Raw genomic sequence first — 56,270 nt, 5'->3', positions numbered from 1 at the left:
TTATTTTTTGTTCTAATGCCAACAATCAATATCCATTACTTTGGTCTTAACTATTTAATGAAAAAAAAATACCAATAAATAAACATAAAATTTCGTTTTTGTCTTAAAAGCACCTGTTTTTTTAAGTTTATGAAATAATTTATGATTATTTCCCATTTCAATTTCTATACTTGTACATGCAATTGTTAATATGCTAATAATATAATGCTTGAAAAATACTAACCAGTTTAATTTACATTTTACTGGTAAGAACTGATTTAAGTTCAAAAACCTACCACAAGTAACAAATACCGTTTGGAGGCTTGTCTAGATGCACTGGCCGAGCGTAACCGCAATAGATTTTTTTATAGATGTTTATTAACATAAAGTGTGAAAAACTACACTAGAAATTGTTTATTGCATTTAAATGAAAAACAAACAGAAAAAGTTGTCTGTATTTAATTAATGCAGAATTTCTAACTAATTATTCATAAAATTAGAGAAACAAAAATAAACTACAGAATATAATCTAAAATGATGTATGAGTTCAGTTTGGAAATAATTATTACAACAAAAATATATTATCGAATACCCTTTGCTGTTGTTGGGCATTATTAATAATAAGGAAGAATAACTTGTTAATCGATCATTAATAATAACTAAAATTAATTATTAACACTCTAAAGGAATGTTACTGATATAAATTAAATAAAATTTATATTATGTAACTGTTATTTCTAATTTAACAGATATGTGAATTGGGTAACACTTCGTGTTTGCTACCTATTAACAAATTACAATTCACATCATTTTTAGGGTTCATGTATTTTTTTTTTTTTTAATTTCAAGTGGTCTGGACTTCAAGTTAGCAATTTCTTTATACGCGAATTTGCACTCCAGAATTTTTTTTGAAGTCATTAGATTTCTTTTTTGGTCAATTATAATGCAACCGAAAATTTTGGAGAGTCGCCAGAACAGCATCACATCGAAACCCCCTTCAAAAAATATGAGATAGGAAGTCAACGATGCATAGCCACTTGAAAACTCCAAAAATATAAATGTACATATATCTTTTTTAAAAATCATGATGTTAAACGAAAAATATACTCGTTTTTATAAGAGCTGTTTTTATTTAATTTTTTATTTTTTTTTTTTTTAATTTTGAGTGTGTTTTTAATCGAATGTGTCATTAAACTTCTTGTAAAGAAAATTTTGAAATCAAATGCTTATTTATTTAATAATACATTCCAAATGATATAAGAAAAATTTGGGAATCATGATGATGGTTAAGAAAATTTTCATTAAATGAAAAAATTTTAAAACTTTGCTTTATTGGCAATCCATACAAAATAGCTGGTAACGACCAGAGAATGAAGCCAATTGTTTGCTTTGTCGGCGTTGGTGAAAATCAACGGCGCTTCTCAGCGACTTCATTCTCGGCTAATGACGGCACCAATTTTCCCAGCAGGGTTGTTTTCAAAGGATTCGGATTTATGATATTTTTTTTATCGAATAAAATTAATTTTTCATCCTGTGAAACAATAGCGCCCTATATCATTTGAAGGGAGCCACCGTGGTGCAATGGTTACCATGCCCGCCTTGCATACACAAGGTTGTGGGTTTGAGTCCTGCTTCGACCGAACACCAAAAAGTTTTTCAGCGGTGGATTTTCCCACCTCAGTAATGCTGGTGACATTTCTGAGTGTTTCAAAGCTTCTCTAAGTGGTTTCACTGCAGTGTGGAACGCCGTTCGGACTCGGCTATAAAAAGGAGGTCCCTTGTCATTGAGCTTAACATGGAATCGGGCAGCACTCAGTGATAAGAGAGAAGTTCACCACTGTGGTATCACAATGGACTGAATAGTCTAAGTGAGCCTGATACATCGGGCTGCCATCTAACCTAACCTAACCTATGTCATTTGAAGCAAAGGAATTCGAATATTTTTATACCCTACGCCTCACTGTGGAACAGGGTATTATAAGTTAGTGCATATGTTTACAACACCCAGAAGGAGACGAAATAGACACATGGTGTCTTTGGCAAAAATGCTCAGGGTGGGCTCCTGAGTCGATATAGCCATGTCCGTCTGTCCGTGTACACATTTTTGTAATCAAAGTCTAGGTCGCAGTTTTAGTCCAATCGACTTCAAATTTGGCCCAAGTATGTGTTTTGGCTCACAATAGAACCCTATTGATTTTGGAAGAAATCGGTTCAGATTTAGATATAGCTCCCATATATATATATATTTCGCCCGATATGGACTTATATGGCCCCAGAAGCCAGAGTTTTACCCTAATCTGGTTGAAATTGTGCACAAAAAGAACAATTAGTACTATAGTCAAGTGTGCCAAATTTTATTGAAATCGGTTCAGATTTAGATATAGCTCCCATATATAGCTTTCGCCCGATTTACACTCTTATGACCACAGAGGCCAATTTTTTGCTCCGATTTAGTTGAAATTTTGCACAGGGAGTAGAATTAGCATTGTAGCTATGCGTGCCAAATTTGGTTGAAATCGGGTCAGATTTAGATATAGCTCCCATATATAGCTTTCGCCCGATTTACACTCATATGACCACAGAGGCCAATTTGTTGCTCCGATTTAGTTGAAATTTTGCACAGGGAGTAGATTTAGCATTGTAGCTATGCGTGCCAAATTTGGTTGAAATCGGTTCAGATTTAGATATAGCTCCCATATATATCTTTCGCCCGATATGCACTTATATGGACCCAGAAGCCAGAGTTTTATCACGATTAGCTTGAAAATTTGTACAAACATAACACTTAGTCGTATAGTCAAGTGTGCAAAATTGGATTGAAATCGGTTCAGATTTAGATATAGCTCCCATATATATCTTTCGCCCGATATGCACTAATATGGTCCTAAAAGCCAGAGTTTTGGCCCAATTTGGTTGAAATTTTGCACAGGGAGTAGATTTAGCATTGTAGCTATGCGTGCCAAATTTGGTTGAAATCGATTTAGATTTAGATATATCTCCCATATATATCTTTCGCCCGATATGCACTTATATGGACCCAGAAGCCAGAGTTTTATCACGATTAGCTTGAAATTTTGCACAAGGAGTACAATTGGTAGTATAGTCATGTGTGCCAAGTTTGATTGAAATCGGTTCAGATTTAGATATAGCCTCCATATATATTTTTCGCCCGATATTGGCTTTTATGGCCCCAGAAGCCAGAGTTTTGGCCCAATTTGGTTGACATTTTGCACTAGGAGTACAATTAGTAATATAGTCATGTGTGCCAAATTGGATTGAAATCGGTTCAGATTTAGCTCCCATATATATGTTTTTCTGATTTCAACAAAAATGGTCAAAATACCAACATTTTCCTTGTTAAATCGCCACTGCGAAAAGTTGTAAAAATGACTCTAATTTTCCTAAACTTTTAATACGTGTATATCGAGCGATAAATCATAAATAAACTTTTGCGAAGTTTCCTTAAAATTGCTTCAGATTTAAATGTTTCCCATATTTTTTTTACTAAAATTGTGTTCCACCCTAGTGCATTAGCCAACTTAAATTTTGAGTCTATAGATTTTGTAAAAGTCTATCAAATTCTATCCAAATCGAGTGATATTTAAATGCATGTATTTGGGACAAACCTTTATATATAGCACCCAACACATTTGACGGATGTGATATGGTATCGAACATTTAGATCTACAAAGTGGTGCAGGATATAATATAGTCGGCCCCGCCCGACTTTAGACTTTCCTTACTTGTTATTTTTGGAATACACCACTAGTTGACGCATTTTGGGCTACCCATAATAAACTCAACCAAACGTGACCGCCAAACCGCCTATCGTTAAAATTGTGTTTTCATACCAATAAAACATATTCTATTATTCTACCGTTAGTTAATATGCATACATAGACTTCAGTGCCGCTATATGAAAGTGATCTACGAATCAGTGATTAACAAATATTTATAATTAAATACTCAAAAAAGAAAAGCTATTGCTATTGCAAGAGATTCATTTGCCAAATATTTGAATGGAAACATTGAATGCAAGACATCATTTATTCGTACCACCACTACTACGACCCCTAGCGTTTCACCATCCGCGAAACCATTATCTTTCCCACAAAATTCATAATATTCACATTTGTCAAATTTGTCATCTTTGGTGCCGGTATCGTTTGGAATATCAATGTGATAGTGTGTTTTATCGTCGTTGCTGTTATCGTACTTCGTCAATTGCCAATTGTTGGTTTTGGAAATAACCCCACAAGAAAGAAGGAGATATCGTCGCGACGCAGCATCATCATAGTCATACATAGAGAGAAGACCACACACACATTGCCTTATAGATAATACCGTTAGAGGTGAAGGAAATAAAACAACAACAATTACTACATACTATTCATACAAATACAAAAACCATATACGATCTTCATTCAAAGTCACACACACACACAAGGAAGAAGAAGAAGAGAAGCAAGGCAATTGTCAACATTTAATCTAAAGTAAACAACAACACCAAAACTCACTTGGAATTACAAGAGAATACAACAACAACAACAACATTAAATCAAAGGCAAATCCAATCTGCCTAGTATAGTTGCCCATCGTAAGAAAAAAGACGTAAGTACCAATAAACAGACAAAACAACCGAAAAAGTATACAATATGAAAAGTATGCCTGTCCATTATATACTATAATAAAAATTAATCAAATCATTTGTTATTGTTGTGCATCTTTTTTTTTTTGCAATTGTTATTCTCTACATTTTTGTTGTTTGTATAGTTCGTAAACCTTGCTTTTGTAAAGAAAAACTAAATGTGGTGGATCAATCTTACGTTAAGCTCTCTTATGTCTCGTCTCCCATCTCCCATCTCGCATCAATACTCATTGCTCTCTGATGGAGTAAAGCTATGACAGTTATCTACTAATGGTCAAATTATAACCTAAAGAATTCGACATCCTATTAATATATTTTGTAAATTGATTTATAAAATATAGAAATGAGAGCACGGTTGCCACAGTTGGTAGAATTCTACCAAAAAAGGTTTGGTAGATTGATAGAATTCTTGATATTTTGGTAGAATTTACAAAATATTCCTTAAATTTTCTATAAAAATAAAATTTTGACAAAATTTTCTATAGAAATAATATTTTTATAGTTTTTATATAGGAAGCAAATGTTGACAAATTTTATATAGAAAGAAAAAAAAAGATTTTCCCACTTTTCCGTTGAAAAAACCTCACAGAGCCCGAAACCTTTCCAACGAGTGAAAAACCGTAGAAATCGGTTCGTGCGCTCTGTAGTTATTGCGTTAGGAAGGAAACCCCGACTTATTATTATATATTACATAAATTTTTGACAAAGTTTTGTATAGAAATACAATTTTGACAAAATTTTCTATAGAAATAAAATTTTAGCAAAATTTTCTATAGAACAAAATGTTGACAAAATTTTCTATAAAACTAATATTTTAACAAAATTTTCTATAGAAAATTTTGAAAAAAAATTCTATCAAAATAAAATTTTGACACAATTTTCTATCGCAATAAAATTTTGACAAAATTTTCTATCGAAATAAAATTTTGACAAAATTTTCGATAGAAAAAAAAATTTTACAAAATTTCTATAGAAATAAAATGTTGACATAATTTTCTATCGAAATAAAATTTTGACACAATTTTCTATCGAAATAAAATTTTGACAAAAGCTTCTACAGATATAATATTTTGACAAAATTTATTATAAAAATGAAAATTTTAAAAAATTTCCTACAAAAATGAAATTTTGAAAAAATGTTCTACGGAAATAAAATTTTGAGAAAATTTGATATAGAAAGAAAATGTTGATAAAATTTTATATAGAAATAAAATTTTGACAAAATTTTCTATAGAAATAAAATTTTGATAAAATCTTCTATAGAAATAAAATTTTGACAAAATTTTCTATAGAAATAAAAGTTTAACAAAATTTCGTATAAATATGAAAATTTTACAAAATTTTCTACAAAAATGAAATTTTGACGAAATTTTCTATGGAAATAAAGTTTTGAGAAAATTTGCTATAGAAAGAAAATTTTGACAAAATTTTCTGTAGAAATAAAATGTTGACAAAATTTTCTATAGAAATAAAATGTTGATAAAATCTTCTATAGAAATAAAATTTTGACAAAATTTTCTATAGAAATAAAATTTTAACAAAATTTCGTATAAAAATGAATATTTTACAAAATTTTCTATAAAAATGAAATTTTGAAAAAATTGTCTATGGAAACAAAGTTTTGAGAAAATTTGCTATAGGAAAAAAAATATTGATAAAATTTTTATATAGAAATAATATTTGGAAAAATTTTCTATAGAAATAAAATTTTGTCAAAATTCTCTATAGAAATAAAATTTTAACAACATTATCTATAGAAATAAAATTTTGACAAAATTTTATGGAAAAAAAAATTGACAAAATTTTCGATAGATATACAATGTTGACAAAATTTTCTATAGAAATAAAATTTTGACAAAATTTTCTTTAGAACAAAATAAACTTTTGAAAGAAAAAAAAAAATAAAAAAATTTCTATAGAAATAAAAATTTGACAAAATTTTCTATCGAAATAAAATTTTGACAAAATTTTCGATAGATATACAATGTTGACAAAATTTCTAAAGAAATAAAATTTTGACAAAATTTTCTGTAGAAATAAAATTTTGACAAAATTTTCTATAGAAATAAAATTTTTGACAAAATTTCTATAGAAATAAAATTTTGACAAAAGCTTCTACAGAAATAATATTTTGACAAAATTTGTTATAAAAATGAAAATTTTACAAAATTTCCTACAAAAATTAAATTTTGAAATAATTTTCTATGGAAATAAAATTTTGAGAAAATTTGCTATAGAAAGAAAAGGTTGATAAAATTTTATATAGAAATAAAATTTTGACATAATTTTCTATAGAAATAAAATTTTGATAAAATTTTCTATAGAAATAAAATTTTGACAAAATTTTCTATAGAAATAAAATTTTAACAAAATTTCGTATAAAAATTAAAATTTTACAAAATTTTCTACAAAAATGAAATTTTGACGAAATTTTCTATGGAAATAAAGTTTTGAGAAATTTTGCTATAGGAATAAAATATTGATAAAATTTTTATATAGAAATAAATTTTGACAACATTTTCTATAGAAACAAAATTTTGATAAAATCTTCTATAGAAATAAAATTTTGACAAAATTTTCTATAGAAATAAAATTTTGACAGAATTTTTTATAGAAATAAAATTTTGAGAAAATTTTCTATAGAAATAAAATTGTTGTTATTTTTTTATTTCAGCTTAAAACCATACATTGACTAAACTACAAGAGTAGCTTAACCAACAGAGGAAAAGAATGTTTGTCAAATTTATTTGGGTAAAGCCCTATAGACTGCAAGATGGTTGGATGGACGCACGTTTCGGAATTACCACATTCCTCATCAGCATCCTCTACTTGCAGCAAAACTATCAACCAATTATCAGAATAAATTCAGGCAGTTTATTAAACCCAACAAAAACCACACTTGATCCCTCCGAAAAAAGGTTTTACATTGATAGCCGGCTTATGCTGAAATAAATTCGAAACAAACATATAACAAATAAAATTTTGACAGAATTTTTTATAGATATAACATTTTGACAAAATTTTCTATAGATAAAAAATTTGACAAAATTTTATAGAAAAACAATTTTTGACAAAATTTTCTATAAAAAAAAAATTGACAAAGTTTTATTAAAAAAAAAAAATAATGACAAAATTTTCTATAGAAATAAAATTGTGAAAGAATTTTCTATAGAAATAAAATTTTGAAAGAATTTTCTATAGAAATAAAATTTTGACAAAGCATTTAGAATTCAAAGTGAAATGTTTTATTTTTCCACAGAAAAGTTCAATAATAAATTATTGCAAATTATTTAAAATTTGTGTATACCCGTCATCACACTGCTCTTGATGTTGGCATAAATTGTTCACTTGAGATAATTAAAATTTTTTGCATCGAGTAAATATTTACCTCCAACTATCTAATTTCGTGTTGAAAGAAATAAATTTCTTGAGAGTTTTTTATCTTCGGAATAGCTAACTCACAGGAGATGTTTCTACAGATGTAGATGACAAAAGTGTAAATATTTTCAAAAAGTCTTGATTATGATGAGATGTTTCTTGTTGTTGTTTTCCAAGAACAGAAAACAAAACACGTAAAAATTAAAATATGATAATGTCACTTTATCACGCTGCCACTACCCACCACCATCATCGTCATCAGTGGACAAACAAATAATTCGAAAAGATTTAATACAATTTTATTTGAACTCACAGCCTTTTTGTTTTCCTAACAAAATTATGTAAAGAAGGAAATTATATGTGAAGATGAGCACTTGTTCTTTTTTTTTTCTTTTGGAGGGGAAGGAAAGCGAAACAGATGTGGGAGAGTTCATTTTTTTGGCACATGTCTTTTTTTTTAGATAGTAAATTAATTTATTAAACTTGGGATACAAGACAGGTATCATTATCAAAGTTCATATCACATGAATTTCCGCTGATAATTTAATGTACTCATCTGCTACGACCAGTATCCAAAAATAGGTATTTCTAGAATTACCTTCACGTAAGGATTAGCCTCAGGTTTATGACCGTGAAGATTCTCCCTTAACTCTTCTGGGAGCCCTGTAGGTACTGCAGAGAAGGTTTTGGAGACGATCGATATCTCCATTACTAGACTAGTAGCAGATGTTTACTTGTGAGCAACTGGCGCCAATAAGCACCTTTAGCGGAATATCGAAAATTACATGAGACCTTATTATCGACTGTTTACATTTTACTTCAGTAAGAAACATGTAAATACTGCTTGATCAACATGCAAACGAAAATTCCGCTAACGATGCTTACCGCGTTTAAAGAACATTTATGCACGTTCTCAGTAAAATTCCACCATATTTTTCAAATGCCATTCCTTAGCACTATATTAATTGTAATTTTCCATATCTTCATCATGATTTATGCTACATAATAAAAAAGTGCTTTTTTACATTTAAGCATTACCAGATTTCTTTTTTTTATGGAAAAGCATATAAATGGAAATCTATACAACGATAAACTTCCTCATAAATAATGGCCATAAAATTATTGTGATTCCAAAAAAACTTGCGTCAAGGTGATCCCGTGTCTACGAATGTGCGTACATTGTTAACTTTATAATCTGTCAAAAAATAAAAATAAAATATTCACCTTGTCTAGATAGAGAAGAAATGTACACGGACATATGTATGTGTACCATACCATACATACATTTCAGTAAATACGATATTAAAATAAATACATTTTCAATGACATTTCATCTTGTTGTTTAAGTATTTGTAAGTGAAGATATTAAAAAGAGCTCCTAGTACATACGTCAGCAGGGAACATTAGAAGATATTGATGAAAATGTAAAAAAAATTGAGAATTTAAATTCTATTACGCAGTTGAAAAGAAATTTTGTAGCGACCGCATTCCATGGGACCTATAAGAACTAACTCCACACAATTATACGCCGTTCAGATTAGCTTTTAGGAACTTTATGATATATAAGTCACGTGGCAACCCTTTTTTGATTTCTAATGACAAAGATCATTGAGATTAAGAGACGGACTCTCTCTCTCTATCTGCCAATATAAAGTCATGAGGTTAGCAGTTTCATTTCTATAGGAAATTTTGTCAGAATCTTATTTCTATAGGAAAATTTGTCAAAATTTCGTTTCTATAGGAAAATTTGTAAAAATTTAATTTCTATAGAAAATTTTGACAAAATTTCATTTCTATAGGAAATTATGTCCAAATTTATTCTACAGAAAATTTTGTCAACATGTTATTTTTATGGGAAATTTTGTCAAAATGTTATTTTTATAGGAAATTTTGTCAAAATTTTATTTCTACAGGAAATTTTGTTAAAATTTCACTTCTATAGGAAATTTTGTTAAAATTTTATTTCTTTAGAAAATTTTGTCACAATTTCATTTCTTAAGGAAACTTTGTCACAAATTCATTTCTTTAGAAAACTTTGTCACAAATTCATTTCTTTAGAAAATTTTGTTAAAATTTTATTTATTTAGAAAATTTTGTCAAAATTTTATTTTATAGGAGATTTTGTCGAAATTTCATTTCTATAGGAAATTTTGTCAAAATTTCGTTTCTATAGGAAATTTTGTAAAAATTTAATTTCTATAGAAAATTTTGACAAAATTTCATTTCTATAGGAAATTTTGTCCAAATTTCTTCTATAGAAAATTTTGTCAAAACTTCATTTCTATAGGAAATTTTGTCAACATGTTATTTTTATGGGAAATTTTGTCAAAATGTTATTTTTATAGGAAATTTTGTCAAAATTTTATTTCTATAGGAAATTTTGTTAAAATTTCACTTCTATAGGAAATTTTGTCAAAATTTTATTTCTTTAGAAAATTTTGTCACAATTTCATTTCTTAAGGAAACTTTGTCACAAATTCATTTCTTTAGAAAATTTTGTTAAAATTTCATTTCTATAGGAAATTTTGTCAAAATTTTATTTCTTTAGAAAATTTTGTCAAAATTTTATTTTATAGGAGATTTTGTCGAAATTTCATTTCTATAGGAAATTTTGTCAAAATTTCATTTCTATAGGAAATTTTGTCAAAATTTCTTTTCTGTAGGAAATTTTGTCATAATTTCACTTCTATAGGAAATTTTGTTAAAATTTCACTTCTATAGGAAATTTTGTCAAAATTTTATTTCTAGTAGGAGATTTTGTCGAAATTTTACTTCTATAGGAAATTTTGTCAAAATTTTATTTCTTTAGAAAATTTTGTCACAATTTCATTTCTTTAGAAAAATTTGTCACAAGTTCATTTCTTTAAAAAATTTTTGTTAAAATTTCATTTCTATAGGAAATTTTGTCAAAACTTCATTTCTATAGGAAATTTTGTAAAATTTAATTTCTAGTAGGAAATTTTGTGAAAATTTCATTTCTATAAGAAATTTTGCCAAATTTCATTTCTATAGGAAATTTTGTCAAAATTTTACTTCTAGTAGGAAATATTGTCAAAATTTTATTTCTAGTAGGAAATATTGTCAAAATTTTATTTCTATAGGAGATTTTGTCGAAATTTTATTTCTATAGGAAATTTTGTCAAAATTGTATATCTTTAGAAAATTTTGTCAAAATTTCATTACTATAGGAAGTTTTGTCAAAATTTTATTTCTATAAGAAATTTTGTAAAAATTCATTTCTATAAGAATTTTTTGTCAAGTTTTTTTTTCTATAGAAAATTTTTTCAAAATTTTCATTTCTATAGGAAATTTTGTCAAAATTTCATTTCTATTGGAAATTTTGTCAAAATTTCACTTCTATAGGAAATTTTATCACAATTTCGTTTCTATAGGAAATTTTGTAAAAAAAATCATTTCTATAAGAAATTTTTTCAAAATTTCGTTTCTATAGGAAATTTTGTCAAAATTTCATTTCCAGTAGGAAATTTTGTGAAAATTTCTTTTCAAAATTTCTTTTCTATAGGAAATTTTGTCAAAATTTTATTTCTTTAAAAAATTTTGTCAAAATTTTATTTTATAGGAGATTTTGTAAAAATTTCATTTCTATAGGAAATGTTGTCAAAATTTCATTTCTATAGGAAATTTTGTCAAAATTTAATTTCTTTAGGAAATTTTGTCAAATTTAATTTCTACCAGGAAATTTTGTGAAAATTTCTTTTCAAAATTTCTTTTCTATAGGAAATTTTGTCAAAATTTTATTTCTTTAGAAAATTTTGTCAAAATTTTATTTCTTTAGAAAATTTTGTAAAAATTTTATTTTATAGGACATTTTGTCAAAATTTCATTTCTATAAGAAATTTTGTCAAAATTTCATTTCTATAGGAAATTTTGTCAAAATTTCATTTCTATAGGAAATTTTGTCAAAATTTCATTTCTATAGGAAAGTTTGTCAAATTTAATTTCTAACAAGAAATTTTGTGAAAATTTCGTTTCTGTAAGAAAATTTGTCAAAATTTCATTTCTGGTAGGAAATTTTGTCAAAAATTTCATTTCTAGTAGGAAATTTTATCAAAATTTTATTTCTATAGGAATTTTTGTAAAAATTTCGATTCTATAGGAAATTTTGTCAAAATTTTATTTCTAGAAGGAAATATTGTCAAAATTTCATTTCTATAGGTTTTTTGTAAAAATTTCGATTCTATAGGAAATTTTGTCATAATTTTATTTCTACACACAAACAAATTTTTTTCTGATTCAATCACGAAATTAATTGATCCAATTAATTTTTTAATTGAAATTTCTTCAATCACAGAAATGATAGTATCAATTAAAAAATTAATTGACAGTCAATTAAAAAATTAATTGATCCAATTAAAAAATTAATTGATACTATTAATTTGTGTGATTGATTTTTGTTTCAATTAAAAAATCAATGAATCAATTAAATTTTTAATTGAATATTTTTTAAAACTCAATTAAGATTTTAATTGGAAAAATTTTTGTGACATTTTTTTCTGTGTAGTAGGAAATATTGTCAAAATTTTATTTCTATTAGGAAATATTGTCAAATTTTTATTTTATAGGAGATTTTGTCGAAATTTTATTTTTTTAGAAAATTTTGTCAAAATTTCATTTCTATAGGAATTTTGTAAAAAATTCATTTCTATAAGAATTTTTTGTCAAAAGTTTTTTTTCTATAGGAAATTTTGTCAAAAATTTCATTTCTAGTAGGAAATTTTATCAAAATTTCATTTCTATAGGAATTTTATAAAAATTTCGTTTCTATAGGAAATTTTGTCAAAATTTTATTTCTTTAAAAAATTTTGTCAAAATTTTATTTCTTTAGAAAATTTTGTCAAAATTTTGTTTCTATAGGAGATTTTGTCGAAATTTTATTTCTATAGGAAATTTTGTCAAAATTTCATTTCTATAGGAAATTTTGTCAAAATTTAATTTCTATAAGAAATTTTGTCAAAATTTTATTTCTTTAAAAAATTTTGTCAAAATTTTATTTCTTTAGAAAATTTTGTCAAAATTATGTTTCTATAGGAGATTTTGTCGAAATTTTATTTCTATAGGAAATTTTGTCAAAATTTCATTTCTAAAGAAAATTTTATTTCTATAAGAAATGTTGTCAAAATTTCATTTCTAGTAGGAAATTTTGTCACAATTTCATTTCTATAGGAAATTTTATCAAAATTTCATTTCTATAGGAAATTTTGTCAAAATTTTATTTCTAGTGGGAAATTTTGTTAAAATTTCATTTCTATATAGAGTTTTCTTTCCCCACTGTGTTTCAATTTAATTTTATTTCCATTAATGGTATTTATCTTTATTTCGGCAAATTTGTCTGACTTATCTGATGATAAGTTAAGATATATAAAAAAATAATCACCTGTTTATTTGTACATTTTTTGGTTCAACCAAAATTAGCTCAATTTTCATTGGGGGATAAATGCGATTAAACCCCTTGAACAAACAAAAATCGAAAAAAACAAACGAAGAGTGACGTATGGTCTCTGAATTGCTCTATCATAAAAATTGAAAAAGAAAAAAATAACTGTGGAAACGTTTTGATTATAATCATAAAAATATTCAATAATTGCCAAAAAACGATAAACATCAAATGGCAAACATTTAAATAACAAAAAAAAAAACAACAAATTTAATAAGCCTATATTTTTAAACAGTTTGGTCTCAATAGAAATTTTGCTGGTCACTGCAGATAAGAAGATGTTTTTGTTTGTTTTTATTTCCAAGCCATAATTATGGTCAATTCAAAACTTCTGGTCTTAATCGCTAAAGTTACTTTTCGAAACGCACGGCTAAAAAGCAAAAATTATAAATTTACTTTTATTTGAATAATTTCATTGGAAAAATTTTCTTGACATCTCTCCGCGTTCGTGTCTCGTAAAGATTTATTTTTTTTTATAAATAGTTAAATATTTATTTTTCAAACGCCAGTAGCAATGCAGGTTGCTAAAATAAATATTTTGAAATAATAAAATCAGTGTAATGACTAATAGTCATATACTTGTAGTTTGATGCAATCCATTTTAAATGAAAAAAAAATATAATTCTCATAATTATTAATGAGATGAGAAATATTTGCGCGAATGCATTATAAAGTGATAATTTGTTTAATACGAATTTATATTAAATTTTTAAAAATATTATAAAAAAATGTGAGAATAATATATCTAATATCAAACGAAGAGTGGAAAATAGAGTTTTCGTACGATAAATCCTTACAACACAGATACAAACAATCCTCAGTGTAAACAAATTCATATCAAGTACGAATGGCAAAATATTTTGTTGCCACTAACAAAATACCGTTGGTGGAAAAAAAACAGCACTGGCAGCTCCCAGTGCAACAACAGGACACAAGCTCTATTTCACAGACGTCGAGATACTTGCTCAAGAGAATAATCATAGGCGTAGATACACTCTTGAGAGGCTTAATATAATAGGTTTCTCTCCTGAATGAATTTCAAAAAAGATACGCAAGAATGCGCGAGAATGTATCGACACATTATAAACAAGCATCGACAAAAACGAAGCTTAGTGTACAGTGACTTGCAGAACGAACAGCAGCACACAAACTCACTATAGAAATAAAGTTTTTACAGAATTTTCTATAAAAACAAGTAAGGAAAGTCTAAAGTCGGGCGGGGCCGACTATATTATACCCTGCACCACTTTGTAGATCTAAATTTTCGAAACCATATCACATCCGTCAAATGTGTTGGGTGCTATATATAAAGGTTTGTCCGAAATACATACATTTAAATATCACTCGATCTGGACAGAATTTGATAGACTTCTACAAAATCTATAGATTCAAAATTTAAGTCGGCAAATGCACTAGGGTGGAACACAATGTTAGTACAAAAAAAAATATATGGGAAACATTTAAATCTGAAGCAATTTTAAGGAAACTTCGTAAAAGTTTATTTATGATTTATCGCTCGATACACATGTATTAGAAGTTTAGGAAAATTTGAGTAATTTTCACAACTTTTCGACTAAGCAGTGGCAATTTTACATGGAAAATGTTGGTATTTTGTCGAAATCAGAAAAACATATATATGGGAGCTATATCTAAATCTGAACCGATTTCAACTAAATTTGGCACGCATAGCAACAATGCTAATTCTACTCCCTGTGCAAAATTTCAACTAAATCGGAGTTAAAAATTGGCCTCTGTGGTCATATGAGTGTAAATCGGGCGAAAGCTATATATGGGAGATATATCTAAATCTGAACCGATTTCAACCAAATTTGGCACGCATAGCAACAATGCTAATTCTACTCCCTGTGCAAAATTTCAACTAAATCGGAGTTAAAAATTGGCCTCTGTGGTCATATGAGTGTAAATCGGGCGAAAGCTATATATGGGAGCTATATCTAAATCTGAACCGATTTCAACCAAATTTGGCACGCATAGCTACAATGCTAATTCTACTCCCTGTGCAAAATTTTAACTAAATCGGAGCAAAAAATTGGCCTCTGTGGTCATATGAGTGTAAATCGGGGGAAAGCTATATATGGGAGCTATATCTAAATCTGAACCGATTTCAATAAAATTTGGCACGCATAGCTACAATGCTAATTCTACTCCCTGTGCAAAATTTCAACTAAATCGGAGCAAAAAATTGGCCTCTGTGGTCATATGAGTGTAAATCGGGCGAAAGCTATATATGGGAGCTATATCTAAATCTGAACCGATTTCAACCAAATTTGGCACACATAGCTACAATGTTAATTCTACTCCCTGTGCAAAATTAAATCGGAGTAACAGATTGGCCACTGTGGTCATATGAGTGTAAATCGGGCGAAAGCTATATATGGGAGATATATCTAAATCTGAACCGATTTCAATACAATTTGGCACACTTGACTACACTACTAATTGTACTCCTAGTGCAAAATTTCAACCAAATTAGGGTAAAACTCTGGCTTCTGGGACCGTATTAGTCCATATCGGGTAAAGATATATATGGGAGATATATCTAAATCTGAACCGATTTCAATACAATTTGGCACACTTGACTACACTACTAATTGTACTCTTAGTGCAAAATTTCAACCAAATTAGGGTAAAACTCTGGCTTCTGGGACCGTATTAGTCCATATCGGGTGAATGATATATATGGGAGCTATATCTAAATCTGAACCGATTTCAATCAATTTTGGCACACTTGACTATAGTACTAATTGTTCTTCTTGTGCAAAATTTTAAGCAAATTTGGGTAAAACTCTGGCTTCTGGGGCCATATAAGGCCATATCGGGCGAAATATATATATGGGAGCTATATCTAAATCTGAACCGATTTCTTCCAAAATAAATAGGGTTCTATTCTGAGCCACTTGTGGCAAATTTCAAGTCGATTGGACTAAAACTGCGACCTAGACTTTGATTACAAAAATGTGTTCACGGACAGACGGACATGGCTATATCGACTCAGGAGCCCACCCTGAGCATTTTTGCCAAAGACACCATGTGTCTATCTCGTCTCCTTCTGGATGTTGCAAACATATGCCCTAACTTATAATACCCTGTTCCACAGTGTGGCGCAGGGTATAATAAAATGTTGACGCTATTTGCTATAGATATAACATTTTGACAAAATATTCTATAGAAATTAATATGTTCAAAAAATGCTCTATAGAAATTAAAATTTTAACAAAATTTTCTATAGTTATTAAATTTTGAAAAAATGTCCTATAGAAATGAAATTTGACAAAATTTTCTATAGAAATAAAATTGCGACAAAATTTTCTATAGAAACAACATTTTAACAAAATTTTCTATAGAAATAGAATTTTGTCAAAATTTTCTATAGAAATAGAATTTTGTCAAAATTTTCTATCGAAATAGAATTTTGTCAAAATTTTCTATAGAAATTAAAATTTTGAGAACATTTTCTATAGAAATAAAATTTTGACAAAATTTCCTAGAAAAATAAAATGTTGACAAAATTTTCTATGGAAATTAAATTTTGATAAAATTTTCTATAGAAATAAAATTATGACAAAATTTTCTATAGAAATATTTTTTTTTCGTTTTGTTTGTTATTGTTGGTTTTGCTGCAAGTAGAGGATGTTGATGAGGAATGTTGTAATTTCGAAACAGCTGTACATCCAACCATCTTGCAGTCTATGGGGATTTGCCCAAAAAAATTTGACAAGCATACTTTTCCTCTGTTGGTTAAGCTACACTTGTAGTTTAGTCAATGCATGGTTTTAAGCTGAAATCAAAAACAGAAATAAAATTTTGACAAAACGTTCCACAGAAACGAATCTTGACAAAATATTCTATACACGGATAAAAAAGACTGTTTTTCATATGTTTGGCTATAAACATTATATGTTTGGAAAACAAATTTTTAAACACAATATTTTTGAGTGCAAGCATATAATGTTCATAAACTAGCATAACATGTTTGGGACATATATGTTAATATGTTAGAACATATTATGTTTGGGACATAAAATGTTTTTAAATATAATATGCTTGGATGCAAACATATATTAATTTAGAAATACCCTATAAACATATATGTGTTTAGTAGCTTGGAGCGCTATTTAACAGGGAGCGATATTGAATTAAGTTGGTGGTTGTTGCTTGTTATTACAAAATTAACATTTTATTTTTCCTTGGGCAATTGATCAGCTACTTCTTTGATCCTTACAAACTGTGTGGTCCGCTGTTCGAATCCCCGTCCGGCAAAAGGTAAAATTAAAATAAAAAATAAATCATACAATTGAATTTCTTCTACAATGTTTGTATTACAGAAAAAGGTGCTAAGAACTAAAAAATCTCGTTGAAGTGAGAAAGATGTGGGGGAATATACAATTGGGCAGAAACAAAATTTTGAGCATTCAGGTCGAAAGCCTATTTTGTTAGCACCTATATTACCTGTTTATTTTCATAATTCATTATGATTGTAAATATATAAATAAATAAAATTTTGAACACAATATTGTTTGGGAGAATTTTTTTAAGCATATAATATTTTTGGGTGCAAAATGCTTCCAAACATATTATATGTTCACATAATAACATATTGTTTTTTTGGAAGACAACATTATTGAATTTGGATGCAAAAATACAAAATGTTTGGAAATTGACTACCCAAACATATATTGTTTAGACCTATATGCTTTCAAACATATTATATATTGGAAGAGATCAAACATATAAATGTTTGGGCAATAGCCAAAAATGTATATGCTTGAAGCAATATATGTTTGGGAGTATATGTTACAGAAGCGATTTTTTGTGAGCGTGTAGAAATAAAATTTTGACTAAGTTTTCTATAGAAAACAAATGTTTATAAAATTTTCTATAGAAATGAAATTTTGACAAAAATATCAATAGAAATACAAATTTTAAAAAATTTTGTATAGAAATAAAATTTTGATATTTCTGTTTTAATTTTTTTAGAAATATAATGTTATCAAAATTCTATAGAAATTAAAATTTTGACAAAATTTTCTATAGAAAAAAAATTTGGACAAAATTTTCTATAGAAATAAAAAAAAATTGGACAAAATTTTTTATAGAAGTAAAAAAAATTTAACAAAATTTTTTATAGAAATAAAATTTTGACAATATTTTTTATAGAAAAAAATTTTGACAAAATTTACTACAGAAATAAAGTTATGACAAAATTTTCTATAGAAATAAAATTTTGACACAATTTTCTATAGAAATAAAATTTTGACAAAATTTTCTATAGAAATAAAATCTATAGAAATGCAATTTTGACAAGAATGTTAATAGAAATAAAGATTTGAAAAAAATTGTATAGAAATAAAATGTACATATTTCTTTTCTTAATTTTCTATAAAAATATAGTTTAGACAAAATTCTATAGAAATTGAAATTTTGACAAAATTTTCTATAGAAATAAAATTTTGCCAAAATTTTCTATAAAAATGAAATTTTGACAAAAATGTCAATAGAAATAAAAATTTGAAAAAATTTGTATAGAAATAAAATGTAGATATTTCTTTTTTTAATTTTCTATAAAAATATAGTTTTGACAAAATTCTATAGAAATTAAAATTTTGACAAAATGTTCTATAGAAATAAAATTTTGACAAAATTTTCTATAGAAATAAAAAAATTTAACAAAATTTTTTATAGAAATACAATTTTGACAAAATTTACTACAGAAATAAAATTTTGACACAATTTTCTATAGAAATAAAATTTTGACACAATTTTCTATAGAAATAAAATTTCTACATATATAAATTTCATTTGACACTCTTGTCAAATGAAATTTTGACAAAAATGTCAATAGAAATAAAAATTTGAAAAAAATTTTATAGAAATTAAATGTAGATATTTCTTTTTTTAATTTTCTATAAAAATATAGTTTTGACAAAATTCTATGGAAATTAAAATTTTGACAAAATGTTCTATAGAAATAAAATTTTGACAAAATTTTCTATAGAAGTAAAATTTGGACAACATTTTCCATAGAAAAAAAATAACAATATTTTTTATAGAAAAAAAATTTGACAAAATTTACTACAGAAATAAAATTTTGACAAAATTTTCTATAGAAATAAAATGTTGACACAATTTTCTATAGAAATAAAATTTTGACAAAATTTTCTATAGAAATAAAAATTCCTATAGAAATGAAATTTTGACAAGAATGTTAATAGAAATAAAAATTTGAAAAAAATTGTATAGAAATAAAATGTAGATATTTCTTTTTTTAATTTTCTATAAAAATATAGTTTAGACAAAATTCTATAGAAATTAAAATTTTGAAAAATTTTCTATAGAAATAAAATTTTTCCAAAATTTTCTATAGAAATGAAATTTTGACAAAAATGTCAATAGAAATACAAATTTGAAAATATTTTATGTAGAGATAAAATGTTGATATTTCTTTTCTTAATTTTCTATAAAAATATAGTTTTGACAAAATTCTATAGAAATTTAAATTTTGACAAAATTTTCTATAGAAATAAAATGTTGATAAAATTTTCTATAGAAATGAAATTTTGACAAAAATGTCAATAGAAATAAAAATTTGAAAATATTTTGTATAGAAATAAAATTTTGATAATGTTTTCTATGGAAATAAAATTTAGACACAATTTTCTATAGAAATAAAATTTTGACAAAATTTCCTATAGAAAAGAAATTTTGACAAAATTTCCTATAGAAATGAAATTTTGACAAAAATGTCAATAGAAATAAAAATTTGAAAATATTTTGTATAGAAATAAAATTTTGATAATGTTTTCTATGGAAATAAAATTTAGACACAATTTTCTATAGAAATAAAATGTTGAAAAAAATTTTCTATAGGAATAAAATTTCTATAGGAATGAATTTTTGACAAAAATGTCAATAGAAATAAAAATTTGAAAATATTTTGTATAGAAATAAAATTTTGATAATGTTTTCTATGGAAATAAAATTTTGACAAAATTTTCTATAGAAAACAAATTTTGACAAAATTTTCTATAGAAAACAAATTTTGACAAAATTTTTTATAGAAATAAAATTTTGACAACTTTTTCTATAAAAAAAAAAAACATTTTTTTCATACTTTGGGGCTAGTAATAATTTGATCAAAAATTTCAAAATAAGATTTTTTTTTAATTTGGTAGATTTTTGGTAACATTTTCTTCAAATTTTTGTAGATTGTTTTTGGCACGAATGGCGGCCGTGATTAAGCTGCCATTAAGTGCATTTGTCTACAAACACTATTGTAAGGTGGTATGCAATAAGCAAAATGCATAAATAATTAAATTTATGAAAATTATAATAACGGAAGGATTTATACCGGACATATTAAGAACGAAAAGAATACAACTTTCTCTTCAACTAATTTAATTAATCTAATTGCAAAAAAAAAAAAACAAAACAAAACAAGTAGTCGCAAAACATCAAATCAAAGGTGTATATTAATTTGTATTACCACATATGAACCATAGACGCAAGCAGCTATACAAACTTTATTCTTTTTTTATATATCTACATACGTATATGTTGACATTGCTTATTTTTTTATCATAGCATTTTTCTTTTAAAATTTATAACTATTCATAAACCCCCTTGAACCTGCGTAATTCGTCTGTTCCGTGACACAAGAACAACAAACCACGATATTGTAGATAAATTTTTTTTCTTTCTATATATGAAAACCGAAAAAAAAATCAAGAAGATAAGGATCTGTTACAGCCTCACTCGGTAACGAATCAAGCTGATCGACCGACTAAACTTATGTTATCAGATCGCTCAAAAAAAAACCGACGTGTGCTTTTCACCGATATACAAATCGCCCCCAAAAGATTTTGCATTTTTCTTGTTATAAAAACCTCAACATGGATATTAACGTGTACCATTACCTTTAGGTATTTGGAGCTGCTAGGAGCTCAATAACCAAACGTTCAAAGTTGTTAAAACCTTACCGTATTTTCTTCAAAAAGTCCAGAAAGGCAAAAACCATTCGTAAGTGGGACAAAGTGACGAGAAAATTGTGAATCCAAAACTTAAGAAAGGTGCGTACTGAAGGAGTTAAAAATGAAAAAAAAATGAATGGAAGGAAGGATATTGAAACGAATTTAAAGTGATTTATATACAAAATATCTTCGAAAAAATTAAAAATGTGTTTTTGTAATAACAACGATTAAATGTTTGAATTTAATATAATAATAATTGAAAATTAAATTAAAAAAAAAATTAAGATTAATTTTTGAATGGATTTCATAAAAGAGCTTCAAGTTATAGCAAAAGAATTTAACTCAAACTTTAATTTTTTAATGAACTTAATAACCAATTTCTCTTATACGAAATGAAACGGCAAAAACAGCTGATTTTCCCTTATAAAATCAGCTGACTGCTGAAAACTACGTCCTACTATCAAATAAACAAAAATAGAGTTGCCATATAAAAATAATTTCACTAGCATAAATATATTATAACGGTCCCAATCATGGAAAAGTAAATTGTAAATTTTCTATAGAAATAAAATTTTGACAAAATTTTCTATAGAAATACAAGTTTGGAAAAATTTTCTAGAGAAACACATTTTGAGAAATAAAATTTTGACAAATTTTTCTATAGAAATGAAATTTTGACAAAAGTTTTTAGAGAAAAAAATTTGACAAAATTTTCTATAGAAATAAAATGTTGATAAAATTTTCTATAGAAAAACATTTTGAGAAAGGCAAAATTTTCTAGAGAAAAACATTTTGAGAAACTTTTCTATAGAAATAAAATTTTGACAAAATTTTCCATAGAAATAAAATTTTGACAAAATGTTCTATAGAAATAAAATGTTGACAAAATTTTCTATAGAAATGAAATTTTGACAAAATTTTCTATAGAAATAAAATTTTCACAAAATTTGCTATAGAAATATAATTTTGACAAAACTTTCACTAATAATTTCACTAGCATAAATATATTATAACGGTCCCAATCAAGGAAAGGTAAATTGTAAATTTCTATAGAAATAAAATGTTGACAAAATTTTCTATAGAAATAACATTTTGACCAAATTTTCTATAGAAATAAAATTTTGACAAAATTTTGTATAGAAATAAAATTTTGACAAAAGTTTTTAGAGAAATAAAATGTTGATAAAATTTTTTATAGAAATAAAATTTAGACAAAATTTTCTATAGAAATAAAATTTTGATCAAATTTTCTATAGAAATAAAATTTTGACAAAATTTTCTATAGAAATAAAATTTTGACCAAATTTTCTATAGAAATAAAATTTTGACAAAATTTTTAGAGAAATAAAATTTTGATAAAATTTTTCATAGAAATACAATTTTGACAAAATTTTCTATAGAAATAAAATTTTGACAAAATTTTCTATATAAATAAAATGTAGGCAAAATTTTCTATAGAAATAAAATTTTGACAAAACTTTCTATAGAAATAAAATTTTGACAAAAGTTTTTAGAGATATAAAATTTTGACAAAATTTTCTATAGAAATAACATTTTGACCAAATTTTCTACAGAACTAAAATTTTGACCAAATTTTCTATGGAAATAAAATTTTAAAAAATTTTCTAAAAAATAAAATTTTGACAAAATTTTCTATAAAATAAAATTTTGGCAAAATTTTCTATAGAAATAAAATTTTGGCAAAATTTCCTATAGAAATAAAATTTTGGCAAAATTTTCTATAGAAATAAATTTTGGCAAAATTTTCCATTGAAATAAAATTTTGACAAAGTTTTCTATAGAAATGAAATTTTGACAAAATTTTTTAGAGAAATAAAATTTTGACAAAAGTTTTTAGAGAAATAAAATTTTGACAAAATATTTTACAGAAATAAGATTTTGACAAAATTTTCTATAGAAATGAAGTTTTGACCAAATTTTCTATGGAAATAAAATTTTAAAAAATTTTCTAAAAAATAAAACTTTGACAAAATTTTCTATAAAATAAAATTTTGGCAAAATTTTCTATAGAAATAAAATTTTGGCAAAATTTTCTATAGAAATAAAATTTTGGCAAAATTTTCTATATAAATAAAATGTAGCCAAAATTTTCTATAGAAATAAAATTTTGACAAAATTTTCTATAGAAATAACATTTTGACAAAGGTTTTTAGAGAAATAAAATTTTGACAAAATTTTCTATAGAAATATAATTTTGACAAAACTTTCACTAATAATTTCACTAGCATAAATATATTATAACGGTCCCAATCAAGGAAAGGTAAATTGTAAATTTCTATAGAAATAAAATTTTGACAAAATTTTCTATAGAAATAACATTTTGACCAAATTTTTTATAGAAATAAAATTTTGACAAAATTTTGTATAGAAATAAAATTTTGACAAAAGTTTTTAGAGAAATAAAATGTTGATAAAATTTTTTATAGAAATAAAATTTAGACAAAATTTTATATAGACATAAAATTTTGATCAAATTTTCTATAGAAATAAAATTTTAACCAAATTTTCTATATAAATAAAATTTTGGCAAAATTTTCCATAGAAATAAAATTTTGACAAAATTTTCTATAGAAATAAAATTTTGACAAAATTTTCTATAGAAATAAAATTTTGACAAAATGTTCTATATAAATAAAATTTTGGCAAAATTTTCTATAGAAATAAAATTTTGACAAAACTTTCTATAGAAATAAAATTTTGACAAAAGTTTTTAGAGATATAAAATTTTGACAAAATTTTCTATAGAAATAAAATTTTCTATAGAAATAAAATTTTGACAAAAGTTTTTAGAGAAATAAAATGTTGATAAAATTTTTTATAGAAATAAAATTTAGACAAAATTTTATATAGACATAAAATTTTGATCAAATTTTCTATAGAAATAAAATTTTAACCAAATTTTCTATATAAATAAAATTTTGGCAAAATTTTCCATAGAAATAAAATTTTGGCAAAATTTTCTATAGAAATAAAATTTTGACAAAATTTTCTATAGAAATAAAATTTTGACAAAATTTTCTATATAAATAAAATTTTGGCAAAATTTTCTATAGAAATAAAATTTTGACAAAACTTTCTATAGAAATAAAATTTTGACAAAAGTTTTTAGAGATATAAAATTTTGACAAAATTTTCGATAGAAATAAAATTTTGGCAAAATTTTCTATAGAAATAAAATTTTGACAAAATTTTCTATAGAAATAAAATTTTGACCAAATTTTCTATAGAAATAACATTTTGACCAAATTTTCTATGGAAATAAAATTTTGACCAAATTTTCTATAGAAATAAAATTTTGACAAAAGTTTTTAGAGAAATAAAATTTTGACAACATTTTTTATAGAAATAAAATTTTGACAAAATTTTTTATAGAAATAAAATTTTGACCAAATTTTCTATAGAAATAAAATTTTGACAAAATTTTCTATAGAAATAAAATTTTGACCAAATTTTTCCATAGAAATAAAATTTTGACCAAATTTTCTATGGAAATAAAATTTTGACAAAATTTTCTATAGAAATAAAATCTTGACAAAATTTACTATAGAAATAAAATTTTGGCAAATTTTTCTATAGAAATAAAATTTTGACAAAATTGTCTATAGAAATAAAATTTGACAAAATTTTCCATAGAAATAAAATTTTGAGAAAATGTTCTATAGAAAACTTTAATTTTTTAATGAACTTAATAACCAATTTCTCTTATATGATCAGCTGATTGCTGAAAAATACGTCCATCTATCACATAAACAACAATAGAGTTGCCATATATAAATAATTTCACTAGCATAAATATATTATAATGGTCCCAATCAAGGAAAGGTAAATTGTAAATTTCTATAGAAATAAAATTTTGACCAAATTTTCTATAGAAATAAAATTTAAAAAAAAAAAGTTTCTATAGAAATAAAATGTTGACAAAATTTTCTATAGAAATAAAATTTTGACCAAATTTTCTATAGAAATAAAATTTTGGCAAAATTTTCTATAGAAATAAAATTTTGACCACATTTTCTATAGAAATAAAATTTTGACAAAATTTTTTATAGAAATAAAATTTTCACAAAATTTTTTATAGAAATAAAATTTTGACCAAATTTTTTATAGAAATAAAATTTTTACAAAATTTTCTATAGAAATATAATATTCACAAAATGTTCTATAGAAATCTTATTTAAATACAATACTAAAAATAAATAAAAATTTGAGTTCAAATGCTAATATGTGTTGTTTGGTCAAAAGAAACTTTTTTTCGAGTTTTCATTTATATCAAATTTCATTGACCTAAAATAAATTTTGTATTAAATTTTACCAACAATATTCGAAAATCTATTAATTCACTTTACTAGACGTAATTTTTTTAATTGTGATTTTATTATAGCTTCTTTGTGTCTTGTTGACACATTAATTGTTAATTTTCAACAACACAAATTAAACAAATACACACAATTATTCTCATGCTTTAGTTTATTTGTTACAAAATCCGGATTGTTAAAATGACTTTTGTTTCACAAAACAGAAAAAAACGCAAAAACAAATTAAAATTTAAATACAATGAAACTTTCAATTTTATTTTGTAAAAGATACAATTTTCACACAATATGGATAATAAACTGGAGAGATATTTCATTGGTTAGATTCTTATTACGTTTTGTGTTTTTTTTTCTAAATACAAAGCAATACAAATTTTCATTACGGAGAAAACAAAAAAAATGTGCTTGTATATAGTTTCCCTATAAACTGATATTCAGATATAAAATTGTTAGCTATTTGGAATGATTTCTTTGAAAATTCTGCAACTGTACCAAAAATTGGCAATGACGTATTTCGATGTTGAAATCATGTAAGGTGTTGAATCTCGGTCAGCTGACCACAGTACATACACCCAAAGAAAAAAATACTTTCCTCGTGAATGACATTTTAGACATACGAAACTCTCCTTTCTTATTTTCGTATTTTGAATTTAAAGAAAAATTTGTATCATCAAAAATTTCATTCTTCAGAGAGAAAACTCTTCTCTCAGCATCCAAATATCATATATACAAACTATAATAATATTTTAGATTTGTGGAGTAGGACATTCCGATATCATTGGCTGTTTTTTTTAGTATCCCCATACAAACCCATTTCCTGAGGTCTCTTTCTGAGAGTTTTAGACTGTGTTCACACTATGGGCATACTCTCCTTTTTTAAATTTGCTTTCGCTTTTGTATAGGAAGGCGATTTGCAAATCTCGAGAAGAGAAAAAATTTTATGATCAAAAATTGCATTCCTCTTCTTTCAGTATCCAAATGTAATGTATACAAAATATAATATTTTAGATTTGTGGAGTAGAACATTTCGATGTAATTGGCCGTTTTTTTTTTGTGGATCCCCATATAAACCCATCTCCAGAGTTCTCTTCCAAAGAGATTTAGACTAAGCACACAATATGAGCAAAATCTCCTTTTTTGACATTTCGAGCATAGCGTAAACGTAGTATTAGAGGGGAATTTTACATTAGATTCCATTAAAATTTGATACTCTGTTACTTTCAGTATTCACTTGTTCGCTGGCGACATCAAAGTATGTCACCTTTGCTAAAATAATGAATATTTAAAATAATAAATAAAAACTAAATAATTAATAATGATAAAGAATATAATAAATGATAATGATAGTAATTAAATTTAAATTTGTAAAATAAAAACCTAAATCTATAAATAAATCCATAGATTCACCCCATATAATTAGAATTATAAACACTCTAAATAATAATATCGCCTTAAATCTATAATAATTCTTGTGTACATACTCCATTAGCACATATTCAAGCCAATAAAAACAAATAATAACATTTCTAAATAAAGAAAGTTATTGACAAATAAAACTACAGACTCAAACGTTTACTTTCCCACTACAAATAGAGAGATATCATTATAAAGAGAGTAACAATAATAAAGGGTAACAGATGTTCACTAACAAACAAAAAAAAGATCACTTGAATTGGTTTTATTGTTGTTTTAGCTCTTTCTTTTCTTTACTCACTAGAGAGTAGATTAATGGCTTGCATTAACCTAATTCGAGAGAGTCAGAAAGAGAGAGAGCATAAATCAAAACAATCGTTAGCTGAAAAAATTTATATATTATATGTATGTGTATGAGAGATAGCTGAATTCATTCATTCTACATATACAGCAAGATGACAATAATAACAAATATTGACACACACAGCACAAAGCCAGAAGACAGACTCTTCTTTGTATTTAAAGCCCTCTTACAAGCTTCAGATACAATTTGCTGTTTGGCGCGTAAAAACACATTTCACCTTACTTCGGCAAAAAATGCAATAATTAAATAATAACAACGAATTAATACAAAAAAAAATTAACACATTTCCAAAATAATAATTCGTAAAAAAATAACAAGAACATTTTAATTAAGTGCCTACGAATTAAAATAAAGAACATACACACAAAGTTGAATGTGCTGTTACCTATTTTGAAAGAAAAAAAATATATATAATAATATTTTAAAAAAATATATAAAACTATTAATAATTTAATTGGTGTTTTTCTTTAGTTGTTCATGTTTCCCTTAAATTCTAAAATTTATTATAATCATATAAAATTACAAAAAACTATTTGGCTAAATACAAAAATTGAAGTTTTTATATATTATAACGAAAAAATTATATATTTAAAATTGGGAAATAAAAAACCTGTGATTTTATTTTAAAAAAATATATAACAGAAAACAGTGTTTTAAAAAAAAAATTACATAAATATACTCTCATATTGAGGTAAAGAAATAAATCGGGTAAATATTTTTTTTTTTTTTTTTGAGAAAAAAAAAGAAATAAAATACAATTCAATTTTTATCCAAAGACATTTTTATTTTCTATTTTACCAACAGAAAATTATCAGCTTTATATTATTTAATTTTTATTTTTGAATAATTCGTCTTACCTACTTATTTGTGGATTTAATCATGAAATTAATTGATCCAATTAATTTTTAATTGAAATGTCTTCAATCACAGAAATGAATGAATCGAAGCCAAACAATTGATAGATCCAATTAAAAAATTAATTGCTACTACTAATTTTTGTGATTGTTTTTTTTTTTTTAATTAAAAATTTTTTTGAATCAATTTTTAATTGAGTATGTTTGAAAATTCATTTAAAATTTTAATTGGAAATATTTTGGTGTATATTTTGTATATTTAGCATTTGAAACTTTTTTTTAAATAACTTATCAGTACCAAAACAATAACAAAAAAATCGGTAACTTCAGATTTTTTTGCAAATAAAATCTTAATGAATTTCACAAAATAAATAAAATTAATTTTATAATTTACTGTGATAGTGGTAAATTTTACCCCCAAAAATTTTAAAAACCTAATTGAATTTTATTTTCGTTCATGAAAATTTAGAGATTATTATTAAACTTTTCTCCATTATTATAAAATTTTTATTTATTTTTAATTAGAAAGATTTTCTTTGTGACTTGTGTATTTTGTATATTTTACAAAAGTTTTTTTTTTGTATTTTTTTTAACTTGGCAACGAAAATTATCTTTGTTTTCGTTCATGAAAATTTGGAGATTATAATAAATTTTTCTTTAATGTGAGATATTTTTTTATTTTTTTTTTTTCTTTGAAATTGTCGTTTCATTAAAAACAAATTTAATAAAATTTCCCCCAAAGGGGGATTTTTTTAATTATATAACAATTTAAATTGATTATAGAAATTTTCTAAATTTCCCGAAATTCCTATGAATTTTTTTTTTTAATTGGCAACAAAAATTTTAAAAGCCTAATTGAACCTTATTTTCGTTCATGAAAATTAAGAGATTATTATTAAACTGTTCTCCATTATGATAAGATTTTTATTTATTTTTAATTAGAAAGATTTTCTTTCTTTCCAAAAGTATTTTTTTTTGTATTTTTTTAAACTTGGCAACGAAAATTATCTTTGTTTTCGTTCGTGAAAATTTGGAGATTATAATAAATTTTTCTCTAATGTGAGATAATTTTTTTTATTATTTTTTCTTTGAAATTGTCTTTTCATTTAAAAAAATTCTAATATAATTGCCCCCAATGTAAGATTTTTTTTTTAAATTATATAACAATTTAAATTAATTATAGAACTTTTCTAAATTCCACAAATTTCCATTTTCTTTTTTTTATTTTTTAAATTGGCAACAAAAATTTTAAAAGCATAATTGAACCTTATTTTCTTTGATGAAGATTAAGAGATTATTATTAAAATCCTCTCCATTATGAGAAAAATTTATTTATTTTTAATTAGGAAGATTTTTTTGTGACTTGTGTATTTTGTACATTTTACAAAAGTTTTTTTTTTGTATTTTTTTTTAAACTTGGCAACGAAAATTATCTTTGTTTTCGTTCATAAAAATTTGGAGATTATAATAAAATTTTCTTTAATGTGAGATAATTTTTTAAAAATTTTTTTTATTATTTTTTCTTTGAATTTGTCTTTTCATTTGAAAAAATCTAATATAATTGCCCCCAATGTAAAAAATGTTTTTTTTTTTTTAATTATATAACAATTTAAATTAATTATAAAATTTTACTAAATTTCACGAATTTCCTATGCAATTATTTTATAATTTACGAAAATAAGTAAATGTTAGCTAAATTGTGTCCTTGTTTAATTATACATATCTCTAAAGGTATTTTAATAAATTTTAATACCAATTAACGAAATTTTCCTTGAGTGTGCTAAATTGTTTTCAAAATTGTCGTAGGTTTGCAATTTTTTAGTAAATCAAAAAAATTCTCGTGGGATAGGTAACATGTATCGCTGGCGACCTCTGAAAATCGATTTTGAATTTATCGGTTTGAGTTATTTTAGAAAATCATAAAAGATTGATTTGTCGATTTTAAAGTTCAATTAACCCAAATTTTTTTGTGTGTATATTGCCCAAAAATTTTTATTGGTTTGCACTCTTAATTAAATTGAAAAATCTTTTCTCATGGGTTATAATTGCATCTAACCCTTAAGACCTCTAAAACTCGATTTTAGACTAATCGGTTCGAGACGTTTTTGAAAATCATAAAATATTAATTAGCCGATTTGAAAATCAAAATTAGATTAATTTTTTTTTACTTTTTCTGTGCGGGATGTAATTACTACTAATCCTTGCCATTTCCAAAAATTGATTTATGAATGAGAATTGAGTGAATTTGTGTAGTTTTTGAAACCATGAAAAAAGTCGTGTATTTTTTGAAGCTTTTTCTTGCACACACAGTAGAGCCAAGTATGGTCGCAAAGAAAATTTCATCACAAACCTAAAATAAGTTGTTTTGTATTAAAATCAATTAATTTAAGATTTTTTTTATTTAAAAAACTCTTCCTCTGTTGGTTCAACTGCACTTGTAGTTTGGTCAATACATGGTTTTAAGCTGAAATCAAACACAACAATAATCATTGAAAGATAAACCAACAATAACAAACAAAACTAAATAAATCAAAGAACATCATATTAAACAATAGAATTATTAATTATTAAATTTTACACTAAATGGAAAATAAATTTTTAGAATTTATAAAATGTCGATTAGCCCTGAAAAGCCGACATAAAATGTTTGACTTGTTTAAAACTTGTTTCTTGCACACATAGTAGAACGTATAACTATCGAAAAGAAAATTTCATTGCAAACATAAGACAAGCTATTGTGTATAAAAATCAATTAATGTGAGATTTTTTTTTTGATTCAAAAAATAAATCTATGGATATCATATTAAATAATGAATTATACAATTTTCTACTATTTTTGAAAACAACTAATAAATTATTGTTAAAAAAATTTTGCAATTACACTTTAATTTCATTTGTTTAAACATTCAGTTATTATTTAACTCTTTTTGTTGTTTGTTTTTTTTTCAATATTTAAAACCATGGCTTAAAACTTTGTTCTTTTTTTTCTTCGTTTAAACACAATATTGAAATTATGAATTTCATAAGAAAGACACGTATAAAACCATTTATGAAATTTCTGATCAATTACTATTATTATTATTATTATTATTGTTCCAAATGTTTTTGAGCGTGTGTAATACGAACTACCACACCACACGCTATCTTTCATTTAGCAGCAAATGCAAAAAAATAAGGTATAAATGTTTGTATTATTACCGCTTAATTCAAAACACTTCATTGTCACGGCACGTGATAATTTGGCAGATATTTTTAATTATTTTTTTTTTTTTGTTTCAATTTTATATTAAACAATAACAATAAGTAGTTTAAGCGGTAAACGCAATCATCAAATAACAAGAGCATTAAAATTCTTTGTATGCCGTGCATCCAAATTAGGATGTAATTTCTTTAAAGACAATTAATAAAATAATTATCATCAAAATCCGGTCACCAGGTGAAATGGACCAAAACAAAAAAAATCGAAAAGATATTACCATAAAATTTAAATTTAGCCAACAAAAATGAGTTTAAAATTAAAATTTGAATTCATTTCATAATTAAAGCCCAGAATTAAAACCGAGTTTTATGTTGATACAATATGGCTAATTTCCTTTAAGGACTATATGAACTCTGTGCTGGGTACTAATAAGGTTTATATTGAAAACAAATTAATTTGACTTAAATTTTACATGGACAAAGAAAAATAAGTTTAATAAACTTTATGAAAAGTTTTGTTTAAAAATATATGACCATTAATAATATAAAAACATTTTAAACTATCTCAATTGTTCTCTCTTGTCGATCTTTAATTGGTAAAATAATCACTGTTAACCAACAGGGATGATTTTGTTTGTGTTGGCTATAACATGTGTATGGGACAGGGCTGCCAATTTTGCCGATTTATCGGAATTTTGACGATTTTTTACTCAAAAACTAACTAATGCCGATTTTCCGATTTTTGCCTCAAAAATGACGTTATTAGCTCAGTTCAAAAAAGTTGAATAGAAGCAGTTCGTTTACACGTTTAGATTCAACAAAAGAGAGAATGCATTTGACAGTTATCAGATGGAGAAATTGCCAGAGATTTCATACATATAGGATCTATACCTCATTTTACATCTAAAGGTGGGTATTAAGTTCGAGTTTAGCCGCTAAAATATTATTTTTTTCACGATTACTTTTCTTTAATAGTCCATCTTAATGAATACAAACATTGTGAAAATTTGCTTTGGGATATTCCCCATCAAGTTATAATGAAATCTGCAACAAAAATGTATAATTTTATGACTTTTTTTACTGATTTAGTTTTCACTTTAGTGAAAATTAGCGGCTAAACTCGAACTTAATACCCACCTTAAAGTATTATTATAACAGTTGCCACTCGTTCCAAAAAAAAAAAAAAATCACCAAAATTTTAAGGAAATTTTACCAAAAATTTACCAAATTAAAAAAAAAATATTACTTTGAAGGCGTTGTGGTTTTTTCGAAAGAAATGTTTTATATTAAATTTATAGAAAATTTTGACAAAATTTTCATACATATAGGAATTTTTGTCCAAATTTCATTTCTTTAGAAAATCTTGTCAAAATATCATTTCTACAGAAAATCTTGTCAAAATTCCATTTCTACCGAAAATTTTGTTAAAATTTCATTTCTATAGGACATTTTGTCAAAATTTCACTTCTATAGGAAATTTTATTAAAATTTAAGTTCTATAGGAAATTTTGTCAAAATTCCATTCCTACCAAAAATTTTGTTAAAATTCCATTTCTATAGAAAATTTTGTCAAAATTTCATGTCTATAGGAAATTTTATTCAAATTTAAGTTCTATAGGAAATTTGGTCACTATTTCATGTCTATAGGAAATTTTGTCAAATTTTCATTTCTATAGGAAATTTGGTCAAAATTTTATTTCTACCGAAAATTTTGTTAAAATTTCATATCTATTGGAAATTTTGTCAAAATTTCAGTTCAATAGGAAATTTTGTCAAAATTTCAGTTCAATAGGAAATTTTGTCAAAATTTCAGTTCAATAGGAAATTTTGTCAAAATTTCATGTCTATTGGAAATTTTATTAAAATTTCAGTTCTATATGAATTTTGGTCAAAATTCCATCAAAATTCCAAATTTTATTAAAATCTCATTTCTATAGGATATTTTGTCAAAATTTCATATCTATAGGAATTTTTGTCAAAGTCTCATGACTATAGGAAATTTTATCAAAATTTCAGTTCTATAGGAAATTTGGTCAAAATTCCATTTCTACCGAAAATTTTGTTAAAATTCAATTTCTATGGGAAATTTTGTCAAAATTTCATTTCTATAGAAAATTTTGTCAAAATTTCATTTCTATAGGACATTTGGTCAAAATTTCATATCTATAGGAATTTTTGTCAAAATTCCATTTCTATAGGAAATTTTGTCAAAATTTCGTGTCTATAGAAAATTTTGTCAAAATTTCATGTCTATAGGAATTTCATTTCTATAAAAAATTTTTTTCAAAATTTTATTTCTATAGAATATTTTCTTAAAATTTCATGTCTAAAATAATCCACCAAAATTTTAAGGAAATTAAACCAAAAATTTACCAAATTAAAAAATATTATTTTGAAGGTGTTGTGGTTAGTATATACAAAAATATTGCTTTTTTCGAAAGAAATGTTTTATATTAAATTTATAGAAAATTTTGACAAAATTTTAATGCATATAGGAATTTTTGTAAAAATTTCATTTCTTTAGAAAATCTTGTCAAAATATCATTTCTATAGAAAATATTGTCAAAATTCCATTTCTGCCGAAAATTTTGTTAAAATTTCCATTTCTACCGAAAATTTTGTTAAAATTTCACTTCTATAGGAAATTTTGTGAAAATTTCAGTTCTATAGAAAATTTTGTGAAATTTTCATTTCTATAGGATATTTGGTCAAAATTCCATTTCTACCGAAAAATTTGGTAAAATTCCATTTCTATAGAAAATTTTGTCAAAATTTCATGTCTATAGGAAATTTTATTAAAATTTCAGTTCTATAGGAAATTTTGTCAAATTTTCATTTCTATAGGGAATTTGGTCAAAATTCCATTTCTACCGAAAATTTTGTTAAAATTACATTTCTATAGGACATTTGGACAAAATTTCATTTCTGTAGAAAATTTTGTCAAAATTTCATGTCTATAGGAAATTTTATTAAAATTTCATTTCTATAGGACATTTTGTCAAAATTTCATGTCTATAGAGAATTTTGTCAAAATTTCATGTCTATAGAAAATTTTGTCAAATTTTCATTTCTATAGAAAATTTTGTCAATATTTCATTTCTATAGGAAATTTTATTAAAATTTCAGTTCGATAGGAAATTTGGTCAAAATTCCATTTCTACCGAAAATTTTGTTAAAATTCCATTTCTATAGGACATTTTGTCAAAATTTCAGTTCTATAGGAAATTTTGTCAAAATTTCATGACTATAGAAAATTTTGTCAAATTTTCATTTCTATAGGAAATTTTGTCAAAATTTCAGTTCTATAGGAAATTTTGTCAAAATTTCATTTCTATAGAAAATTTTGTCAAAATTTCATTTCTATAGGAAATTTTATTAAAATTTCAGTTCGATAGGAAATTTGGTCAAAATTCCATTTCTACCGAAAATTTTGTTAAAATTCCATTTCTATAGGACATTTTGTCAAAATTTCAGTTCTATAGGAAATTTTGTCAAAATTTCATGACTATAGAAAATTTTGTCAAATTTTCATTTCTATAGGAAATTTTGTCAAAATTTCAGTTCTATAGGAAATTTTGTCAAAATTTCATTTCTATAGAAAATTTTGTCAAAATTTCATTTCTATAGGAAATTTTATTAAAATTTCAGTTCGATAGGAAATTTGGTCAAAATTCCATTTCTACCGAAAATTTTGTTAAAATTCCATTTCTATAGGACATTTTGTCAAAATTTCAGTTCTATAGGAAATTTTGTCAAAATTTTATTTCTATAGAATATTTTGTCAAAATTTCAGTTCTATAGGAAATTTTGTCAAAATTTATCGGACCAAAATGGCAACCCTGATCGGGTCATTGAAAACCATTGATCGGGTTAATGGAAACCTCCTTTATTTGCTCTTTTCTATTGAGAGGGTATATGCCTACTATACTATACCTAAATGACAGTGAGAGCAAATGCATCTGTATATATTTTCTCCATAGGTTGCTCTGCAAACAACAAAACAAACACAAAGAAGGCAATATTTATATTCCAGTATTTGCAAACCAAACTACCCAAATTAATTTCTTGTTATTATTTTGGTCATAGTTTTGTGATTTTTAACTTACATATTTTTCCATAAAACATTAATTTTTTTTTATCGAAACCATTATCAACCGTTATCAAACCAACTAAAAACAGAGAAAATTTTATTCGTATTGACTATAACGAGTGTAGGAGTCATTCAAAACATTCTCGAAGAGGAGTGAGAGTGAGAGAGAACGAGTGGATGTCTACGATATGTAGACGGCACTGATAGTAACGGAATTTTTTTATATTTTCTCCAAAGGCTGATCTGCCACAATATATTCTAGTATTCGCAAACCAAACTATTAATTTTCTGTTTTTACTTCAGTCATATTTTTGGTGATTTGTAATATAGAAAATATTCCTTAAAATATGGTTTTTATTTTCCCCTCATTGTCCTTATGTCCATATGATAGTGTCATTTGAAAGTTAAACAAAGTATTGTAAGTCATATTAAATCCATTTTGTAAACATATTCGAAAAATGTTGCAATTTTTATTAGAATTAAAATTTTTATTAGAATTAGAACTTTAAAAAAATTTCGTAAAATTTTTCCAAACCGTAAGAAATTCCTTAAAAAAATTATTATCGATTGTTTACTTTAGTTTTGGGTGACAATGGATAATATCGTTCTCTCAAAAATTTTCCCCAGCAGAAATGGACAGACAATTCTTAAGAGTGGAGGGCATTTTTTCTCAAGAAGTGCATATCAGGCTTTAAGGACGTTGTGCACGTCTAACGAAATTTCCGCTACCCAACAGAAATGCATTGTTATATTTGCTAAGGCAAATTCCATGAGACTTTATTATCGATTGTTTGTATTTTGATGCCATGGCATGCAACAAGAATTTTCATTAGAACTACTTGCCAAGGGGCTTTAAAGGGAAATAATGGTCGATAACAACGCCTGTCAAAATACTAATCTTCCATTTCTTAAGTCCATTATACATTTCTATTTCTATATTTTAAACCAACCAAATACATTTTCCCGCCAATTGCCATAAAATTAAAAAAAAAAAAAAACAATTAATACTTTCATATGGCTCTTAAAAGTGTCGCATAGGGATTTTTCACAAAAAAGGAATAATTACTATTGTAAAACTAATTTAATTTATTAAGACGATGCGCTTGCTTTATAAAATCGTTTTGTGAAAACGAGTGAATCAAAAAATTAAACTGATTGTACGCTATGAAAGAAAACTATGTTAGAACATGTTTGAACGTATCGAATTTGTATATTTCTGGTATACGAGACAATTTTCTCCGACGTCTACGATTTTTTCTTTGCTAACACTAAAACTAATACGACATTTACGATTAAATATTTCACACTCCACAAAACGAATTTTGTCATTTATTTAAAGTTGACATAAATAAAACGTGTACACATCATTTTAATGGAGATTGAGAATTGATCTAATAATCACGGTTGCCAATAATAATCTAGCAATAATAATCTAGCAAAAAAAAAATTGTCAAAATTTTAGTTATATATTAAATTTTGTCAAAATTGTATTTGTGTCCCTGAAAATTTTAGTTTTATAGAAAATTTTCTCAAACATTTTATTTTTATAAATAATTCTCTCAAAATTTGATTTCTATAGCAAATTTTGTCAAAATTTATTTTCTCTAGAAAATCTTTTCAAAATTGTATTTTTATAGAAAATTTTGTCAAAATTTTAGTTTTATAGAAATTTTTCTCAAACATTTTATTTTTATAAATAGTTTCCTCAAAATTTTATTTCTATATTCTTAAGAAAATCTTTCAAAATTTTATTTTTACAGAAAATTTTGTCAAAATTTTATTTTTATAGAAATTTTTGTCAAAATTTTATTTTTATAGAAAATTTTGTCAAAATTTTATTTTTATAGAAAATTTTGTCAAAAATTTTTTTTTTTTATAGAAAATGTCAAAGTTTTATTTTTATAGAAAATGTTGTCAAAATTTTATTTTTATAAAGAATTTTCTCAAAATTTGATTTCCATATTAAATTTCATCAAAATTTGATTCTCTAGCAAATTTTGTCAAAATTTATTTTCTCTAGAAAAATTTTTTCAAAATTTTATTTTTATACAAATTTTCTCTAAATTTTATATTTATAAAAAATTTTCTCAAAAATTTTAGTTTTATAAAGAATTTTCTCAAAAATTTTATTTTTCTCATTTTTCTCAAAATTTGTCATATAATTTTTTTTTTAATTATAATTTAGTTTCTCTAGAAAATTTTGTCAAAAAAAAATTTATAGAAAATGTGGTCAAAATTTTATTTTTATAAAGAATTTTCTCAAAATTTGATTTCCATATTAAATTTCATCAAAATTTGATTCTCTAGCAAATTTTGTCAAAATTTATTTTCTCTAGAAAAATTTTTTCAAAATTTTATTTTTATAAAAAATGTTCTCTAAATTTTATATCAAAAATTTTATTTTTATAAAGAATTTTCTCAAAAATTTTACTTTTCTCATTTTTCTCAAAATTTGGTTCTATAGCAAATTTTATTATAATTTTTTTTTTTTAATTATAATTTAGTTTTTCTAGAAAATCTTTTAAAAATTTTAGTTTTATAGAAAATTTTTCAAAATTTTATTTATATAGAAAATTTTGTCAAAATTTCATTTCTATGGGAAATTTTTCAAAATTTTATTTATATAGAAAATTTTTCAAAATTTTATTTATATAGAAAATTTTTCAAAATTTTATTTATATAGAAAATTGTGTCAAAATTTCATTTCTATAGGAAGTTTTGTCACAAATTTTTTTCTATAGAAAATGTTCTACAAATTTTATTTCTATAGAAAATTTGTCAAAATTTTATTTCTATAGAAAATGTTCTCCAAATTTTATGTCTATAGAAAATTTTGTCAAAATTTTATTTCTATAGAAAATGTATATACCTCTTACTTGGAGAGAAATATTTTGAAAAATCTACCAAAACATCAAGAATTTTACCAATATACCAAACAATAAAAAAATCTACCATTTTTGGTAGAATTCTACCAACTGTGGCAACCGTGCTAATAATACATTTTCTCAACCTTCAATTTTGCATGAAGTTTAAGCGAAAATTCCATAAACTGTTTTATCGATTCCCTTTATATTAGGAAATTTCATTAGTATGCCAATAATACCGTAATGTCATATCCCTATGGGAAATTAGTGCAAATTGCCACTAATAGACCCATTACGGGACTGGTACTAGTGCTCCAGTTTATCAACATTTTTAATTTTCATATAATTTATACTCACTTGATATTAAGATCTTTTTGAATCCACACTTTTAATACAATACAACTATCAGAATTATTTATTGTTCAACATATTCCTTTCTGGTGCGATACGGATGAAAAGTTTGTCCCAGACTGTTTCATGAGCAGTTGTCTATGGGGTAGTCCTACTAAGTTGTTCCAGGACGTGTACGTTGGGATGAGTCCAAGTCGTCCTAAAGTGTAAATTTTCCCAACCAATGACAAACCCATGTTAAAGTGGCCGGTCAATTCCATACGCTTGGACCAGAACTGTGACTGGCCCATATATACCGGGTACTAACCCTGTACCGGTCCTGGGGTTGATCCATTTCCCGTAGGGATGTTTCTTTTGAGAGAAAAAGACAAAAATCAATAAAGATTTTTTTCTATAAAAATTTCTGCTACCAATAACAAATATAAAAAATTTTTTGCAAAGAAAAATTCCTGCAGCTAATTATTAATAGCGAAAATTATTTAGAAATGGTTTTATTGATTTTGAAATGCCACATTTTTTCGATACTTTTTGTTTGTTTTTTTACTTTCATTGGAAGAATAATTTTAGAGGGACATCTTGGGGGGGACATTTTTAATTGTCTCCCATAAGTTCATTAACATTTTTTTCCTAAAAAAAAATCAAATGAAAATTCCCATAAAAAAACTGAAACACATTTTAACTGTTTGTTCACGTTTTCTATGCAAATTAATAGGGTTTATATCCAAAATCCATTTAGATGAGCTCAATGCACTCCAGTAATTAAAATTAAAAAAAAAAATAAACAATCCGGTTAGGAATTTATTGATTGACTGTTAAACACTTATTTGTTAAAATAAACATTTGACAATTGTATTTCTAAAGTGAATTCAGTCTAAAAACGCTAGAGAGACTAAAATAGATATGTCAGCATATGTTGAAGGGTATTAACTTCGTTTTTTCCCCATACCAAACAAAGAATGGAAAAAACAAAAAATTAAATTAATTTATATTTTATATAAAAATAAAATTTAAATTTAAAGATGTAAGAATAATCTGTGGAAAAATTGGAAAATTTTTGGTGATATTTTTTAATTTCTAATATTGGAAAATATTACCAAAAATTCTTTTTTAATAGTCATAATGAAATTACCCATTTTTTAACAATTATTTTCTCCACATTTATAAAAACTTTAAAAACTACAAGGTCACCACCCCAAATACCTTTCTTTTCAATTAAACGATTGAAAAATATTTTATTTTCTTATCCACATAAATAGTCTCATATTTTATTCTATACATTACTCCCTCTTAAAGGGGGTATGGATATATTTTTATTTGATGCTTTTTTAGTTATTGCATTTCGCACAATGTACTCGTATTATTGCGTATTCTAATTCTGTCACCATTTTTCTTTCTATTGAAAAAAATAAAATAAATAAAACAGTAAAATTTTTGTATTGTTTGTCATATAACAAACGGACATAGACAAAAGTTTTTGGTGTAAATTGTAAATTTATCGGTTTGTTGGTAATGCTTTGTTTGGCCTGAAGGTAAACAGGAACTGATTATTTATTCGATTGAATTTTTGAATTTTATTTATTTATTTTTAACATCAAGCATTGTGCTCATTCGATAGCATATCAATGGATTGGGAGTTATTATTGCATTTACTCTCATGGAAGGGGGGGTATAAGCTACAATAAATTTTTGTTTTTAACAGAATTGAAATTTTAATATTTATTTATTGATTAAAAGGCAAAATTAGGGTGATACAAAATTTCACTAGAAAAAGTATTAGAATTTTGAAAGATGTAACTATTAAGGGATTTAAGTTTTGATGAGCTTGCAATTTTATTTCTATAGGAAATTTTGTCAAAATTTTATTTCTATAGAAAATTTTGTGAAAATTTTATTTCTATAGAAAATTTTGGTAAAATTGTATCTCTATAGAAAATTTCAACAAAATGTTATTTCTATAGAAAATTTCAGCAAAATTTTTTCTCTATAGAAAATTTCAGCAAAATTTTATTTCTATAGAAAATTTCAACAAAATTTTATTTCTATTGAAAATTTCAGCAAAATTTTATATCTATAGAAAATTTAGTTAAAATTGTATCTCTATAAAAAATTTTCTCAAAATTGTATTTCTATAAAAATTTGTCAAAAATTTTATTTCTATAGAAAATTTTGTCAAAAATTTTATTTCTATAGAAAATTTTGGCAAAATTTTATTTCTATAGAAAATTTTGGCAAAATTATATTTCTTTAGAAAATTTTGTCAAAATTTTATTTCTATAGAAAATTTCAACACAATTTCATTTCTACAGAAAATTTTGTCATAATTTTATTTCTCTACAAAATGTTGTCATAATTTTATTTCTCTACAAAATTTTGTCAAAATTGCAATTCTATAGTAAATTTTTGTCAAAATTTTATTTCATAGAAAATTTTGTCAATTTTTTTCTATAGTAATTTTTTGTCAAAATTTTATATCTATAGAAAATTTTGTCAAAATTTTATTTCTATAGAAAATTTCAACAAAATTTCATTTCTATAAAAAATTTTGTTAAAATTGTATCTCTATAGAAAAATTTAACAAAAGTTTATTTCTATAGAAAATTTTGTCAATTTTTTTCTATAGTAAATTTTTGTCAAAATTTTATATCTATAAAAAAATTTTGTCAAAATTTTATATCTATAAAAAATTTTGTCAAAATTTTATTTCTATATAAAATTTCAACAAAATTTAATTTCTATAAAAAATTTTGTTAAAATTGTATCTCTATAGAAAATTTCAGCAAAAGTTTATTTCTATAGAAAATTTTGTCAATTTTTTTCTATAATAAATTTTTGTCAACATTTTATATCTATAGAAAATTTTGTTAAAATTGTATCTCTATAGAAAATTATATATAGAAAAATTATTTAGAAATAAAATTTTGTCAAAATTTTCTATAGAGATACAATTTTAACAAAATTTTCTATAGAAATGAAATTTTGTTGAAATTTTCTATGAAATACAATTTTGACAAAATTTTCTATAGAAATAAAATTTTGACAAAATTTTCTATAGAAATGAAATTTTGATGAAATATTCTATAGAAATAAAATTTTGTTAAAATTTTCTTAGAAATAAAATTTTGACAAAATTTTCTATAGAAATAAAATTTTGTTTAAATTTTCTATAGAAATAAAGTTTTGCTAAAATTTTCTATAGAGATACAATTTTAACAAAATTTTCTATAGAAATGAAATTTTGTTGAAATTTTCTATAGAAATGAAATTTTCTATAGAAATGAAATTTTGTTGAAATTTTCTATAGAAATGAAATTTTGCTGAAATTTTCCATAGAAATAAAATTTTGCTGAAATTTTCTACAGAAATAAAATTTTGCAAAATTTCAGCAAAATTTTATTTCTAAGGAAAATTTCAACAAAATTTCATTTCTATAGAAAATTTCAACAAAATTTCATTTTTATAGAAAATTTGTATCTCTATAGAAAATTTCAGCAAAATTTTATTTCTATAGAAAATTTCAACAAAATGTTATTTCTTTAGAAAATTTCTATAGATAACTGTGTTAAAATTTTATTTCTATAGAAAATTTTGTCAACATTTCAATTCTGTAGAAAATTTTGTCAACATTTTATTTCTATAGAAAATTTTTGTCAAAATTTTATTTCTATAGAAAATTTTGTCAAAATTTTATTTCTGTAGAAAATTTTGGTGAACTTTTATTTCTATAAAAAATTTCAACAAAATATTATTTTCATAGAGAATTTTGGCAAAATTTTATTTCTTTACAAAATTTTGTCAACATTTTATTTCAATAGAAAATTTCAACAAAATTTCCTTTCTATAAAAAAATTTGTTAAAATTGTATCTCTATAGAAAATTTCAGCAAAATTTTATTTCTATAGAAATGTTTATCAAAATTTTATTTCTATAGAAAATTTTGTCAAATTTTATTTCTAAGAAAATTTTAACAACATTTTATTTCTATAGAAAATTTTGGTAAAATAGTATCTCTATACAAATTTTCTCAAAATATTATTTCTATAGATATTTGTCAAAAATTTTATTTCTATAGTAACTTTTGTCAACAATTTATTTCCATAGAAATTTTTTGTCAACATTTTATTTCTATAGAAAATCTTGTCAAAATTTTATTTCTATAGAAAATCTTGTTAAAATTTTATTTCTATAGAAAATTTTGTCAAAATTTTATTTCTGTAGAAAATTTTGTCAAAATTTTATTTCTATAGAAAATCTTGTCAAAATTTTATTTCTTCACAAAATTTTCTCAAAATTTAATTCTTTAATATTTAAAGAACAATTTCCTTTAATATTCCCTCTATATGTGACGATAATGCAGTTCTTTACGGCATTTCTTATGAAAAACCTACTTTGAATACTCCCTTTTTAGGAAATATTTGGATTTCATCCAGCAGCTGATTTTGACGTACATCTCTCCACATTGCTTCCGTGATATCCAAAGTAATGAGGAAGAACAAAAAAAAACAAAAAAGTATATTTCTACTCACATACAATGTTTGTGCGACTTGTTTTAAATTAAAAGCTCTTGAACATATTTAAAAATTTGATTAAATGATGCTTAAAGTAATGACAAAAAATTTTTCAATATACACAATTATATATAAAATGTAGGCCTAGGAATTTACCTTTTCAATTGAAAATTTAATAAAAACTATAAACAATTTTTTTTATTCTCTTCTCTTTGCAGAACTTAATAACCTCTTTTGTGTGCTAGTCAACTATTTTCACCAACCCGAAATAGTTGTTACAATCCCATTTACGTGGTTGATATATTGAGAAGAAAGCTTTTTGTTTGCTGAATTTCCTAAAATCTTTTTGTGCGAAAACCGCCAAGCAAAAGACCAAAAAACCCGAATTCATAGAATGGTAGAAGGTGACTCTAAAAAAAATTCAAGTAATTGTAAGTATTGCATAAAGTAAACAAAAGTGGTATAACGAAAACAGTTCATTACATTTCTATGAAATAAAATTTTGACAAAATTTCTTATAAAAATAAAATTTTGACAAAATTTTATATAGAAATAAAATTTTGACAATATTTTCTATAGAAATAAAATTTTGACAATATTTCCTAAAAATGTAAACCAAATTTTCTATAAAAATAAAATTTTGACAAAATTTTCTATAAAAATAAAATTTTGACAAAATTTTCTATAAAAATAAAATTTTGACAAAATTTTCTATAGAAATAACATTTTTGACAAAATTTTCTATAAAAATAAAATTTTGACAAAATTTTCTATAGAAATAAAATTTTGACAAAAATTTTCTATAGAAATAACATTTTTGACAAAATTTTGTATACAAATATATTTTTCACAAAATTTTCTATACAAATAAAATTTTGGACAAAATTTTCTATAAAAATAATATTTTGACAAAATTGTCTATAGAAATAAAGTTTTGACAAAATTTTCTATAGATATAAAATATTGACAAAATTTAATATAGAAATAAAATTTTGGACAAAATTTTCTATAAAAATAAAATTTTGACAAAATTTTCTATAGATATAAAATATTGACAAAATTTTGTATAGAAATACAATTTTGGACAAAATTTTCTATAAAAATAATATTTTGACAAAATTGTCTATAGAAATAAAGTTTTGACAAAATTTTCTATAGATATAAAATATTGACAAAATTTAATATAGAAATAAAATTTTGGACAAAATTTTCTATAAAAATAAAATTTTGACAAAATTTTCTATAGATATAAAATATTGACAAAATTTTGTATAGAAATACAATTTTGACAAAAATTTCTTATAGAGATAAAATTTTGACAAAAATTTTCTATACAAATAACATTTTTGACAAAATTTTCTGTAGAAATAAAATTTTGACAAAATTTTCTATAGAAATAAAATGTCTATAGAAATAAAATTTCGGGGAAAATTTTCTATAGAAATAAAATTTTAGACAAAAATGTCTATAAAAATAAAATTTTGACAAAATTTTCTATAGAAATAAAATTTTGGACAAAATTTTCTAAAGAAATAAAATTTGGAAAAATTGTTTTATAGAAATAAAATGTAGACAAAATTTTCTATAGAAATAAAATGTAGACCAAATTTTATATAGAAATAAAATTTGGAGAAAATTTTCTATAGAAATACAATTTTGGACAAAATTTTCTATACAAATATAATTTTGACAAAATTTTCTATAGAAATAAAATTTTGACAAAATTTTCTATAGAAATAAAATTTTGACAAAATTTTCCATAAAAATAAAATTTTGACAAAATTTTCTATAAAAATAAAATTTTGACAAAATTTTCTATAAAAATAAAATTTTGAGAAAATTTCCTATCGAAATAAAATTTTGACAAAGTTTTCTATAGAAATAAAATTTTGACAAAATATTTTATAGAAATAAAATTTTGACAAAATTTTCTATAAAAATAAAATTTTGGCAAAATTTCCTAAAGAGATAAAATTTTGACAAAATTTTCTATAAAAATAAAAATTTTGACAAAATTTTCTATAGAATTAGCATTATTGACAAAATTTTCTATACAAATATAATTTTGACAAAATTTGCTATACAAATGAAATTTTGACAAAATTGTCTATAAAAATAAAATTTTGAGAAAATTTCCTATCGAAATAAAATTTTGACAAAATTTTCTATAGAAATAAAGTTTTGACAAAATTTTCTATAGATATAAAATATTGACAAAATTTAATATAGAAATAAAATTTTGGACAAAATTTTCTATAGAAATAAAATTTTCTATAGAAATGAAATTTGGACTAAATTTTCTATAGAAATAAAATGTTGGACAAAATTTTCTATAAAAATAAAATTTTGACAAATTTTTCTATAGAAATAAAATTTTGACAAAATTTTCTATAGATGTAAAATATTGACAATATTTACTGTAGAAATAAAATTTTGACAAATTTTTCTAGAAAAAATTTTCTTAGAGAATAAAAATCTAGCTGTTGCGAAAATGTCACCACCTAATTTGTTTTTTTTTTATTATATACGAATTTTACTAATTTTGTATTTAATTGTTCTTTTCTTTTTTATTTACTAGCCTATAATGTAGAAAGTAGCCTACAACCAAACTACGATACAAACAATTCAACTGTAGACAATCGTTCTATAATTCAGCCATACGGCTTAAGTTCCGATTCCAAAGATCTTGGCTATCACATCAACGACGCCTATGATGTTGACAAAAATGACTTAGAGAAGGCCAGTGGTGGCCGTTCGGGCGGCGGCATGAAAGCCGGCTTCGAACAGGCCATTGAAATGTGCGGCTATGGCAAATTCCATTACATACTACTGGGCATTTGTGGTCTGGTTAGTACGAGTGAAGAGATGGATGTTATATCAATGTCCTTTATTCTACCTTCGGGTAAGTTTCACCACAGCGAAATGTTTTCCAATAAAAAATTATAAATATATTTTTCTTTTCAATTTCAGCCCAATGTGATCTTAATCTAAATACAGAAACCAAAGGATGGCTGAATTCGATCATTTTCATTGGTATGATGGTCGGTGCCTATTTTTGGGGTAGTATTGCCGATTCAATGGGTCGCAAAAAGGTTTTGATTGTTATCTCCTTCATGAATGGTCTGTGCATTGTCGCCTCGTCATTTTCTCAAACTTACGAATGGTTTATGCTTTTCCGATTTCTAAATGGTGCAGCGTAAGTATTAAAAATCGAATGTCTTTAAGAGTCGTATGTAAATCTAGCGAACTTTGTCGCAGTCGATAACAATGTATAAATGAGTTCGGAAATTCAGCTGAAAGCGAATATGAGGCATTAAGCTCTTAAAACGAAAAAAATCACCTACATGTCTTTGTTTAAAATGAAATTCCCCACGGTCGATAATAACGTTAGAATATAATTTTCGTTAGCCATAAAATTGCAGCTAAAAGCAAATACCGATATTTCAGCCACTCAAAACGAATGTTTCACTTGTTTGTCCCTTTTAGGAATGGAAAAAGTTTCACAGTGGATAACACTGTCACCTTTTAACTTTAAATCTAGCGAAATTTTGTCTTGTAATGTCGATAACAATGGATAAGTGGGTTCGGAAATCCAGCTAAAAACGAATATAAGTCATTAAGCCCTCGAAACGAAAAATCACCTTCGCGAATTGTTAATAATGTCGATAATAACGTTATCCCTTTAAATCTAAGACATGACCTTGTTAAAAATGACATGTTTCACGGTCGATAAAAACGTTCATAATTTTCGTTTGCCATAAATTTCAGCTAAAAGCGAATATGGAACTTTCAGCCCCCTAAACGAATGTTTTACTTGTTTGTCCTTATTATCAATGAAAAAAGTTTCACAGTCGATAATACTGTTACCTATTAACTTTCGCTAGCCATGAATTTCCTATGGATAGTCGCAAGTTCGCTGGAATTACAAACGAGTCTTTACTTTAAAAACAAAATATCCCCCTCTCCCCACTCCACTCCTCCGAAATCCTAATTGTGACTCATTGTTATCATCGTCATCATCGCCATTACATATTACGAATGTGATAATTTGATTAGCATGTGCTTGAAATGAATTATCGTTTATCACATTTTCCTACCATCCAATGTAAGGTCTTATGGTCACTGATTCTATAAATACATTTTATGCCATTTACAAAACCACGTAAAATATAGAAATATAGCATGACTTTACATTGTTTGTGACCAATAAACAGTAGCACATTTCTATAGAAATTGCATGCAACACCGAATAGCGGTAGTTGTTAATTAATTTGTTAAATTTTTGGCTAAGTAAAGCCAGTGAATCAATTTATAGCATGTGCTCATGTTGAAAGCCAATATACAACGTTTTGTATACGTATGTCTTGTCAATTTGTTTTTTTTTAATTGCTTGATAATATTTTCCTATATGCTGATTTTCAAAAAAAAAAAAAAAACAGCGACCAATGTTCAGCTTCCTGATTAGCTAAATTTATATTGGAAAAATTATATTTGAATTTAAAATTTGTTACAAAATTTAATATTTGAAAACCAAGCCTCACAAGTCTAACAGAAATAACATTTTGACAAAATTTTCTAAGAAATAAAATTTTGACAAAATCTTCTATAGCAAAAAACTTTGACAAAATTTTCTATAAAAATAAAATTTTGAAAAAATTTTCTATAGAAATGCAAATGTGACTAAATTTTCTATAGAAATAAAATTTTGTCAAAATTTTCTATAGAAATAAAAATTTTATAAAATTATCTATAGAAATAAAAATTTGATCAAATTATCTATAGAAATAAAATTTTGACAAAATTTTGTATAGAAATAAAATTTTGACAAAATTTTGAATAGAAATATAATTTTTAGAAAATTGCTTATAGAAATAAAATTTGGAGAAAATTTTCTATAATAATAAAATTTTGACAACAATTTCATAGAAATGAAATTTTGACAGAAATTTCTATAGAAATAAAGTTTTGACAAAATGTTCTATAGAAATAAAATTTTGACAAAATTTTCTATAGAAATAAAATTTTGACAACATTTTACATAGGAATAAAATTTTGAAAAAATTTTCTATAGAAATAAAATTTTAACAAAATTTTCTATAGAAATACAAATGTGACTAAATTTTCTATAAAAATAAAATTTTGTCAAAATTTTCTATAGAAATAAAAATTTTATAAAATTATCTATAGAAATAAAAATTTGATCAAATTATCTATAGAAATAAAATTTTGACAAAATTTTGTACAGAAATAAAATTTTGACAAAATTTTGAATAAAAATATAATTTTCAGAAAATTGCTTATAGAAATAAAATTTGGAGAAAATTTTCTATAATAATAAAATTTTGACAACAATTTCATAGAAATAAAATTTTGACAAACATTTCTATAGAAATAAAATTTTGACAAAATGTTCTATAGAAATAAAATTTTGATAAAATTTTTTATAGAAATAAAATTTTGACAACATTTTACATAGGAATAAAATTTTGAAAAAATTTCTATAGAAATAAAATTTTAACAAAATTTTCTATAGAAATAAAATTTTGACAACATTTTACATAGGAATAAAATTTTGACAAAATTTTCTATAAAAATAAAATTTTGACAAAATTTTCTATAAAAATAAAATGTTAACAAAATTTTCTATAGAAATAAAATTTGGACAAAATTTTCTATAGAAATGAAATTTTAACAAAATTTTTTATAGAAATGAAATTTTAACAAAACTTTCTAAGGAAATAAAATTTTGACAAAATTTTCTATAGAAATAAAATTTTGACAAAATTTTCTATAAAATAAAATTTTTGACAAAATTTTCTATAGAAATAAAATTTTGACAAAATTTTGTATAGAAATATAATTTTCAGAAAATTGCCTATAAAAATAAAATTTGGAGAAAATTTTCAATAATAATAAAATTTGGACCAAATATTCTATAGAAATAAAATTTTTGGCAAAATTTTCTATACAAATAAAATTTTGACAAAAATTTCTATAGAAATAAAGTTTTGACAAAATGTTCTATAGAAATAAAATTTTGACAAAAATTTCTATAGAAATTAAATTTTGACAACATTTTACATAGGAATAAAATTTTGACAAAATTTTCTATAGTAATAAAATTTTGACAAAATTTTCTATAGAAATAAAATTTTAACAAAATTTTCTATAGAAATAAAATGTTGACAACATTTTACATAGGAATAAAATTTTGACAAAATTTTCTATAGAAATAAAATTTTAACAAAATTTTCTATAGAAATGAAATTTTAACAAAATGTTCTATAGAAATGAAATTTTAACAAAATTTTCTATGGAAATAATATTTTGGGAAAATTTTCTATAGAAATAAAATGTTGACAAATTTTTTCTATAGAAATAAAATTTTGGCAAAAATTTCTATAAAAATAAAATTTTGACAAAATTTTCTACGAAAATCAAATTTTGACAAAATTTTCTATAAAAATAAAATTTTGACAAAATTTTCTATAAAAATAAAATTTTTGACAAAATTTTCTATAGAAATAAAATTTTGGCAAAATTTTCTATAGATATAAAATTTTGACAAAAATTTGTTTCCATTCAGCTTGGCTGAATATCATTAAAATCTTAAATTTCTCTTATATTCTTTTAAAATTGACCATAGCTTATCATATTTCACTTACCTTTCATTGCGCTGAAATAGTTCATTTTGAAATTCCATATTTTCATGTATTTTTCCGATAGTCAGCTTAGCTGAACATCATAACAGTCTTGCAGTCCATTCATTCCTTTGTATATTGATTTTCTCTTTTTTTGCTTCTCTCTTACAGGCTTGGCGGTAGTGGCCCTGTCATCTGGTCTTATTTCGCCGAGTTCCAACCGAAATCGAAACGTGGCTCCATGTTGAGTTTCATGGCTGCCTTTTGGACTTTTGGTAATCTTTTTGTGGCCGGCTTAGCTTGGCTCATCATCCCCACCGGCATTGGCTTTGTTACCCCTCTCTTCACCTATAACTCATGGCGTATTTTCTTGATGGTTTGTTCGGTGCCATCGTTCATTGTGGCCTTCTTGCTTTTCTATTTACCCGAATCCCCCAAATTTTTACTATCCAAGGGTAAACAGGATAAGGCTATGGCTATATTCCGTGGTATTTTTGTGACCAATACCAAAAAAGCTCCCGAATTATATCCCGTCACTGAATTGGATATCGATGAAAAACTTATGGCCGAAATCCAGGAAGCCAATGAATCGGTTAAGGGCAAATATTCGAAAATGTTATCGGGTATGGTGGAACACAGCAAACAGTTGTTCACTTCACCCATATTGAAATTCACCTTGGTATCGATCATCATCAATTTTACCTTCCACATTGGTTACTATGGTCTTATGATGTGGTTCCCCGAATTGTTCAATCGTTTCGAGGAGTACAGTACCAATTTCCCCGGTGAAAAGGCTGGTGTGTGTACGGTCACCGAATATGTGGTGGGCAAAGATAGTCACGAAGATGCCGTCTGCTCTTCACACATCCCCTCGGCAGTGTTCATGGAATCGTTGATCTCTTTGGGCTCAGCTCTGCCAGCCAATTTAATTGCCATCTTGGGTATGGATTTGTTGGGTCGTAAATTCTTTTTGATTTTTGGTACCATGACTGCTGGTGTCTGTTCCGCTGCCATGTACTTTGTCTACAACTCCACACAAAATCTGATTGTGTCTGCTGTATTCAGTGGAGCCATTTCGGCTGCCAATGCTGCCTTGGATTGTCTGATTACGGAAGTCTTCCCTACACATTTGCGGGCAACTGGTGTTGCCATTTCCATGGTGGCCGCTCGTATGGGTGGTATTATTGGTAATATTGTTATTGCCACACTCTTGGATCAGTATTGTCCTGCACCTACCTTCATTGTGGCCGTTTTATTGATGGGTGGTGGTCTGATGTGTTTGTTATTGCCCAATACAACACGTAAGGAATTGAACTAAGAAGTCTTGAGAAACCGTAAATCGGAACAAAAACAATCCCACCCATAAATATTGTCCGTTAAAATGTAAAGAGAGGGAGAGAGAGAGCGACACACGTACACGATCACACAAAACATGCCTACTTTCACACCACCCACAAGACACAAAACCATATAGCAACACCAAACATTTGCATACACGCACACACACACACACTCCACCATAAACGCAGGATATAGCCACATTTTTGAACATCATTGTTGTTGATTGAAGAAATTAAATGTCATCACAGAGAGAGGGACGGACATTCCTCTGCTAAATTTTTGCTTTAGCAGACCACCCCTTCCGGCTCTATATCTTACACACCAATTTGGTATTTTATTGTTTTTAATTTTGTTCTTATGCTTAAGTAATGTTGTAAATTATAAAACTATACAATCCTATGTCTACATATAGTGAGAGATCTTATTGTAAAAGAAAACCAAGAAATAAGAGCTTTTAATGTTAATATTTAAATGAAATAAAAACAAACTATAAAAAAACAAACCACAATAAAACAACTTTGTGAAAAAACGATGTAAGGCCTTACCTAACTAATTTCAAGCTAATTTAGAATAAAAAATTGACAAAAGTTTCCATAGAAATAAAATTTTGACAAAATTTTCTATAAAAATCAAAATTTTCTATAGAAATAAAATTTTGACAAAATTTCCTATAGAAATAAAATTTTGACAATTTTTTCTACAGAAATAAAGTTTTCACAAAAATTTCCATAGAAATAAAATTTTGACAAAATTTTCTATAGAAATAAAATTTTGACAAAATTTTCAATAGAAGAAAATTTTGACAAAATATTCTATAGAAATAAAATTTTGACAAAATTTTCTATAGAAATAAAATTTTGACAAAAATTTTCTATAGAAATAAAATTTTGACATAATTTTCTATAGAAATAAAATTTTGACACAATTTTCTATAGAAAAAATGTTCAATAGAAATAAAATTTTGACAAGATTTTCTATAGAAATAAAATTTTGACAAAATTTTCAATAGAAATAAAATTTTGACAAAATGTTCTATAGAAATGAAATTTTGACAAAATTTTCTATAGAAATGAAATATTAACAAAATTTCATATAGAAATAAAATTTTGACAAATTTTTCTATAGGAATTAAATTTGGACAACATTTTCTATGGAAATAAAATTTTGACAAAATTTATTATAAAAATAAAATTTTGACAAAATTTCCTATAGAAATAAAATTTTGGCAATTTTTTCTATGCAAATAAAGTTTTGACAAAATTTTCTATAGAAATAAAATTTCCACAAAATTTTCTATAGAAATAAAATTTTGACAAAATATTCTATAGAAATGAAAATTTTACAAAATTTTCTATAGAAATAAAATTTTGACAAAATTTCCTATCGAAATAAAATTTTGACAAAATTTTCTACAGAAATAAAATTTTGACAAAATTTTCTATAGAAATAATATTTTGACAAAATTTTCTACAGAAATAAAATTTTCACAAAAATTTCGATAGAAATAAAATTTTGACAAAATTTTCTATAAAAATAAAACTTGGAAAAAATTTTCTATGAATATAAAATTTTGACAAAATTTTCTATAGAAATCAGAATTTTGACAAAAATTTCTATAGAAATCAAAATGTTGATAAAATTTTCGATAGAAATGAAATTTTGACAAAATCTTCTATAGATATCAAAATTTTGACAAAATTTTCTATAGAAATAAAATGTTGACAAAATTTTCTATAGTCATAAAATTTTATGATTTTTATCTCATAATCTCGGCTGTAGGTCTATAAATTAAACTCGAAATTGTTGGTTTCTAGTTTTTTATTTTCCGATATTTCGGTTGACTTCGTCAGACCGTTTTCAAGGCTACAAATTACAAAATTAAACAAAAGTTAATTACAAAATTCACAAATTAAAGTCATACTATTGTCATTTACATTTTATCCGATGTCTTGTTACTTCGCTGTCTGGTTTTCTACTGGTGATCACTTTCTCCTGTGTTTTTGTATCGTATGTCGATATATTCTCGCGCAGTTCTCAATATCTTTTTTATAGTTTATTCTCTCGTTAGTGGGAGTGTTAATTATGTGTAACATTTCCACAGTAAATCTTCGTCTGTAGTTGTTTTCCTTGCATAGGATTTCTACGTTATTAAAGTTAGGTTTGTGACCAGTCAATGTTTGTCTGTTGTTTTTATATCCGATTTATGTGAAGACAATCTTGTTTTTAATTTTGTCATTGTCGTACCAATATATGTCTTTTGACATAAGTTGGATTTGTCACCGTTGCATTTTATCTTATATACTACGTTGTGTTGGTCTTCATTCTTAATTTTTGTTTTTGTTTTACTAAATAATCCGTTGACAGTGTTTGTAGTTTTTAACGCGAGTTGATATTTTTCTTTATTGTATATGTCAGACTTGAACAGTCTCTCGGAGAAGTTTGGTATATATGTCACTGGTTTGTATATTTTTGAATCCTTTTTCTTGGTCAATTCTCGGTTGTTGTGTAGGTTGGCTTTTACTTTCGATAAGAGTTGATATATCGTTCGTTGTGGGAAATTGTTGTCTTGGAGAATTCGTTTAATTTTATTTTCATTTTCAGAATGAAATTCTGGATCACTAATATTAAATATCCTTCGTATGAAATTTGTCGCTGTATTGGTTCGCCGTTGGTTTTTGGTACCAATTTAGTCTCAGTTGGTTTCCTTGTCTATGTATTATTACGTCAAGATATGGTAGTTTATTGTCCTGTTCTAATTCCTTTGTAAATTGAATTTGTCTATTAAATGAGTTTAAGGCCTTTCGTGTTTCGTCGACTTCTGATGCCTTTATGATTGCGAAGATGTCATCTACGTATTTTGTTAATATCGGTGGTTTAGTAATATTTTTAAATACTTCGTCTAAAAGTTCCTCCTCATAAAATTTTGACAAAACTTTCTATAGAAATAAAATTTTGACATCTGCTTCGGAATTAACACTCCTCATCATCATTTTCTACTTGCAGCAAACTATCAACCAATTATGGGAATAAATTCGGGTGAAATTTTGTCAAAATTTCATTTCTATAGGAAATTTTGTCAAAATTTCATTTCTATAAGAAATTTTGTCAAAATTTCATTTCTATAGGAAATTTTGATATCTATAGAAGATTTTGTCAAAATTTCATTTCTATCGAAAATTTTATCAAAATTTTGATTTCTATAGAAATTTTTGTCAAAATTCTGATTTCTATAGAAAATTTTGTCAAAATTTTGATATCTATATAAGATTTTGTCAAAATTTCATTTCTATCGAAAAGTTTATCAACATTTTGATTTCTATAGAAATTTTTGTCAAAATTCTGATTTCTATAGCAAATTTTGTCCAACTTTTATTTGTATAGAAAATTTTGTTAAAATTTTATTTCTATACAAAATTTTGTTTATAGAAAATTTGTCAAAATTTTGATTTCTCTAGAAAATTTTGTCAAAATTTTATTTCTATAGAAAGTTTTGTCAAAATTTTATTTCTATACAAAATTTTGTCAAAATGTTGATTTCTATGGAAAATTTTGTCAAAATTTTACTTCTATAGAAAATTTTGTCAAAATTTTATTTCGATAGAAAATTTTGTCAAAATTTTTATTTGTGTAGAGAATTTTTCCAAAATTTTATTTCTATAGATAATTTTTTCAAAATTATATTTCTATAGAAATTTTTGTCAAAATTTCATTTCTATAGGAAATTTTGTCAAAATTTCGATATCTATAGAAGATTTTGTCAAAATGTAATTTGTATAGAAAATTTTGTCAAAATTTTATTTCTATAGAAAATTTTGTCAACATTTTATTTCTATAGAAAATTTTGTTAAAATTTTATTTCTATACATAATTTTGTTTATAGAAAATTTGTCAAAATTTTGATTTCTATAGAAAATTTTGTCAAAATTTTATTTCTGTAGAAAATTTTGTCAAAATTTTGATTTCTATAGAATATTTTGTCAAAATTTTATTTTTATAGAAAATTTTGTATATTTCTGTAGAAAATTGTTTCATTTGAACCAACAGAGGAAAATAATGTTTGTCAAATTTATTTGGGCAAAGCCCTATAGACTGCAAGATTGTTGGATGTACGCACGTTTCGGAATTAGTCAATGCATGGTTTTAAGCTGAAATCAAAAAACAACAACAATGCTTAAAGAACAAAACCAACAATAACAAAACAAAACGAATGGAAAAAGAAGAGGAAGCACGCTCAAAATAAACCCAGCCAACTACATTCAAATCGATGATTTGACAGTGGCATAGGAAAAGAGATATGTTTGTACGAATTTATTTCGGCATAAGCCGGCTATCAATGTAAAACCTTTTTTCGGAAAGTTCAAGTGTGGTTTATTGTTGGGTTTAATGAACTGCCTGAATTTATTCTGATAATTGGTTGATAGTTTTGCTGCAAGTGGAGGATGCTGATGAGGAATGTGGTAATTCCGAAATGTGCGTCCATCTAACCATCTTGCAGTCTATAGGGCTTTGCCCAAATAAATTTGACAAACATTCTTTTCCTCTGTTGGTTAAGCTACACTTGTAGTTTAGTCAATGTATGGTTTTAAGCTGAAATAAAAAAAAAATACTTCTATAGAAAATTTTGTCAAAATTTTATTTCTGTAGAAAATTTTGTCAAAATTTTATTTCTATAGAAAATTTTGTCAAAATTTTATTTCAATGTATGGTTTTAAGCTGAAAAAAAAAATTACTTCTATAGGAAATTTTGTCAAAATTTTGATATCTGTAGAAGATTTTGTCAATTTCATTTCTATAGAAAATGTTGTCGAAATTTTATTTCTATAGAAAATTTTGTCAACATTTTATTCCTATAGAAAATTTTGTCAAA

At 24.6% G+C, this 56,270-nt stretch overlaps 1 protein-coding gene across 2 annotated transcripts; it reads left to right on the top strand.

Moving 5' to 3' along the window:
• The first annotated feature begins 21,377 nt into the window (after nucleotides 1-21,377).
• Nucleotides 21,378-51,935, top strand: LOC142228340 (synaptic vesicle glycoprotein 2B). 2 transcript variants are annotated; one of them, XM_075298734.1, is made up of 5 exons: nucleotides 21,378-21,547; nucleotides 43,640-43,852; nucleotides 46,000-46,323; nucleotides 46,392-46,617; nucleotides 50,234-51,935. In XM_075298734.1, exons 2-5 carry the CDS (start codon nucleotides 43,816-43,818, stop codon nucleotides 51,378-51,380), a joined length of 1,734 nt encoding a protein of 577 aa, XP_075154849.1. In that variant the 5' UTR covers nucleotides 21,378-21,547; nucleotides 43,640-43,815; the 3' UTR covers nucleotides 51,381-51,935. The 2 variants fall into 2 exon arrangements, with proteins under 2 accessions (XP_075154849.1, XP_075154850.1); XM_075298735.1 differs by lacking the exon at nucleotides 21,378-21,547 and adding an exon at nucleotides 28,232-28,250.
• The last annotated feature ends 4,335 nt before the right edge of the window (nucleotides 51,936-56,270 follow it).

Source organism: Haematobia irritans, chromosome 3, assembly GCF_050003625.1.
Source record: "Haematobia irritans isolate KBUSLIRL chromosome 3, ASM5000362v1, whole genome shotgun sequence".
Taxonomy (NCBI): Eukaryota; Metazoa; Arthropoda; class Insecta; order Diptera; family Muscidae; genus Haematobia; species Haematobia irritans.
Note: the sequence above shows the minus strand (reverse complement) of the source record. Positions and strands in the feature narration are given on the sequence as shown.

What these genes read in the sequence shown, in the direction of transcription:
- LOC142228340 (XM_075298734.1), top strand. Translation starts at nt 43,816, where the DNA reads ATGGTAGAAGGTGACTCTAAAAAAAATTCAAGTAATT. An exon ending in TAAAAAAAATTCAAGTAATT is followed by an intron (nt 43,853 to 45,999) that starts GTAAGTATTGCA and finishes TTTATTTACTAG; the next exon opens with CCTATAATGTAGAAAGTAGC. An exon ending in CGATTTCTAAATGGTGCAGC is followed by an intron (nt 46,618 to 50,233) that starts GTAAGTATTAAA and finishes TCTCTCTTACAG; the next exon opens with GCTTGGCGGTAGTGGCCCTG.